This window comes from Stegodyphus dumicola, chromosome 12 (genome assembly GCF_044657685.1).
Source record: "Stegodyphus dumicola isolate Sdum_Otavi_A_Nest chromosome 12, ASM4465768v1".
Lineage (NCBI taxonomy): Eukaryota > Metazoa > Arthropoda > Arachnida > Araneae > Eresidae > Stegodyphus > Stegodyphus dumicola.
In genome coordinates, this window is record NC_140779.1 from 87,492,139 (window position 1) to 87,564,227 (window position 72,089).

Consider the following 72,089-nt stretch of genomic DNA (forward strand, 5'->3'; position numbering starts at 1 on the left):
AACCATATTTTGTGACATAGCAGAGTTTGGCTACCTAGCAACAAAGCTCGGATTATACATCTTACGACAGAAAAGGAAAATGATAGTTCTAAGATAGCTACCTCATAGAAATTATCACTATTCTACAGATGCATCTTCCATTCTACAAAAATAAGTTCTTGTATCCTACAAAGAAAATTTCCTGTTTGTCTACAGTAATAATGTTTTGAACTTCAATCCTTTTGTAATAATTTTCTCTTTGAAGTAACACAAAATTTTAAGATAATTTGTAAGATCGATATTACGAAATTACAGGTATTCCAAAATTATCTTTACAGTGTTGACCTTCCTCAAATCTTAAACGGAACAAGATTGCTTATTGTGCATCTAATATCATCTCATAAAGATGAACCAGGCTTACAAATTCAAGCACAACATACTGAAGAAAGCAGACCTTCGATATATGAATAACAAAAGAAATATATGGAAATTGGTAATATGCTTCATGGAAAGAGCTTTAGCAAGTTAAGCGATAGTGAAAAGGGTAACAGTTAATTAGTGTTTGCAACAAATGTGTAGCTGAACATTTTTATGAAACGCTCTTACCAGTCTCAATAAAAGTTTCGCGAAGGTAACATACTGAAATGCCTGAATAGCGGGTTATTATTATTATTATTTACATGTTCCCCCTAAGACAATACACAGAAGGGAGGGATGCTTTCGTGGAGGAATTTCTAGGCAGAAGTAGCTCGTATTAACATGTTACACATGGGGAAAACCACGGAATAAATAGTGGATGTCTTCAATATTTTGTATGGACGTTGTTTGAAACTTGCATGTATTTTACATCTTCTCTGTAAATCATGCCTACTTAGCTATTTTCGTATGGAGTAGCTATCACGAGTTATGAATCATATAGGGGTGGTACCTGAAAGAAATCTTTTGAGCACAAATGAAATTAATATTGAAATGGTATTACATGCATAAAATATAAAATTTTGCTGTCTTAGTTCGCATAGATTTAATAAGGAATTGAAATTCTAAAAATAATTTGGAAATATTCTGTATATCATCTCAATTTCAAGGTCTTTCCCATTATAAAATGTAGGCCATAAGTTTGAAGTATGCTTGACGTAACAATATAAAAATGAATACATATCGATAGTATCAAAATCTTCCAAGAAACTGAAATGAAGTGGCATAGTCCTTATGAGAAACATTCTGCTCTTGTGCATTAAAAAACAAATTTAACATAAAAGCCGCTCATAGCGTTGCTTCCATCGACAAAGATTTTTAAAGAATATGCCACAACATGAACGATTTTTTATATGCTGGAAACTGAAAGAGGGAAGTATTGTTGTTGGTAATTTTACTTCGGTGAGTACAAATCTAATTCATCTTATATTTCTTAATCATAAGAAATTTCACGCTGTGGTGTAAATTGGCTTGTAACATAGGTAAAAATCAGCGTGTAACTCAGCCGAATTAAAGTATCATAGCTTTTATACTGAAACAAATTTTTTCCGTCTGGTTTAATGTTTAGGTTCTTAAGTATCAACTTTCAATTTTCAAAGCCAGTGATAGCGAAAATATTCGAAGTGGTCGATTGAGTACTTGCAAACAACGAAGTGATCTAATTAATGTCAAAATGAATTGAACAAACCTCTTCGTGATAGGAATTCGTCCTCCTAAAGAAAGCTTTTTTATGTAACATAGATAGATCAATTTGTGTAACTTGTAACAGACTAGATTTAAGATTTTTGATATTTTAATCAGAAGTTTTGAATTTTGGTAATTTACCTACGTTTCCTTTCAAAAGGGCTTTGTTAATCACCAGTGTTTCATAACGAATAAAAGTTGTTATTTCTACTATACGCTTAACAATAAATTTGCATGCTTAAATATACAAAAACATCATAAACATGCGTAATCAAGTGATTCATATGACCAACTACCTTATAAAGTTTGGCTTCGCTATATTTAAAAATAACAGATTATTCGATTTATTTTCGTTTTGTAACTGCTATATATCTGGTGTTAATTTTAATTAATTCGCATATTGTTTTACGATTATATTATTTACAAAGATAGGAGGTTATTAATGATGGCAATTTAATAAAAATTTCGCGTTTTCCAATATTCGCAGTGTTGATGCATTTATTGTTTTTATAATTCAAGCAGGTTCACTTTCATCACTTTTAAGTGGGATTCCGTTCTGGATAATCGTACGTTGTAGATTTAATACATACTATTATTTAAACTGTAGTATATCAAGAAAATGGTACAAATGGTTATATTTTGTTAATTGTTGTTTTTCTCCAGTTTTATTTTTCACATTAGTGTTTGAAAGTTAACAAGCACTCACAAATTATTTGGCTTTTCTGGACAATCTGGAAATTTTAACCTGTATCAGCATCCGATTTTCAGAACTCAAACACCAAACATTTTCCTTCTTTGTTGTTTCAGATTTATTGCAATGAATAAATAGTTTTATCCGAAAATTAGTTTTGAGCCAAAATTTAGGTTATTTTAATGGTAATTTCGGAATTACAGCCGACGTAATCAAAGTAGGAAAGGCCTGTATTAAATCACAATTTACGAAAGATCGCAGGTGAAATGACCAGTTTTAATTTTCAATGCTGTATCTCATAGTGTCAAAGGACTGCAAAGATGAACAGTCCAAATATCAGCTGTGAAAGAAGTTTTAAATGATTCCAGACTTGTATCTTTGTATTTGAGAAAAGAACAACGCAAACAAATGTTGCGTTGTTAAATGTTTTCATTTTTCCATACAGTACATCGTAATCGTCTGCTTTTATGAATGTTTAATGCTTTTGATGCTGAAAATTTCTAAGTTAGATAAATTAATCATTAATGAATTACAAAATAATTAGTAATACATGTTTAAAATGAATGAATTAGCTTTTTTACATACTTTTCGAATTATTAAAATAGTTTAATATTTTTTAAATCAAACATAGATTTTTTAAAAGAAATTAAATATTTTATCAAAATATTTCTCTAAAGGGGCATTTTGAAAATTTGTCTTCAAAACTGCAGTCCTCAAAAGATTAAATATAATTTTATAGGCTTTAAAAATAAAACCAAATACATGTGCTTGTGTTTTTGTCGTGATTATTTCTATTTTTTCATAAATCAGTTAATTTCTGAGCTTGAAGCTTCGAAGGCTTAAGTGGTTTAAATGTGAATCACTTCAGTTTGCTTTTAATTTAAATGATCAGATCTATGCTATATGTATTGTATTTTTCAGAAATTTGATGAGAGTAGTCATATGTGCTATATTTTTCATATAATGATCATTAAGAAAAAAAAAAACTTCTCTTAAAATCCTTTCATTAAAGTATTCGACTACCTTACGAATAGTAACAACTAAAATCAAAAGAAAAACCTTTAGAAAAAATATTTTCAAGGTGTTACGAATCTTTTTTTTTTTTTTTTTTTTTTTGTTGTTGTTATGAATTGGTTTATAAATATTTTAGGAACCCGAATTTCAGACATAGCTTTAAAAACTGGTTTGACAATAATATATTTAATAAGATACTGAATTTTGTTTCACAAAGTACTAGAATTTACACCAATATTTAAAAGTGTTATCCGTTTCAGGTTATTTCCATGATAGCGTGCGCTCTTGCATTCTGCGTGTTCTTTAGAACTTCTCAAAAAGATGATGGCCGTAAGTTTTTGTTTTTAAACAGCTATAGGCTTAATTTACAGCTAATGTTTCATAACATACTCACCTTATTATCCATTATTTGCAATGGTAGGTAAACTGTATTTTTATGTTTCTTACATTTATTAAATAACCTAGAATATGCTGCTAAACTCAAGTTAAGCAAAACATTTCACAAACAAGTTGAATGATAATTTCAACAAGCAAGTTTAATTATAAATTATGCAATCAAAACTAATGTAAATAAATGAAAAATAATAACTAAGTTAATTAAAAATAATAAGCAACTGAGTTCCTTAAAAATCATATTGCATGCAAAATGTGCTAGATACCTAGGCACAGAACTTATCAACATTAAAGACGTTTTCCCATTGGGTCATGCGTATAAAATTATTGTAAACAAGTAGAACGTTTGTAAAGGAAACTACAAAATGTTTTTAATTTCCTCGTAATAAATAATTTTAATCTCAAATTTTCGGTCTTTTAATCGTAAGTTTTTTAATCTCATGTTTAGAAATTAGAAATTTAAATTAAATAAATTAGAATAAAGAAAAAATAACAGCCTAAAAATGATTGAAGTTCAAAAGTTGCAGCTCATAAAATAATTATCTGAATCAGCTTAAACGCGAAACAGAAGAATAAAATGGAATTTATATGCGATATTTATAAAAGCATTTAGTGTTAATTTTCTTAATACAATTCAATAGCAGTCGAGCGGGAAATCAGTGAACACGGACTCGGGATTAAACCTCGGGAACAGGCTAGCTGCATTTTTCCATGCATAACTTGAATAGGAGGCGGTTTCTTTTAAAAAGCCCTCAACGATCCCTATTCTTAGGCAAGTAGGTGCTTCCTATGATGGATATAATCCAATCACCAGATTTTACTTTCCTTAAGGGAATCCCTGTGAAGGTCTTTTTAAAGGAAACTGGTTCGTATCCACCCTATACACATGGTGAAAACCTCGAAAACACCCATGCAACCAGCCCGTTCGCAGGGACTCAAACGCCGAATCAAACTACCAGCTTCAACAGCTTTTTCCGCTTGGGAGCTGGTGGGCCGGTCACGTAATTTAAACCGATAAATTCCGGTAATTCGACTGGAATTCGAATCCCGGTGTGTAGACTGACTGCTCGGGCGTTTTGCGGTTTCATTTGTGTGAAACTATTTTCCATTAAGAAATTCTCCATGAAAATTCTTTCGGAATGAATAGGTCATGTGGTTAAGAACAAGTGTTTATCGCTTTGTCTTTAGATGGTATTTCGTTCTTGTAATTATTGTTCATGCATATCAATGGCCAAATGACTAAAAAAAAACAAGGCTGAGTACTGGTAGTTCGCATCAGGTATTGTTTCCGGCAAATGTTCTAAATGCGACAGGCTTTTATGGTATATCTGACTTATGTTTCACATGAATATAAGCAAATTTATCTTAAAACGTTATCTCAGTGCAAAATTCTCATATCATTTACTGCAACGGAACTGATTTACCTGCTACCCAAACTTTCACGTAAGACTTTTTACCACAATTTTGATAGCTTTTATAGCAATCTTAATGCCTGTTAATGAACAAAAAACGAAATTAAGTAAAAAAAATAACTTCCATGATGTTTTATGAGAAGCACTTTTCCGCCATACTAATTGATTTATGATCAAAATTTTGACTTAAAAATATTTTCGAGATTTGTTCTTTTTTTATATAAGTATATGAATCTTATACATGGAAGGCAGTATTCTGATATTTTTAAAACGCATTTCAAATTTTCAATCTCTCATATGGGTAGCAGCTGGATACTTATATACTGATATAACCTGATGAGGTACATTTCCCTATTTTTAAAATAAAAATTTCTCAGATTTCTTAATTGCAGATCGAATTAACTACACCTTGGGTATTCATATCAGCAGAAGTTATTATAAACTGTCGTTTTTGCGTCCTTCTTAATTTTTTTTTTTTTTTGTTTCTGTTTACAAGGTACTATGCGCCAAACAGTTTTGTAAGCAATGATACATGCGCCAAACAAAGCTGTGTCTGGGAATCTAGCTGCTCAGTCATCATTAAATGAGATGTTTTGTTGTTATCTTTTAAAAATGTTTTTCTTACACAGTAAACATTGGCAATCAAATGTTTTTACTTTCTATTCCTGTCTTAGCTTACTGCAGTAATTAACCTAAGGTGCATGTATTTTTTTTTTTATGTTCAGAAAAAATCTTTTTAACAAAATGAACCGATGACTACAGTACGTATTGTAGCCAACGTTATCAAACTTGCTCATATATCTTTCTATAAAGAACAATTTGGCGCATTCGGTCCTATAACGAAAAAATTCTGTTGGTACTTACGTATTATCGCAACCAGGTTGGCGCTATTTGTAAGTTTGAGTAAAAAAGTATGAATAGAAAGAAAATGTACATTTATTAATTACAGATAATTTTTAATACAGTTTTTTATATTATTTTGTTTTAAAATATAAAATAGCAATTAAACGGTTTCGAATTTGAATAAGTTGCAGAATTATTTTTTCGGCGGAAATCTTTTGGCTATTGCTTTTAGCACTGATTGAAAACCGTATTCGCCATGTAACCATGTACACGTCGACTTATTTTTACTTAAAAAAACATCCCAGAATTGCACAAAAAATGGCATTGCGCACTCTTGACTTTATCCATGTACACTGCTATTTTCTCATAAATTACAAAAATTTGCACGAAAATGCAGGAAAATTTTGTGAATCTCCACATGCTCTTTTTACAAAACTACGTATAACACGTAGGGTTTCCGTAAGTAGGGTCGCCAAATTTGGCAATTTATGCGAATTTTGGCCTGGTTGCGTTAATACGTAAGTACCGTTCTGTTTTTCTCCTTCCAACTTGCAGATGCCTATTGTGATTTGGATAATTTATTGTAAAGTGTCAAAAACTTTTCGAAGGATTAAATTAAGACATTGTACTACAATGAGTCACTTACATGCTTAGTCAATGAGTCTCAGCCTACTTGCTATGTGCAGTATTTTCTAGGAAAGCCACTCGTATTTACGTAATACATAGGGCTCCACCAGCGGCCTAGCGGTGAAAACGCTGAACATGAGTAGTTCCGACCTGGTTTCGATTCCAGGCTAATGTGTTGGCTGCATAAGTGTTTTCGAGGGTTTCCCCATGTGTAGCGTGTATGTGAGCCAGTTTCCATTAGAAAGGTTCTCCATAAGGCATCCCTTCCCTTAGGCAGATAGCCCTAGTGTGCTTTACCATAATGAATTAAACCAAACCAAACCATAACACATGAAGTCTGATGGCGCAGTGGCTAGCACGTAGCGCAGCTGCACCACAGGTTCGGGGTTCGATCCCCGGGCTGGGCAAGGTTGATTCAGATTTTAATCCCTTGAGTTGGTCGATAAAATGAGTACCAAGTTCGCTTGGGGACTAAAAACCGGGGGGTACTGCGACAAGCTGACCACTTGCCCAGGGCATATGCTGACGCACTCCGGGGCTCAAGGTCAAGAAAGCAGATTTCGGGGCATTGCAGGCCGTGGCCCACTAGGGCTGTAGCACCTCTGATATGTATTTTTTTTAAACGATAATACATGGGAAAAAAACATGGAAACCTCATGCACCACTCAGTGCTTGAGAAAGAAAGCTATGAATATTAAATAATTATAAAATAAAGGTAAATGATCTTATTTATTCAAATACTGTTAAGATGCCTATTTCAAAAGGATAAATTCTTTAAGACGAAATTACATTAAGTTTCGTAAATTTCTTGTTTAGCTGTTGTGAGGTGGATTCTGTCTTTGAAATTTTTGAATGTAAAAATAAACGTTTGATTGTTTCCATACATTCAGCTAACTGGCTGCTTTTTGAAGCGAGACAGCTTTCTAACAGAAAAATGATTTTTGATCTCAGAAACATTAATACGGCATCCCTGAGAAAATATATTTGATGAAGATTAAACTCTTTTTCGGTACACTGTGAATCTGAGAACTATTTGATGCTCTTGAAAAGTGAACTGACCATTCACGTGTCTATTGTACATATTCTTGCAAAAGTATGTGAAATAACTATGTGAACATGTTTACTTAACTATGTGCTTTTTTTCTCGAGTAAGTTAAAAAGTAAAAATTTTAAACAAAAATGAAAATAATTTAGGTCAAAACTACTTTAATAAGAAAGATTGTGAGGAATTATTTTCCCATGTGGAGAAATGCTATACATGAGAAACTTGTTTAAGCAGAAAATACTGAACTTAAAGCATGAGTGAATGCGGGCACATAAAATATATATTTTGAATATGAGAATTCTACAGGAGTTTTTTAAAACTGTTCAGTTTCAAATAACATTACTTCTTAGAAACCTACGCTTTATGAAGCATCAAACGCAGAACAGCAGAACTAATCTCAGTTTTGTACTAATTCTTTCCTTTGGAATGCATTTGTACGAGTGGCTTAAGATTTTCAGGTTTTTGGATACGAAAATGTCTAAATAAAATATAGCCAAATAAAAAAATCAGAGGGAATCTCGAAGAACAATAAAGATAATTCTACGATTTAAAGAGATTAAAATATATCAGATTTCAATAAAAATTTTCCTAATCACTGCAAACTTCCTAAAAGGTTTGAATTTTGCTAATGCTTGAGTTCAATGATGGCCTGAGTTCTGTAGTGGGTTTTCGTCAAAGTTGGCACAAACTAAAGAAAATCGTGAAAAGGATAGTAGTCAGTTATTGAAGATACGAAAAGTAGAGAATTTTAAAACGTTTCCTTGTTTTGGCTCAAAGAAGTGTTCTTAGCTTCCTTTCAAAACCACAGAATTGTTTGCTCAATTTAATGCAACAAAATTGATTGTTGAAATTTAGCACAACACTTTTTATTATTTTTCTCTTCAACTGCATGAATATAAACAATAAAAATATAGCATTTGCTAGGTAATAAATTCGCTGTATCAAAGTTTGCTTTCACTACAACCGTGTCGATAAACGCATAAAATTCGTTTAAAACAGATGTTATGTCTCGAAATTTTGGGGTGGTTTGAAGTATGTAGTCACTCAATAGACCTTCAGGAACCGCAGCAAAGGAGACAAATTTTTGTTAAAATGGTAAGTGCTTATCTATTTTTAGTTAGACCACTGAAATATTTGCTATTTTGAAAAGTTTTCCTGGGATCATTTTGTATGGATACGTCTGGATAGATCTTATAATTAGCAAAATATGTAGTTTCCACAACAAAACAGATTCCAGTATTAATTCTTTGGATATATCCTCTAATTAGCAAAATATATAATTTATTCAAGAAACAGACTCCAGTACTTTACTCAGCACAGGACAGACATTTCAGTGGGGAAAACAGTAAAGGTTATAAAAATGAACTGTATTTGCCCTTACTTGCCCAGATTTTCTGTTTTGAAGGTAGGATTAAGGTCAGTAGACATTTAATGTTTATGTTGTTTTACGGTCAAACCTTTCTCTTTCCGACGCTGAAATAGTAATATCTCTTAGGCTCAGTAACGTCACTTTGCTCATAGAAGAGGAAAAAACTTTGCTTTGGAGATGGACGTTGACGTCACCAAGCAGGTTGACCTTGATCGAGAAGATCAAAGCTTATAGTGAATTAACCTTGGGTAGAACCGCCTTTTGATGAGTATGTTCAAATTTTGCGCGGCAGTTGCGTTACATTACGCTAACATACCACGTATCCCACGAAGATCTGGAAGATGTTTGTTTCTATTACACGACACGAAGATCTAATTTATCTTCCACGTGATTGACAATATCGAATTTACAGTTATCGTTAAACATAACATAATATCCTTAATTTATCGTTAACATTATAGCTGCTTAACGAACAGCAATATAGAAACAAAACCTTCTTAATAATATTTTTTTTTCAAATATTATGCAGTATATTCAATGTATAGTACCTAGTTGATAATTGTGAACACATGAAGCACTATTATAATTAACAAGAGATTTTTCTTAAAAGCTGTGTAAAGCGTATTTCAATATAGCATCGTTTGGCTTTTTAGCTGACTTGCTTTTTAGCGTTGTAGTGTCTAACATATTAAGACTGCTTTTATTGTATTGATCAAATTATTCTCTGATGATGTTCCAATTTCATTTATCCTGCACGGAATGTCTTAAAACGTCCCAAGTTTTTGAAGCGTTAAGAATTATAACAGATTTTATAGAATCTTAAAATGAAGCTATCAGTTTACAAACTCTAATACAAAGATGACATAAATCGGAAAAACCAATATTATAGTTAAAAGAAAAAAAAAATACCGTTTCAGAATTTACCCGTATTTTTAAGCAATTTAATTTGGAAAATGAATTCATTCGGTTACATAAATTGAATCAGCATTCAAAATATGGGCACACTTCAATACAGAATGCTTTTGCTTTTGTTTGCATTAGCCCTTTATTTAGATGCTAGTCGATGGGAAGCAAAAAAATTAAGAGTTGTACACTAAATTTATTTTTCTTAAGAATATATTTTTATTTTCCCATTATTATGCAATAAATAAACAATTTTATTTCAGACAAAGCCTGATTAGCCTGCAATCCGGTTAATAAGCTGATGCGATTTATTAAGATTTGACTGTAGTATTTAATTTCTTTATGCTACTAAAGAAAATGTGCGAATTTCCCACACGTCAGGCAAATTCTTTTCGAACGCATCCCTGCTATAAGTATCAATGAAACCGAATTAGTGGAAAATTATATTTCATTTGATTGTTTAATTAAATAAGAAAAAGCTCAGGACATCAATTTGCTCAAAGGGAGGATTGCCTTCGTGGAGAACTTTGTAAAAGGAACTAGCTCATATTCAAGTTACACATGGGGAAGTGTCTTTTGTCTTGCAAACCACATAATAAGAAAAGCATTAAGTCTGACCGTCTGTCTCTTGTATAAAGATCCCTTGGGCTTAAAGCAAGTAAGATCTTCGCTTGAAATTTTCTGTGTGGCATTTTTCATTATCAGTTTTGCCAGTTTTGAATTTTCTTTTAAAAAAGTATTTTCTGTACAACAAATTGCTATAAGTGTTAATTTAATATAAAATTATGATGCGCTTTGCCTTAAATCGTGCAACATGTCAGTGAGATCTAATTATAAAATGTGTCTGGATATATGGTTCGTCATTTTTCAGTTTTTTACAATCTTGATCAGCATAAGAAAATACGACATTTCTAATCTTGACTGCATACTCTATTTAGAAAGATTTTTTTTTACTACTAATCATGTAAAATATTTTTCAGGCCGTCCTGGACAATAAAGTTGGTAGAGCAATGTATTTCTTTAAATTCGAAATCAAAGGCGTGGCTTCGACTCCTGCTAAGGCTTGAATGTAATTGTATTGTACCTCTTCACGTGTATGTTAATCGGTTGCTCCCTGTGATGCACCGAGCCAGTTTCCCTTAGAAAGTCCTCCACGAAGACATCCCTCCCCTTAGGCAGATAGCCCTAGTGTGCGTTTTCTACAATTAAATACACCACCACCTTGTGATGCACCGGCTCATCAGTGGCCGAAAGGTGAAGTCGCTGAACACTGCTAGTTCGGTCTGAGGTTCGAATTCCGTGAACGGGCTGACTGCATGGGCGCTTTCGTAGTTTTCTCCATGCGTAACGTGTATGTGAGGTCAGTTTCCCGTAGAAAAGCCTTTCCTTCGTATCCCTGTCTTAAGGTGTATTTATAATTATCCGCAAATTCTGAAAACACCACCTTAGTCGCCAGATTAAACCTGACAGAGCACGTTTGGAGAGAATTAGAGGTTAGAGGAAGAAGACACGGTATCAAATTGAAAAGCGAACTAAAAATGGCAATGATGGAAGAATGGAGGAATTATGAAGCAGATAATTAAAAAACAAACTGGGGAACTCTATGCCCAGACGTCTGAAAGCTGTCATAAATCCTTCAGGATATCTTACAAAATACTAACAGAAATACTACAATATTTACTAATATGTATAGCTTTCTTTAAAGAACACGAGAAGACTTTTGTGAGGTAACTTTTATGTTACTTTTTTATAACTGATTTTGCCTCTAAAAAAGTTTTTCTGTGTCGATAAAATAATTAATGTAGTTTTGCTAAGAGAAATTTATGTATGTTATTAAAAAATTCTCATTCTCAAATATTAATTTTAATTAATGAATAAAGCAATATTTCACGAAGCTCGTAAGTGTACGAACACTTTTGGGAGCAACTGTATTATCATGCAGATGAAAACATTTTGCTACTACTGAATGAATATCACATAAATCTATCGAAACGTGCTCAGTCTTTACGTTTAAGATTGTTTAATAACACTTATCCAAATTAGTGAAATTTAGTTATTGAAATATGCGTGGAAAATTTTCTAGATGTGACCATTATTTCCATTTTTAAATGAGCCATATACAATGTCCTATAATGCAACAGACTTGTCGGCCTAGGATAGTATAAAAACTGTTTGTATGTCTAATATGAAGAAAAATTGATGTAAATAATATTTAAAGCAATTTTTTTAACTCCAGGGATCGGACACTTGCTAGTTAAGCATTTATTAAAAATTATGGCAAAAACTCATTAATCATTTAGACATTCCTTCACCGGAAACGTTGTCCAGGTTGCAGATACAGCTGGGCACGGTGGCCACTACTAGGACATTCGTACTAAATTTAATTCTTTTTATAAATTTTTAGTGTTCTGGTAATTTTGCCACAATATATACTTCTTTTTTTCCTTTTGAGAAACAGAAATGAAAATTACATAAGAGGGTTGCACGTATGACCTCACGTAAAGAGTAGAAGATGATTATATTTAACACCGAAATTGCTTTCTTATATTTCTTGATTAACACATGCTCTTCCTATTCATCCTTTATTCTACCTAAATATGTAAATCTAAATTTAGTCACTAAAGCAATGAATTTCTGTGCCTTCGTCTTTTTATTTCATTAGAAAGAAATAAAATTAAAATGATCATGAAATATTTTAATAAATCTTAATTTGCTACAAATAACATAATTTGAAAAGATAAACAGAGACGATAATGTTTAGTTCTCGTGCTTAGAAATCAAATATCTTCAGACTAGAACAGAAACCATTCTGAAAAGAGTTTAGATGACGGTGAAGTTCCAGAAAGATATATTAAGACACTAAAGGTGGAATACTGGTTGGGCTTTCAATAAAGTTTTCTAGTGAATAAATTTCAGTGAGGCTGTATTAAAATAATTAGTGATGTTAAATCTTGAAATGTACAAACAGACTGTTCTTACTTCATGATGCCATTTGCTTTGAACTTTTTTTAATCTTACTGAAGGAAACAGCAATGAAGATCTTAATAGAGAACGATACTTGCGTATAGTTAGCATGTTAAATAAACGAAGTATTTACTATATATAAACACCATATGAAAATGTAAAATATTGATATATAAATAAAACATATAGGTAACTAAAAATTGAGTTTAATTATAATTACACTGAGATAAGTCCATTTCCTTTTTCTTTCTATATTTATCGGAAATAGGCCAATTTCATATTTTTATGTTTAGCTCATCGATAATGCTAACACAGCATATTAAATTCTCCAAAGGTAGAGAAAACAAAGCAAATAAGAAGTATGTACTTTTTTGCATGAATTATGTGAAACCTTTTTTTTTTGGATGGTCATACTGTGGCAAGACTTACATGGGATTAGAACTTTTGGTTTCGAACTAGTAATCAGTTCAAAGTCAGATCGAGGGGACCGAAATAAGTAGATTGTGGAATGGATATGGAGAAATGTCTCATCGAGATAATACAGGGCGCTGTTGAGCAGTAAATAAAAGATATTCTGCTAGCGTAAATCATCATTACCCATGCGAATTTTGAGGAGAACGGAATTCACCGGTATTCAATTTTATCTATAAGCCTGTAACTAAAACGGAACGGTTACTCAAAGGATATACAGAGAATGATTCCCGTCTATATCCTTTGAACAACTACTCAGTTTCTGTTCGCAATCCCATAGGTATAATGCATGTCGGCGATGCATACCGTTCAAAACTCTCGATCTACGCCTGATGACTTAGCAAAACACTTTTATGCCCCTCAACTTCGTTCTTGTATCACATCAACGCGATATTTCTGTGCACACATTCCATTAAATATATGCTGATTTCGGTCCCCCCCATAACCGCCTTTACATTTTTGCCGGATATGTTTTAATCCCCCAGTATATTCTAACGAATAACGCTTGTTACTGAACGAATTGTTAAAGCAGTGGAATACCATTAGTTTGCCCTGGCTTTAGTACCAAGAGACTGCTGGAGTTCTCGTCTTTTTTTTCTGTGTATCATGCAAGGAAATCCTCGACGAAAGCATAATTTCTTTATGACTAAATAACTTGCTTTAATTAACCAACTAATATAACGTTTAGTTTGGTTTAGTTTATTATGGCAAAACGGACTGGGCTTCTGCCTAAGGGGAGGGATGCCTTCGTGGAGGACTTTCCAAGGGACACTGGCTCGTATACACGTTGCACATCGGAAAAACCACGAAAACGCCTATGCGGCCAGCCTGTTCGCCTAGATTCGAACCCAGGTCGGAACTGCCAGTGTTCAGCGATTTTACCACTCGGCCACTGCTGGACAACATAACGTTTAAGAATTTTAATCGATTAAATCGATCTAACTAAAATTTATGCATTCTATGAAACAAAGAAAAATTTGGTAACACGATTTCAAAATATTATACAATAAATTTACAATATTATTCAATAAATTATTCAAGAACTTAAAAATTGTTTTCTGTATTTCATAAAATTATTTTGTTTCATCCGCTCAAATTTTTTAGTGTCTACTGCCAGCGACTTTATTGCTATTACCTTATATTGCTACTGCTATATTTACATTGCTATATGAATTTTTATTATGATAAATATGGTTTATACTTTTAGATTCCAAACTAGTTGCATTTTTCGTTGCCTGCTACGCTATATTTTATATAGTAATCAGTCGTGGTCTCATCCGTGGAGTGAAGGATGTAAGTGATTCATTTCTGTCGAATATTCATTACGTCTCTTATATATGACTGCAAATGTTTTTCACTTGTTATTCTGTGGCAGGCAAAATTTATTTCAAGCACTGTATGATTTTATCTTTATCACAGTCTTGATAGTTAAGGTTAGGGTAATTAAAAAACTTATCAGAAGAAATAGATAAATAGTATTTCTGAATCAACTCTCTGTTTTTTGACAATAATAGTTTTCTTTAAATAAACAGATTATGTCTAAATATCTTTGTAGGTATTAACTGTCATAGGCGGGCTTTTTATTCTGCCATTATAACAGCCACCGGATTTGCTTTTATAAAAAAGCTAATAATTTTTATTATTCTTCATAAATGTATCATCAATGCTGTTATACAAAAATGAATATTTAATTTCTTATTTCTTAAAGTTATTTTACTTCATGATTTCCCTAATCAAAGATTTAGTGCACACTTAGAAATCAGTTGCCTGACACTGTAGTTATTCTCTCCATTGATATTTTTTTTATACAGTTTAATATATGCATAAAAAGCGTTGGATTTTAATGTAGGTTACAATGTTAATTTTCATTTTTATCGTTTTTTTAAAATTAAATATTTGAAAAATTTAAAATTGTTATTAAAATGTTTCACTCATATTAGAATATCCAGCTCCTCAAAATAACGAATTTTCTTGTTTGTTATAATTAAGTCTAATTTAATCTTCGGAAATCTTACTGTTAAACTCAAAGATTTCTTAGTGTTAAAGATTGTGAAAGATTACTATGACGCAAAATGAAGCCGAAGTCGCAGGGTTAATCAAGAATTACAGACTTCATTGACAACGGCCAGCTTTAGAAATGAGAAATTCTTGTGATAAACTAAACCTTAAATTATACTAATAAATAAAACTAAACTTTATTTTATTCATAATTCACTAAATGTCACAAATTGAACTCATTTCTGAGTAGCAAAATGTTCTGAAATTTCGAAAATTCATGATCTATTGTTAAACTGAAAGATTCTTCTAAAAAATCTAAACGTTTTATTTGAAAGAGCGAGCCTGTTTTCGAGAAAGCTATGAATGCTATTTACTTACTCGTTATAGTGTCAAGTACGTCACTTTGAATACGTTAATCGTTTTTACCTTCATGCTCTGATTTGAGTGTTGTACATTCTGTTCAGTGTTTTATGTATGTTTGCTCGTTTGAAGTTCAAATTATGTACATTCACAGTAAGTAATGGACCAAGTTCGTTGAATTTCATTTTCCTGATAAAATAAACTTAAAAAATTTTTCAATGTGGAAAGAAGAAAAGATTGTTCTTTTTCTTTAATAATCGCTTCATTGCACGTGATCTCTAAATGAGCAAGATCACAGATGTGTATGTCGATTAGTTTGTCTTAATTTTATAAAACGCTTGCATTAGGTCATCGCCATAAAAAGCTATTCTGGTTTGACTGCTTGATTCCAAGGAATAATATTTCTTTAGTTAAAAAGTGCTATTTTTAGTCTCTAGTTTTTTCAATTCTTTTTATTTATTTATTTATTGGCGAGGAATATTTTTAAATGCAAGCTGAACCGTTGCTACACTTTTGCCGCCCGGTATCGTCTGTATGGCTCTTAAATTCCGTTGCCAGATGCGATGGCATCAGTTCTAGGTATTCTGAAGTCGACTCTGAATATAAGACTTCCTTAATGCATGACTATTTTTTAAATTAATTTTAATAACATTGGAAGAAAGGTTTTAACGTACAAAAGCAGAAAACTGAATTTAATATTCACGTCTTTGAATATTACGATATTTCAGATCAACTTAATTTATATTAAAACTTATAATTTACTATTTAATTTATAGTTCAACTAGCGGAAGTACCCGATGCCAGTTAAGTTAGACTGTGAGTAATGTACCTAACAACAGACACGACCATGCCGCTGTAATCCTTCTCTAATAACGATGCAAAAAATACGATTCATAGTCATACATTTTTCAGTCTGATGCTATATGTAACCCACATAAAAAATTTCTATAGAAAAATAAACTAATTCTCTCTCATATCAGCAACAATGGCACGCAGTTTTTAATGATTTTCGTCTTTCTAATAAAATGGTCGTAAAAAGTCAAGTTCCATCCAATATTTCGCCTATATTCAATTTTAGTCCATTAAATGTGGCAAAAAATTGATCACAAGTGATCAGAAATCAATAACGCGAACAAACAAACAAACGCACAAAGAGACATTTTTCTTTATATATATAGATTTTGTAAAACTTACAAATTTTTGATTAACAAACTCTACGATTTGAAAGTGAGCAGTAGCAACACTTTTCGAAATAAAGCATTTTATCTCCAACGAGCGAGGCCCACCAGCGGCCGAGCGGTAAAGTCGCTGAAGACTGGTAGTTCGGTCCGAGGTTCGAATTCCGAGAACGGGCTGGCTGCATGGGTGTTTTCGTGGTTTTCCCCATGTGTAACGTGTATACGAGCCAGTTTCCCTTAGAAAGTCCTCCACGAAGGCATCCCTCCCCTTAGACAGATAGCCCTAGTGTGCTTTGCCATAATTAAATACACCAACACCAACGAGCGAGACTCGGGAAAATGAGCCCGAAAATTAGTGTCTTCAGAGTTTTTAATCAATATTTCGGCTGATTAGAACATGAGAGTAGCCGAAATGGCTTCCCACGATTTTTTGAAATCGGGAATAACGTACTTAATGCTTGGCAATGCTATTTTTATTTGATTGTAAAACTTAAGAATTTGCTATTAACAAACTCTACGATCTGAAAGCGAACAGTGGCACCGCTTTGCGAAATAAAGCAGATTTTTATCTCCAGCGTGCGAGATTGTTGCCACTCGTAAAAATGAGGGCGAAAATCAGCGTTTTAAGCATTTTTATTTAATATCTCTGATTTTAGCTTTTTTTTTTAGTAAAAAGTGGACGTCGTCCTTTTCCAGGACCCAGAAAAGAATTGTAGAAAGTTTGATGACGATAGCTATAGTAGTGACTGAGCTATTAGCGAACAAACAAACATACTTTCTTCTTTATATATGTAGATTCCGAAATTTTAAGAGATTCTAGATTTACTAAGGGTGTCGCAGAAAAAGGGCGACAGCATTATGTGGCGTATTTGGGGAAGGGGATAGATGAAACAAAGTGCCAGCGGAATGGCTTCAGTAGGTCATTTCGTTCAGGAGATAAAGGAATTCAAATTCTTGTGATGGCCTTTTCTGTTGAACGAATGAGGGATACTCATGACTTATTCTTTATGATGGCTAAGAAGTTATCGCTTCTTATGCGCCGTATGAAATCAGCTGTAACCCACATTCAAAGAAGATTCCTATCAAGCTATCGACAGCCTTCGAAAGACTGCATTAAGGAATCTTTAAGTATATTTAGAAAGCCCATAATCCAAGAATCCAATGCCGTTCGCAAGTCAACGGTTGGCAATTTACGGCAACGCGATAGCTGTGTCGCACCTGTTTCTGTATTGTCTTTAATATAAAGCAATACATACTGCGTATTTAACAGTACGTAATAATGAATGTGTCATGGCTTGTTATCTGATATGCGTGCATCTTTCATTAACTTTTTGCTTGCAGTTTAGTTTGTTCACCAACAATTTGAATCAAAATGTCAGTCATAATTACGAATAGAAATGAAAGCCTTTTCCAGAATCATTTTATCTCCTGAACGAAGCGGTATACCAAAATCATTTCAGCTGTAATTTGTTTCATCTAACGTTCTCAACACTTTATATAACGTTATCGCACTTTTTAATGAAATTTACTGGAGACAGAAATTCACATTGATTTAATAAATGAATAAATTTGTCTGCTAATGTTAGTATCATGATTCTGTTAACTATTTTGTATGTGGGGTGCAATGAATCCTTCCTATGTTATAATTTCAGGAGAGAAGACATAAGCTTTCTCTATGGATTGGTACAAGTATAACAACGATTGTTTTCCTTCTTACTGGTGTAACTGTTGTTCTAGTCCTGTTTTCAGTAAGTATTCCATTTCAATTATTATATAGACTTAAATTCAAATGTGTCCCGGCTTTGGTAATTCTTACTCTCTGAAAGGATTTTGCTAATTTCAATTGAACCAAAAATGAGATGGATTCTGTCATTTCTTCGTTGGGAATTGTAGCAGAAAATTCTGTAACACTCATGGCTTTCTTTATTAATTACGTTGCCTTTTTGAAAAATTACTTTTTAGCCATTGATTTAGTGCCTCACTTTCTCAAAGGAAATGACACGAACTGTTAAACTGCCGACTAATGGAAAGTTGATTCTTTAGAAAATGGAATATTCATGAGGGCTGAATGCCGTGTTCGATTAAAAAGCCCTTAGAAAAAGGGTGGAAATTGTCGGATAAGACGGAAATAATTTTGCTTGTTTTTACAGTTTAACCGCAAGGGTGCCTAATGAGAGGGATGATTTCTTAGACGATTTTGTAAGGGAAACTGTCTCATATTTATGGTTAAGAAATGTTTTACAAATCGCATTTTTTAAATTTATTTGGCACATCCTTTGCTGTATGTGAGCTATTCAATTATTATGCGTAAAAAAAGAAGAAGAAGAACGTTTTTAGTAGTAATGATCTGTACAAGGAACGGAAAAATAGGTTTGAGCATAAAAACTACATACTTAACGTTAACATGAAGAAAAGTTAAATTAAGAAAGTGATATTTTGTGTCAAATCCATTATAATCTAATTAATTTGAGAAATTAATTACCATATTGTCAATATTTCTCTAAATTGTCACCGGCTGAAATTTTTCTGTAAATTATCTTAAGTCTACCAGTTTCGTTAAATGTAGTCGAAAACTGCATGTTATAAGGACAAAACACGCGAAAAACTAGCAGTTTTAAAAGAAACTATCATATTTCGTTAATGTGCGTGCTAAATTTGCAAAGTGCATATAAACATTGCTCATAGCATGTAAAATATTTTTTGAAATTTACAGGTCATTTACTGGGCTTATGACATTGAGAGATAAAAAATATTGTGATGCATTTTGTACTTAGATAGTTAATTTTAGTAGAATTATAATTAAAATTGTTGTATTTCCCCGTGCAATGCATCGCGAGACAAATTTTATGAGAAAGCTATGCCGGAAAAGTAAGAATACAGGAGCACGTGCATTTAACATTGAGTAAATAGTTATCTCGGTAATTTGTATTGAAACTGAATAGATGTAATTGACCACTATGTTAGCTGTATAATCTTAATTCTATCCTCTTATTGCTTTCCAGAAATATGGAGAAGCAGAAAGTGTTAGAAATTTCTCGCGACCGGTTGAAAACTCTAAAAGGTCGGAGACAGAGCGTCTGAGTTTAGTTGTTTGGTTATTGTTGCGAGTTGTTTAGTTTCGTATGAACTGAGATATCTGAATTAGCTTTCTCTTTAGATACGCTTTGCATTGCGTTTTATTTTAACCTTTTAGTAGTTTGAAGTTTAACTGTATTTCTTTTGATAAGAATAAATTTTATTAACCGTATGTAACAATATTTTCCCCCTTAAACGTTTTGTTGTTGATCCTTTAATGCATTCGTGACTGAACTTGCAGTGTAAATTTGAGTTCAAGCATTTTATTTACATGGCCATAGTTACAGAATAAATAGTTAGTACTACGTAGTGTACTTGTTTATTGGTTGTTTATATGTAAACTGCAAAATAGTACCGGGGGATGCATTTGTAAAAGATTTTCTGAGGGAAATTAGCTTGTATTTAAGTCGTAAATAAGGTAAGCATGAAATCAGCCATGGAGCCACATCATTCGACAGGAATTAAAAAACCAGGTTTCGTTGTTTCATTTAGCAAATTAATTCGCTTCTAGGTGACCAGAACTCGTTTACTTTGCAGTGAAACTAAAAGATTTTATAAAAACTAAACAGATTTTCAGAAAACCTCACAGAAACATCCTTAAAAAGGGAAAATCAAAGTTCAGTAAGGAATAATACATGGGCGTGCAACGATTGATTGCCTACATCAGAATTTTTATAGTTATTCTGAACAATTTTAATGCTTCATTTAAGTGTTCCTGCATTTAAACTCTCCATTGAAAAAATTTCCATTTATAGCTAGGAAGGCAAATAATTTTCATGAAATCTTTGATGAAAAGAAGTATTTCGCTTATCTTAAATGAACTTATTTTTTCCGCTTTGAACTGGATACTTAAGAAAAGCACATCAGGATTATCATCCATCTAGAGATTTCTTTGTTGAAAGACGTTCCAAAGAAAAATCCAGATTTACGCTAAACCGGGGAAAATTATGGTTTCCCTTTACATTAATTACCCCCTCAGCATTAATATTATAAATTGTGTCGCATTCCGTTTATTTAAAATTCGTTTAATTTTTCTCATCGCTTTATTATTTACTTGTATTTAATTCATTCATGTATTTATAATTTCATTTCTCTGTTTCATTTAATTTCAGTTGCTCATTTTTAACTGTTTTATTTATTATACCTTGGTATTTTGTTCGCTTCGAAATACACTGGTGTGCAAAAATTAAGGACGAAGTCGAAAAATTAGCATATCAGCTGAACGAAGAGGCAGAGCGGACAGAAAGACCAATCAGGAGATTAAGTAAGGTGATGTACGGTAGCAAATGCGCAGATATGCAGGTAGACGTAATGGGGGAGTGTCTGAGTAGTATAAGGCATGTTGTCGGTGTAAGATCAGTATTTCTGGCAAAGAGATTGCACGCCGTATAGCAGTTAAAATCACACCGAGTTGCTTCCTCAGCGAGAAATGGCGAATAATCAATCTGTTAGACGACATCTGGATGCTTTTACCCGAGGTCGAATCATTGGGAAGTTGGAGGAAGGCCGCAGAGTGACAAGTGTGGCTGCAGAGTTCGGAATTGTTCACAGCATCGTTTCACGACTTTGGAGACAATTTCAAACTACAGGAACAGCTATCCGGGGGTTTAGTAGTGGTCGTCCACGAGGAACCACACCCGCAGATGACCGGTATATTGCCTTACAGGCCAGAAGAAACAGGTGGCAGACAGCGGGTGAAATCGCTAGACACATGACACAGGCGACTGGACGACCGACATCGCGTTTTACCGTGGCCAGAAGACTGCATGGTGGTGGTCTGTTTGCATGACGCCCTGTACAGTGTGTACCTCTAACGCCTGCCCATCGGAGAAGGCGTTCTCTTTGGTGCCGGGAACACCGGAATTGGAGAGACAATGAATGGGGACCAGTACTATTTACAGATGAGAGCAGATTCAGTCTGAGTAGCGATTCTCATCGCATACTCATCTGGAGAGAGCGGGGAAGCCGCAATCATCCCTCGAACATCATTGAAAAGGACAGGTATGGAGGTGGCGGTGTTCTCGTTTGGGGAGGCATCATGCTTGGTAGTCGTACAGACCTTCACATCTTCGACGCAGGTTCAGTCAACGGGACCCATTATTATAACGAGATTCTTCTTCCATATGTGCGTCTTTTTAGAGGCGCTATGGGTCCGCAGTTCCTTTTCATGGACGACAATGCACCATGTCATCGCACAGTAGCTGCCGAACAGCTCTTAGAGAATGAGGATATTGAACGTATGGATTGGCCGGCACGATCTCCGTATCTCAATCCCATCGAGCATGTATGGGATTTTCTAGGCAGACGCTTGGCAGCTCGTACCTTACCACCAGTAACGATTCCGGAGCTTCGATTGGCGCTGCAAGACGAATGGGCAGCAATGCCTCAACAACTCATTGACACCCTCATTCTCAGCATGGGCAGACGCTGTGAAACCTGCCTAGCAGTCAGGGGAGATCATATCCCCTATTAAAGACCGGATGTTTCTTGCTGGACACCCATCACAGGGATGTTTCGGCCTTCAGTCGCATTGCGCTCCATGCTACGTTTTCAATAAAGCTTCTTTTTATCCCTCTGATTTGTCTTTTAGTAAGTGTTGCTTACATTACTCATGTCCTTACGTATTGGGGATCTTACGGTATTAAATGTGTTGATTTGGAAAGCTTTTGTACAAAGTTATATTGAAAAAACCGTCTCGTCCTTAATTTTTGCACACCAATGTAAGTCAGACTTGATATATTTGCGCATCGCCTTTGGAAGGGAAGATTTTTGATTGGGATGCCATAATTTGTTTGGAATACCACTCGAGCTCAATGCGTAACGACTACGTGCATTACTCTTGTTTACTTATTTCTAGGTAATGTTACTACTGCCCATGCATCAATATAGCTGTTGATGTATTCAGTAAACAACCTGCGCTGTAACTCTGCATTTTCACGTGAATGTGTGTGTGATTTTTATTAAATGTTTTCTAAATTCGTTAATAATGCGTTTTACGAAAGTCAATATGAAGAATCAAGCAAGGTTTGGTTCGGTTTATTTGATTATGGCAAAGCACGAAGAAACTGGTTAGGATCGCCGTGGAGATGAAAAAAGAGGTTGTTGGAAACATGATCTTACAGCATGCTTATTCAGGATTTGGCTGCTGCGTAGCGTATACCGGAAACGACGGTATCTGCGATTGTAAAAACTAACGACGCTATTAAACCGGTTAACGTTGCGAAGGGAATCGTTGAAAGTGGAATCGATTTCCAAATAAAGAATCCGAGGCATAAGAGTATGCTGAGAAATTGCTTTTAATCTGGATAACAAAAAATAATTTATGTAAAGTATATATTTCACCACACCATTTGTATTTTAGTATTAACAATGCTATAATAATAATATAATTTTTAAAAGACGGATTAATTATTTTTCTCTTATTTTTTATTGGAAAAACTAGTTTGATATACTTGCAAAATCTATAAATAATTTCATATAGACATAATAATGTTATATATTTTTTATATCCCAATATGTTCATGATAAGGCATCGGGACTTTAGGAATTAAGCCTAAAATGCTAAACAAGGTACAGTAATATTTACAACGTACAGTATATGAGTAAATAAGGTACCTATTTACCCATATACTTTTACAGATGACTGTTATGATACTTATTAACATAATTTAAGTAATCTGTTGCTCTGATAAATGTTGCTGAAATGGAAAACAAAATAGTTTAACCAAATATAAAACCTGTTTTAACCTGTTTTAGATACAACTTTCCAAAAAAATTTATAATCTGATGTTTAATTTTTATGATTTTTTTTTTTCAGATGGGATTATTTCCAGAAAGTCAAGCAATGACTGCCACAGTTTTGGGAACAACGGCCCCTATTATTTTGATAGCATGCACTCTGGTGAGTTCTTAGATGTTACAATAACTATATTGTAGGAGCTTAAAAGCAAAGTACGAAACTCACAAGAGTTTTTAACTTAGGTATTCAAATTCAAACTAATTTCGACCCTTGAAAACTATTATGTGATTTAATTTTCTTTTTGTAGTTTTCTTAATCATTAAATGCAAGTAAAAAACAATATAACTGATCTATTTAAATGGAATATATTTTACATTAAGCTCTTTGCACCAAGCCACGAGGAAAAAATGTTAGTGTACATAAAAATCATATACTAATTAATTTTTCAACTTTTAATTACTACAACTAATAAAGCAAAGTAGAGGATTTTAAAGCAATGAATGTGCAAAATGTATGAAAAGATACAAAAATGTACCAACGGTGCAGTACTGTCTCTACAAAATTAAAAAAATTGTGAAAGAAAAATTGCACAAAATTAAACTTAGTGCTTAAAATCATTTTTGTAATATAATGGAAAAAAGAGGTAATAATATAACAATGTATTTATGGGAATCGTACATTTTACTTTCTCTCCATTATGGGGCGTCACGTCAAATGCATGCAAGTTAATTTTTAACATCTTCAAGAGCAAGTGTAAGAATAAGAAAATTCGCATCACGAGAAATTAATTTATTGCATCCATGTGAATTTCGATTTCTCCAATCACGATTTTAGGAACCTTGTCGAAACTGAAAATTACTTAAAGAGTTTTAAAATTATTATAGGTAATGCTTTTACTAGTATTTGTTGATTAACATCGCGAAATACACCATCCATGATTTTGATTCTTACTCACGTTTGGCAAGCCTAGAAAGCTGTTCCGAATTCTTTTACGGAGATGATATTTCCATTATATTTCTTGTTAATGCTCTTTCTGCTCTTAGCTAATACAGACCTTTTTTTATTCCAATACTAACTTTGATCTGCAGACTGAGGCAAACAGTGGAACGCGAGGTTGGAACGGTAAAATGAAGAATGAGCGGTTATATTGCACAACTTGTCATCAGTTGTTATCAGAGTTCATGCGAACGCAGAGACAAGCTTCAGAGAATAACAAGTTGTTTTATACTGTTTCCAGAGCGACTGCCTAACAATACCAGCCGATAATCAGAAAATTAAATTTTGTTGTTAAAAAAGGTGCCAATAGATTACTATCGGTAATCATCGCATAACCAAGAAATATCATTAAAATTTAAAAATTTCGCGATTTATCACATCCCTTCTTACTAAGCGTCACAAAATAGATTTATGTTCGGTTAACACATAACGGTTCACTTTATTATTTGAAGTGAAATCTTTAATGAACTACATTTGGTTAATAAAGTTAGTAGTCAGACACGATTAGGAATTTCCCAATTTTTTCTTACATTTGTGCAAGTTGGTGATGCTGATATTTTCAGTCATGAGATATGTGGTTCAGTATTATGTATAGCAGGGGTGGCCAAACTTTTGGGATCTGTGGTCTACTCCACATTTAAAAAATCGTAGGCGGTCTACCAATGGCAGAGATAAATTAACGTAACGTACATGTTTATATATTTATTTTCGGTAACAAGAACAAATGGTAAATTATCTAATTTTTCTAAAAAACTTAATATTTACAAAATAAAAATTTACTGACGAAAATAATCAAAGTATTCATATATCAAAAATTGACCATCCTATTCATTTCGTTTAGTTGAAATTTGGCACTGTATATCTGCGACGAGTTTATCATATTGTGGCTGGCACGAGCTTATTGCAATGCGTAAACACGAAATTAAATGTTCATCTGTTAAACGCGACCGATGTTTGGTTTTTATGGCGTTCATGGTTGAAAAAGCTGATTCGCAAAGATACGTCGATCCAAAGTATGATTTCAAATACAAAATCAATTTGTAAATATTTGGAAACGTTTCCTCAGAAATTATTTTTTAAAAATCAGTATCGCTAGATGCTCTGGATTTAAGAAACATATCGTGTCTTAATTTAATAATTTCTTCTTCGACCGTAACTGATGTGGTATCTATTAAATGTCCTATTTTTTCAGATACTCCATCAATGTTGACATTTTCATTAAAAAATGGAAATATCATAAAATTGAGTATTTCTTCCAACCTAATTAAATCAGCGCATCTTCTTTCAAATTCTTCAAACAAAACATCTAGGTGTTAAATCTTCGAAGTCTCGGTTTGGATTATGGATGCATTCTTCCTCCATGTTTTTGAAGTTTCTCAATTCATGTTTTCTTAATTGAGACGCATACCTTTTTATCGTTTCTTTGAAAGTTTTAATCGCGCTCATCATGTCTGTTAAACATTTATTCTTTCATTGTAGATTTAGGTTTAAGTCGTTACGTTTTGCACTGATATCGCAGAGTAAAGCTAGTTTCATGAGCCATTTCTCATCTTCCAATTCAGTAATGTGCTCTCCTTTCATTTGTAGAAAATTTTTTATTTCTGCAAGCAGAATACGAAATCTTTTTAAAAAAGCTCCACGGCTTAGCCACCTCACGTCTGTGTGCAATAAGAGATCTCCGTACTCTGATTCAGTTTCTTCCAAAAAGCGCCCTAAATTCTCGTCATTGAAGACTTCTTGAACAAATTGAATTGACGATTTTAAAAGCAATTTGCATTATATCGTTAGACTTTAGTATTTTTGTACACAATACTTGTTGATGGATAATGCAATGATAGCTGGTAAAACTGGGAATTTCCTTATCATTATTGGGCCCACCAGCGGCCGAGCGGTAAAGACGCTGAACACTGGTAGTTCGGTCTGAGGTTCGAATCCCGCGAACGGGCTGGCTGCATGGGCGTTTTCGTGGTTTTCCCCATGTGTAACGTGTATACGAGCCAGTTTCCCTTAGAAAGTCCTCCACGAAAGGCATCCATCCCTTTAGGCAGATAGCCCTCGTGTACTTTGCCATAATTAAATACACCAACACCACACCTTATCATTATTGCAAGGCAATAAAACCAATTCGATTCCCGACCATTGCTGGAGCTCCATCTGTTGTAATAGAGACCAATTTATGTATTGGAAATCCTGTCTTATCAATAAAGATTTTAAATAAATTGTAGATATTTTGGCCTCTCGTTTATCCTTTCAATGGAATGATAGTTAATAACTCTTCTTTTGAAGTCATATCTTCGAAAACCATTCTCACAAAAATGCATAACTGTGCAATGTCACTAATATCCATGGATTCATCAAATTGAAGTGATAGGAACATACATGCTTTTAAATCGTCATTTAATAAATCCTCCAAATTATTATTCATAGCTTCAGTCCATCGCATCACAGTGTTACGCGACAAAGAAATATTATTTATTGACGATATTATTTGATTTGTTTTTAAAATCGGGGAAAAGCACTTCTCCAGCTTTACAGAAAGCTTCTTTTATCAATTCTCCATCTTCGAATGGTTTTTTTCGCTTTATCAAAACTTCTGTAATTTTAAACGACGCCAATGTTACTGCTTTAGCTTTGGTGCCTGGTCTGGTAAATAACGATTGCTGTAAATGTAAATTCGACTTTAATTCATGCACTTTAACTTTTCGAAGTTCACTGCCGATTGGAAAGTCTGTAGCGTATTGGTGCATGGTTTTAAAATGTCTTTCGACGTTTGCCTTTTTTGGTAGTGTAACACTTGAGTTGCATATGAAACAAACACATTTCTCCTTCACCATAACAAAAAAGAAATCATCTTCCCACTCATTGTGATAATGGTATGTTTTACTTCTCTTAGCACTGGTACCTGGTTGAGTCATTTTGGACGGGTTGTTGAAACAACAAATTATCGTATCGGTGCGGTAGGAAGAGAGCGACATGCAACGTAAGACGATTAACTGAGAACTGAAACTGTGACGGGTTAATATTAAAGAACTTTGTGTGACGGGTACACTTAGTCGACTCGCCGCGTCGCTATCATCGCGCCACCTACTGTATATAATCTAAGCATCCCACTTTGTCAAGTTGTTTCTATTTAATTCTCCACTGTAGAACGAAAAATTCATTATATTACTTTGCACAGCTTGTTTTAGGTTTTAAGCGTAAACTGTTGTTAATCCGAGGTCATTATCGGGATGGTCGCACGGACTACTTAAAATGTCTTCGCGGTCGACGTCTTGGCCACCCCTGATGTATAGCACAAAAATGTCTAAGTTAGATGATATCTAATGAAATATATTCACTACTAGATAAATAAATAACATTGAAGAATTTCCACATGTTGGTAACTGTATCTTTTTGTCTTCTTAGGACTTTTCCTTTTGCCGTTTTTCGCTTTTTCCAAGAATAATTACTCTTACAGAGTATTATGTTCGTCTGAGTAGACTGAATAACATGAGCAGTTATTTGCATCGTACAGTTGGTGACAATCTTATAATAGAACAATATTATTTTATATTATACATTGCAGGTTGTATCAGTCATGCTCTCAAATGTTGTAATAAAGCGATTTAAGGCAAAAATACCAATCATACTATTTATAACTAGGGACTCTAAAACATTAAAGAATTTAAAACATAATTTATTATGAGAAAAGTTGTAAGGCTGAAAATTAATGTCTCTGATTTACACCATTTTGCCTCTGCATGATAAGGCACCATTTAGCTTCTTTTTCATCTATGCTGTTTTCATATCCTTAAATGATGCAGATAATAGGGCATTAAAGTAAAAAATAACGTTAAAAAAACTGAAAGCTTTCATATTACATTATGCCCCAAAAGAAGTTTTTATTATTGTACTTTATATATTAAATATCATGTTCTTCGCACTTAAAACACGTAAAATTCAATTCAACATCAATATCACAAAATATTTAAAAACAGCATATCTTTAGAATTTCCGATAGGCAGTCTCGCGTGCTGGAGATAAGAATGTTTTTTTTCTGTACAATATTGCCATTGCTAGCTTGGAAATCGTTGAGTTTGTTTATCAAAAATTCGTTAAAGTTATGGAAAATATGAAAGTGATAATATAACAAATTCGAAATTCAAAATTCGGGCTTCCAGGTACCCATGTTTGGGTTGAGGTTTACGTTATTCAAAATTTGATGGCTCTGTGTACCGTCGTTTTTTCACAGTGCGAGAAACGTATTTCATTTATGCAGATTCTTCATTATTTAATTTTATTAAATATAATACAGAGCGATAATATTTGGTAGCAACAATTTGAAAAGGGATTTAGCGGTTTAAGTGATTCAACGCTAAATGCCATTGCGAGACTCATAGGGCTAACGCCCCTTATAACGGACTAATAAAGCACTGTAGTATATAGCCCTCCACCAAAAAATTATCTTATGGTCAGATATAAGTGTAATCTCTAGTAAAATGATATCTCATGATCAGATAATCTTTCTTAAAACTATAAAGAAAGAATATACTTTCAACTCTTAGCATATTTCATCGCATGTTAAAGAAGCTTACATAAGTTCTACAGCGAAATAGCAAAATGTTCTGGTTCAATTTGATTGTAATAACATATTCTAAATAAGAAACATAAATTACATCGCATATTCCAATTTTTAGTCCGCATTTGAATTTAAAGGTGCTCGAAGTTTCGTATTCATGCATGAAACGGATAGATAGATATCAAAGGTCCTATTACGGAGGAAAAAACTTTATTATTTTTTAGTCTACTACGGCGGAAAAGACTTTTTTTTTTTGTTTAGTAATGGTGACTGACTAATAGGACATCGAGTAGATTCATTTTCTTTGAGCTCTTCAGTACTTCCTACTATTCCTGCTTCCATGTTTTTACCCTCATGTATAGCATCTTTCAAAGTTTGTTTGTTCCTAAGAGTATTTGCTTTCGCAGAGCTCGTTTATTTGAAATATGTTGCCATGTAGTTTAACATATATCGACCAAACTGAAAAAGCGCTGAAATTTTGCATCAGGAACAGAAATTTTATGTTAAAGTCAGATAAATTAATAATCGATACCTAATGACAGTTGGACACTTAATTTTGATTTTGGAATTTCTTAAATTAGTTTTCGTATTAACAAAAATTTTTCTTCTTCATTTAATGACATTAATTACAGTCTAGTTCTTCCCCACACTCAAGATTATGGTTATTTTAGCCTTTTCCACACCGCGTTTCTGTTTTCCTCAACACATCGCACTACATTCATTTTCACTTGCTTCATCCATCGCTTTTTATATTCTACTCTCACTGCTGAAATTATTTTGCTTGTGAGAATTGTGAGAAGAGTTTGGTTTGATTTAGTTTATTTGACTATGGAAAGTACTCGACTATCTGCTTAGGGAAGGGATGTCTTCGTGGAGGTTTTGCTAAGGGAAACTCGGGCATGAAGAAGGGATCTGTGTCTGAACGGCCTGGAAATAGTTTTATTTAAAATTTATCCAAACTGAGGTTGCGTTTTTTTGCCCAGTTTTATATTTGTACTATGTCTAGCCTTAACTAAAGACTCAGGTTTGGAATTTATCGATAAACTTTATCGCCGTGTGCCATGATGGGATAAATATGGGCAAATTTTACTAAATTTTGTCTCGTGCTTTGCCCGTTAGTATAAACCAACGACTAAACATGCTGTTGACTAAATGTCGCGTCGGTTAAATCGACGTGTCTGTTAAATGTCCTGTCCGGTTAAATGGATGTGTCGGTTAAGTGTCCTGTCGACTAAATGAATGTATCTGCTATATGGCCTGCCGACTAAGGGTACGCAACAGCTTTGTTTCACCTTTTTCAAATAATCCATTCCATTTCAACCCATTTCAAAACATTTGAAAACTACATACCTACATTCATACTTATGGCAAATTTTTCATCATTTTATAATCATCTTATGGCAAAAATATCCGCAACGTTTTACTTTATGTTAAATATATAATACAGACGTCAGCATTAAGAAATGTGTATGTTAAGGAGGTTATACATACATCACAAAATAAAAACAGGATTCCAAAAATGAAACAATCAACAGACCTTTAGCTGCTATATATATTAACATCTGGAACTTAAAATTTTCTCATACGTCAATCATAGGAGCTGCTTAACTTCAAATGCCAAAATCCGAAAAAAAAAAAAAAAAAAAAAAAAAAAAAAAAATGAGAATTTTCTCTTAAGAAAAATTATAAATATAGATAAGATATTCATTCATTGTTTCTGTCAAATACTTCTTCGTACATTCCTAATGAGGAAGCTTCGTTCCACATCGTTTTGCTCGACTGAAAGACCAAACGGATATTTTTTTCTGCATCCTGCTGGAATTTTTCGTCATGGGCATGGTTGTCGGTTTACTTTATTTTCCTTTTTAAGACACCTACTTTCTTAAACTAGATTTTTAAATGTCATATCATATGATAAGCTGATTAACATCTGGAACTTAAATGAAACAAATAAAAAAATGAACATTTCAAGAATGGCGATTTATAATTCCCAAATAATTATTCTCTCAATCAAATACAATACTTGCGTTAAATGATGTCGATCATTGTTTCTTTTGAGAGAATAAGGACTTAAGCTATTTTCAGAAATATTATTTTCACAGATTAATTGCTCTTATGTTCGTACTTTAAATAATCCCCATTAAAGTTTTTTTAATATCCTTTAATTGAAAGAAAATAGCTTAAAACACATGAGTGAAGAGAAGATACGTCTAGAGGATAAAAGAGCAGTTTTATGCATTGATAGCTCACTGAAGCAACTCAAAATATAATTTACTTTATTCTATTCTCAAGGAAATCATTGAAATAATTTTTCAGCTTTTAATTTCGGTGACGGTTTAGGTGCTCATCATTGTCCCAGAGGATGACACTGCTGAACTATGGTACTAAGATCATGGTTCCATGGTTTTTCTCATGTGTAAAGCAAACATGAACTAGTTTCCCTTATAAAATTTTCTACGAAGACAAATAACCTTAATCAATTAAGATAACCAATCTTTGATAATCAAGCTAGTGTCCACATTTATCACTCTATAAGATATATTCTCCCTCCTTCCAACAAGCCTTCGTGCTATAGCGGTAGCACACTTGGCATGTATTCGAGAGGTCCTGATTCGATCCCCGGCGAAGGGAGTGCATATTTTTCACCTTTCCTACTTTAAAAAACCCTTATGACTCTACAACTCGAATCCGGATTTAAGCAATTTCTAAGAGGAGCGGTGCCATTTTGTAAATCGAAGATATTCCTGAAATTTGTGTGCACTAAAATAGACAAAGTAAAGCAATGGAATGCAGAAAATTGCATGATTGTTTCAGTATGGAGGTTTCAGGAGAGGAATAAATGAAAGATATTTTAAATATAATAGCAGAACTTTGCTGTAAACGTTTTTGCACAGTGAAATTTTGTGGTAAAAATAAAGAATGCTGCCTAGTGTTCTGTTATAAAGTTGCTTTTTTGCGCGTTGATAATTCATGAAATAATGATGTTTAAAGAAACCGAAAGTTTACATTGTATTAAACCGAAGTCATAACACAATGTAAGTTTGTTTATGATTATAATCATTAGTGTATACCCAGGAAAAATATTGAATTTTGTAACCCAAAAAGAATTTAATCAAATGTTCTTGAAATATTTGAATGTAATAGTTATGTCACAAGTGCTTAAGTATAAATTTATTACTAAAGACTGAGAAAAGGATTACTAAGAATTACTTTATTACTAAGAAAAAGATTAATAAATTTTCTATGGTAGCTGTTTGATGATTAACATAGTTCTGATGTTTTGAAAGAACTTTTAACTTCTGGATTAATAATTCATCCCCCCCCTAATTTAGATATTAGCTTACATATCGATTAATTTTAATATTTTCATCTATTTAGACTTTATTATTAAGTTTTTTTTACCTAAAATCCACTTACTGCTTTATCAAGTAACTTATTATTTTATAAATATATCTGATATACGTAAATTTCTGATCAGAAGCATTCTGAAAACTTAAGATAACAATTATGTCCAAAAAATATTCTTTCTTATCACATATGATACTTTAAAGTTAGATTAAAATTTCTAAAGAAGTAAGAGTTAATGGTTCAACTTCATTAGAATAGGTTTTTCTAAATAAAATCGTATAAAAATTAAAATGTAATTAATTTTATGAGATAAAGCTTATTTTTCAATGAACAGTTGCTACGGTAATTCAGCTTTAACTGGTGGTATTTAGATAGCGCTTTTCCTTCTCAACAAATACTGATATCTCTAAAATTTCATTTACAGAAATAGTTTGATTTAAGTCAGTTTAAAATTTTTAAACTTTCTAAATTAATTCCCATCATAATTTTAAAAAATCAGACTTTCAGACGTTTTATAACGAGCGAAATAAGAGGATAAGGTGTTTCTGAGGTAATCAGTAGCTTTGAAGTGTTGTTTGTATACGGGTTCGTAATAGATTGAATGCACAAGTCCGATAAAAATTTAATAAAATTTATTCCTATGACAAGAAATATAACGAAACGCTGGAATTTCCCTCAGAGATATTTTTACAAGTGTTCATAATATCAGGTACTAATAATCAGTAGAACGCAAATACGTTAAATAGAACGCAATACAAACAGTAACTATACTTTAAACTACTAAAACGTTAAAATATAGCGCAGTTTAAAGAGAAAAAGAAAGCTAATTCAGTTTGCACGGAAGTAAAACAAATCGCAATAACAATCGCTAAGCAACTGAGCTGAGATGTTCTCTCTCTGACTTTTCATAGCTTTTTATCGGTCACGAGAAATTTCTGGTAATATCTTTGCTTCTCGAGATTTCTGGAAAGCAAAAGAGTAGAATTACGGTTACAGCTAAGATAGTAATTAATTATATTTATTCACTTTAAATATAAATTACCAAGAGATATCGATTTATTCAATGTTAAATCCACGCGCTCCTGTATTAATTTTCCGGCACAGCTTTCTCTTAAAACTCGTCTCGTGTTCCATGGCACGGAGAAATAAAACAATTTTAATTTTAATTCTAATAACAAAAGCAAACTAAATACAAAATTCCTAACAGTAGTGCTGTAGAAAAATTAGAATTATTTGACTACTAGAATCTACTAGAACTGTGAAGTGATTATTTGCTAAGTTCTGTTGTGTAAGTAACAGCTCCGAAGAAGGGTTAGTTTTAACTCAATTATATTTCACAGACGGCTCCTCTTGGGCGTACAAAATGCCAGCCCTTATGGCTTGAACTTAAAAATAGAAAACTTAAACTAAACTAATGCTAAGTAAAATATTCAGCCTAAATTGCACAGAGTTGTTTAAACGCGTAGTTGTTTCTTAGCTAAAATCACTGTCGTAGACTAATAGACACATGCTAAGCACGGCCGTAATATAGCAAGCTTTAACTCGTAACAACAATGTGACCGAAAAGAAGAATACGTTCTAACTGAAACACCTCAGATTAAATAGTAGTTTTTACCCTATTTTGCATAAAGCGTAAAACTGAAAACTTATTCTGGATTGAAAACATAGGTAGGAAAATAAGGGAGTAAATGAAAGTTTTTGCAACTAAAAACTGTGTTAGGGAAAAAAAGAAGGTAAGTCTCTACAGCGTATATACACTGGGGCAAGGTATCACAGACATCCTTTCCTCCATCATTAAACTTTCAGCACTGTCTATATTCTTCTAGACATTGACTAAACGATGTCTTGATATTGCTGCTGAGGAATATTATTGTTCCTGAGGAATATTAACTTATACTGACATAATGGCAGTTCTAATTTCGTTCAAACTGGATGGTGGCGTTTCGAAGTTATCTTCTCACGTTGTTCTGCAAATGGTGAATATGATTGAAGTCAAAAGATTGAGCTGCTTATTTAAGCAATTCGAACTTTGAATCAGGCTCTTCAAAACAATTGGAGATTAATCGTGCACTGTGACAAGGTGCATTGTCCTCCTGAAAGTGACCATCTTCATCGGGGAACATCGCAACAAGAGTATTAAATGGACGCAGTCCGACCCAAATTACAAGTCTAAGACTTCCCGCATGGTCAGCATGAAAGAATATGTATAATTAGTAATGGTGTTGGGATAAATTGTGATGCTATTTCTGGGCGAAATATTTATGAGACAATAATTACGCGGATACCAGTTTGAGGCAAGAGGAGAACATACATTTGTTCTGTTTACACCTTATTCTGATCCTGTCATTTGTAGGATGGAGCCGGAAATGAAAGTAATGGGATCAAGAACCTTTCCCCGATCGTCTGCAGACTTTCTCTTGTTTTTAAAATTTCTCACGAAATTTTTTTAGTTCATCTTAATATTTCGTTATTTTCATCCAATGATAGTGTTTCTGGCATCTGAAATAGTTTGATTTTTTTTCTATTTTGATTAACTGTTTGTGCTGAAAATAGTATGATCCTATTCTGCAATGGGCATGAAACTGAGCTTCAGGCCACCTGGTGCACATAAGTCGGTGAGCATGAAACAAGATCAAAGCAGTTCGTTTAGTTTCTGGGATCGTTAAACAGTATTAGTTTTATGTGCTTGTTGAAGTTGTTTAAAAATTTGTGATATCTCATCTTGGGCGTATTTGCGGAAAAAGTAAAATATCCATGACTTTTTTAAAAAGTGTACAAACGACTTTTTTGTTCTATTTCATCAAGAAAATATAATGCATTTGCCAAGAATATAGATTGTTATTGCGATTTTTCGTTTTCGTACAGTAAAAGGGTATGATCTACTAAAACATATTATATTGAGAAAAAAGGCAATTAATTTTTTAAAAGGAAATAAAGAACGAAAAAGTTAATAATGCAGAGTACGTATTTCCTTCCTTTTTACTGGAGCACAATCTGCCGCTGAATGCCTTCGATTATCTGCGGATTTACTTAGAGAAATATTTCTGATAGCGAAGTTGCTAAGAAATCCTCATATACAAGGACAGAAACGTCTTCAGTTTTAAAGAATTGTTTGGAAAAATAAATCTTCAGTTGTTGACTGCATTAAAACAGTTGCTTTCTGTGGATAGAAGTAATAACACATGATAAACTATATCCAATTGTCATCACTTTTTTTAATCCTGTGGCTTTAGAAACTGAGTGCAATACTTTGTGTGATTATACCGGAAGGAGATTCAACAGGCGCTCGTACAGCACAATGAATTATTAGAACTTTAAAAAAAATATTAACTTCTTGGATAACTGTTTAGCTTTTGATACAATGTCATGGTAAGCTTGAAGACTTGCGTTGTAAATATCTTGAAAGAAGAAAACTCAGACTCAGAGATGTGTATTTGTCATCTTTAAATTTATCAGCTGAAAAAGCTTCTTTACACATAAAAGTAGGTGAATAACACTTCTTTACCCATAATTTAGAAGATTCTTTACACATAAAAGAAGATGAATACATATAAAAGTAGATTTGTTGTCGATGTTTATTACCATTTTAAAAAAGACCTCAGCTAGGAATGAAATAAGAAACATTTTAGAACACTTATGCACCCTGGTTACTTAAGGAAGCAGGCATACTTCAGAGAAATATTTATTTAGAACTCTCGAACAATGCACCCTCCACTTCTTACATTATTTTAAAAAGAATATGTAAATATTTCAAGTTTTAAGGTAAAAGGCGGTATCAAAAATTATAAAATGCCTTTAAATAAATTAAGATGCGCTGCTAGTTCCACTGTTAAAACTAAGTGTGAGGAATCTAAAGTAATTTCTTGAATAGGGAACAACTAAACTGGCAATTCTCAAAAGAACGTAACAAAAAATGAGCGTAAAATTGATATAGGAGTCTCTTAAAATAATTTAAAAAAATGTTCGACTAGAGAAATATTTTCCAATCACTTTTATTTCGTGTAGCATAAATTATTTATGTTCTTATCTTCGGACCTTAAAAGTTTTGCTTTTTTGTTATGCTTCGCGTTTTTTCATTTTGTCTCATTCCATATTCTTAGTACAGTTCTGCAGTATAGAATTCCATTAATTCACGTTTTGCATTCAACGATTAGTGATTTATTTAAAAATATTTTATAGAGTTTGTAAAATCATACTTTTATTTATTTTCTAATTTTGTATGTCATACGGAATATAGTAAAATATTAAGTCAAAGCAAAGGTAACGATTTTTAATAGAGGTTGCAGATAACAAAGGAGTGAAAGAGCTTCCAGACGAAAGAAACTTTATTTGCATGTTAATAATTATTTCTGTGATGTATGATTAAAGACTGTAAATTTCCATGTAAGAGCGAAGTAGTTTTGCATGCTAAAGTTGCAGAGGTTTTTCTAAGTAAGAAATGCATCTTAACTAGATATAAGATACTTTTATATAGATTTTTCAGTTTTACTTCATTTTGTTTTCGAAGACGAAGATATTGATTTTGCAACAGTTAAACTGCAGTGACAGTTTTGAAACTGTCAGAAAACTTGGATAATGTTTATAACCAACAAGAGTTCATATGCAGTGCAGTGTAATCGGAAAAATTGAAAAGTACTAATGAAATTTTACAATAGAGTGAACTCTCTAAAATAATGATGGGCATTTCGACAAATCTACATACTAATGCACAGTATGAGAAAATTTTCCAGTATGAATGATGATACGTTGGAATCTTTTATCAGCAAAACCATACCTTCGTGGCAATGCTGTGAGGCTTCTGTCTTAACGAAAGCAAAATAAATTGTTAACAATAGTACGAAAAGGGACTGAACTCTTACTTTTCTATAAAATATTCAAAATAATAAAATTATATCTTTTAATGTATAAGTACTCTGGAACTAATTGCATTTAAAACTTATTAAATGCACTTCCGGGTATTAATTAAATAATATTTTTAGTTTGCTATTTTTAGAAAATTTTTTTTTAATGTTTAGAACCTTTAAAAGGTTTTTGCCACTGAAAACTTCTCTTGATTTCTAAGAAATGTTTTCTGATTATTTTTGAGTTTGTCAGGTTGTCACGTCTACATAGGCATACTTGATTACAAACTTTCCGTCGCAAAGTTTGTAATGTTCTGCTTTCAGATATGCTTGCAGCTCAATTTAGCTGCAACTCATGTATTTTTGCCGTTCTGTTACTGAATATGATTCATACCAGTTGCTATGCACCTCTCCTTCATAAGCATTTTCCAACCAGAATTGTACTCACTGCATGAAGCTATTTTGCTACACTGCCGTTCTCTAAACACCCAATTACTACAGAAAAAGGCTTAGACCATCAGTTATTTCACAAATGTAGAAAATGAGTTTTCTTGGATCCATAACTCCTTCAATGTCAGTCTTCCAGTTTATCTTTTTTCACACTAACCGTGGTGATAACTTTTTCTTCTCAAGACAAGCGTATTTTACATGCTGAGTTACAAGTCTGTTTGTGGTTATAATTCACGGGCAGACTGAGTCATGTTGAATCATGCTTGTCTCTAATATTTTCGGTACTTAATGTATTTCATTTCCAATATATTTGATCAAATGCATTGGAAATGAAAAGTAAATAATCACAGTATATTTATACGTTTTAAATTTTTAGCAATTATGTTCAATCTTTGCTTGAATGCATCTTTTATCTAAATTTGTATACAGCGATTTTTTCTGTATTTTAATAATACATATCTGTGCAGATATCGTTTACATGCTTATATTTTATACCAATTCAGATTCATGATTTTTTTGTAATTTTCACTTAGATATATTGCACATGGGGAGTGGCATTACTCTGGAGAATTATGGGAGGCGACAACACTATAGGTAAAAAAGCATCAAATAATTATTTTTGTTAGTAATCGGTAAAATTCAACTTTATTTAATGATTTTTTCTTTCTTAGTTAAAACTAAAAGTTTGATATTATATACTTAGGGTGATTAGACAAATGCGCTTGAATAGAATAATTTTCTCTGATGAAGGAAGTTTATAGTTATTTTGCATATCTCTTTTGTAATATGAAAAGCACGAAACTGTGCACGAGAAAAAGACTGATTTAGAACAATCACTTTATATGTAATAAAGCTGCAACTACACAGATTTAATTCACACTAATTTCGCAAAACTTGCTAGTGTCTTTCTGATAAATTGTATTTTAAGAGAGGGGGGGGGGAAATATCAAATTTTAAAAACTTCTTTTGGTTAAATTAACATTTTTTTTTGCATTAATTTTTGTTTCGCCACTTCTAAATCTTTTAAGCACTATTTTTTTACTTGTATTTTGTGCACGTTCTTTCCATATTTACACGGTCTGGCGTTAAGTAGTCTTACGGCAGAAAGACCGCTAGATACTGGTAGTTTGACGCGGATTCGAATTGAGATGAAAGAGCCAATGGCATGGAAGCTTCGTGATCTTTCCTTATATAAAGTGACTAAAAGCTAATTTTCCTTAGAAAGTCTTCCACGAAAGTGTCTTTTTCCTTTTGCGCTTTGCCGTAATCGACTACCGGAAATATAAATTTTATGATCTATTTTTTATTTCTACAGCTTTTATTTTGCTTAAAAAATACAGCAGTGTAAATACACTTTAACAGCATTCATTTTTATTTGTATAAAAGTGTGCTATTGAAGACTGTATATAAATTTTAAAGCAAATATTTTTTTTTTTTTTTCATTTATAAAGTTCTGTTAAAAAATTACAGTTGGTAGTAACTTCTACTTATCTGGGCAGTTCAATGAATGTCGAAAAAATGAGCATAGTAACCAAAAAAAATTTCGATTTTAAGACTAGAAATTATAACATAGCTTTAATTACAGTTCGTTAAAATTTTCTTAGGAAGAAAAACAGTTTTGTTTTGAATATGGATGTTTGATAACATAATTTAATTTCTATTATATTTTCATTTTCCTATTTAGTTCAGTATTTTTTTAGGGAGGATACTTCTAACAAATAATTGTTTTACATCCAGAGTAAGTTATTGCTCTGTCAAAGAAGTGAATGTTGGTTTAATTCGAAATTTTATAAAATGAAGAATTTTTCTTTTGGTGTGTGTATGACAAAAAAATATTCACCTTCGATTTTCGCTAAAGATATTAATGTGATCATTAACCTCTGTTAAATAAAATTAGTGAATATTTCTGGAAGGCAACGATGAATAGTAATAAACCACTGACATACATGTCATAAGTCAGTGGCTTAAAACTGAATTTGCATGTGGGCTGAATGCACGTCCTGGAAACTGCTAATAGACCAGAATTTTTTTTTTCCAAGGTAAACATTTTATTAACAGAATGAAAATATTTTTACTTGATTCTAAATTTGACTTACTTGATATTTATGAAAGCATGCATAAACAGCAACAATAATAATTCAAAGAAAAAATTTAAATTTATATTTATTTTCTAACTGAACTCTAATGTTTGATACCATAAGACGTTTTTGGTCACACTTTGTACTTCAAATGCATTGATAGCTAAATATTAATATTTCAGACTGATATTTGTTTCAAATAATCTGTTTAATTAATGGTTAAATAACGTTAATTTAAATTAAAAATAAACAAATTATGAAAGCTGTTAATTCTGTTAAACTGTTAAAATTTTTAACAATTTTTGAACATAATGCCTTTATTTGGGAGTATATTTAAATGTAAACAGCATTCTTCCACAGAACCCGACTGATCGATGAGCATTTACAATTCGTGAAGATAATAAATTAAGTCACCTTTTACAGAGCACGTATATTATACAAAAAAAACTTCTGAATTCACATAAAAAGTACATAAATACATAATTATTTATATGCATTGAAATTTAAGTGTCGAAGAAAAGTTCAATATGTAAGAGACTAGGTTACCATTATTTATTCTCAAGTTTTGTCCCTCTTGGAAAGTTTTCACTGAAAACTTAGGCAGTTTTCCTGTGTCTCGATCTGTATCTTTAAATATTTGAATAAAATGTAAATTAATTAGCTCAATTTATATGTTTTCTGGTAGATTATTCATCTTCAGTTTTCATAGTAAAGAAAATAATGTAAACTCAGACTTCAAATAATTAAAATCTTGAAATATTAGTTTACAACAAATACATAATTGAAGTGTGTTCACAGGCCGCTAGTTTCTGACTATTGCCATAATTATTTATGCAACTTAATAATAGCAAATGTTTTGTATAAACTGAAGTTTTTAGGAGATATAGGCATTTTAGCAATCTTCTCACATAATATTCTCGAAGATAAAAAATTTAATGTATTGTTAATGAATTTGATACATTATCAAAAAATAAGTGAACGTTTTATTTTGCAAAAACTTAAAGATTTGATGTGAGTTAGTTGAAGATTTTACCTGAATATCTTATCAGAATTTTGCTTAATTATGTAAACTTAAATGTTAAAAATATTTGCAATACTAAGAATTTTTTTTCATTTTCAGATGAAAGTGTTTAAGAGAGGAAATATCTAAAGTTGGGTTTTTCTGCTATATGAGATCTTTTTCCAAAATAGAATATTAAAAGAATGCTTCATTAAAGTTTGAAAAGTAAAGAAATATTTAAAAAAAATTAAGCGTTTATTTTTAGTATTTGCAATACCAAGCTGCAAGTAATAAAGTCATTTAAAAAAGTGAACTAATGGGAAAACAAGAAGTTTAATGAAATTGAAAGCAACTTGGACATAATTAAATCTTGCCAAAAAATTTATTCTGTAGATGGAGTCTTGCAGAAAAGTATTTCATAAAAAGAACTTAGGTAAAATGTTTCAAAAAAGAATTTTATGATGAAAAAAATTGCTGTTTCGTATAATTCTTCAAAAACATTTGCGTTTTTTCTTTGATTCGCGAAGGTATCTCCCTGAGGTAATTTTTATATTTCCAGTAATTTTTATGTGACTTTTATTAATAAGTTTGATTTTTAGATATTCGTTTCTTTATTGGCATATTTGTTTTGTATATTTCGTATAAAGTATTCTAACTTATTATCAAGACATATTTGAAGTGACTGTTATTTTTTATTGTGTGTTAAAATAAAATATTTTATTAAACTTTGTAATTATATTATTAAATAATTTTTTTTTACAATATACGTTTTGAATTATTATTTCTCTTTTGCTTTTATGGAAGCTGTAATAATAAATTAACAATCGACTGAATGATGAAGAATTTGTTTCTAGCCTGAGAGATGAATGTTATATTCTTGATGAGAGGAGAAAATATTTGTATAATTTTTTTAATCATTTTGTTAACGTTAAATTTTCCACGAAAGTCTGCAGCATTTTTAATGATGTGCAAATAATGAGAAAGCAATTTAAGTTTTTTTTTTGATAGATTGTATCTGGAGTTCTTACGTATGAAGTATAATGCAAGAAAATATCATAAAACTGACATCAGATATTTAAAAAATACTGTAAAGTTTTATATCTATATTATTAATGTAAAATCTGTCGCTACGAGGAAAAACTGGGGCTACATGACCACCAGATTTTGAATACTCATAGTCATCCATCCGAACATGTGCATTTTGAAGCTCGAATATTGAATTTGGATTTTTTCAAATTCATTGTTTTGTAAGAAATTAATGAAATATTGTTTAAGAAACTCAGCAATTTAAAAGAAATGTGTTGCCATTCTCTGAAGTAAATCATTTTTATCCTTCATGCTTCAGTATGCGCTTTTTTACAATGTGTGTAATATTTAATTTTTCTTCCAAATTTATTCTGTTATTAATCAATAAACTGAATGATATGAAAGCAATAAATACAGCAGGGTTACCATTACAGTGAAAAAATGTCGAAATTTCCGAATGGCAACACCCACACTTTTCCCAGCGCAAATTTATCAGCAGATTGGAAAACCATAAATGGTGTTAAAACACGATACACATGACTAAAATTTCTGACGTAAAAAATTTGCAAAGAAGAGCATTGTAAAATACCGTTGACAACATGGAGAGGAGGTGCATTGATGCACTTTGCATAATCCACAGGGACAGGCAGTAGAAGAAATCCCAACAGGCAGTAGAAGAGAGTAGTAGTCGGTATAAGCAAATTTCTTCAGTCAAAGGTGTTCAAACGTGCTAAAAAGATGACACACTCGAGAAAACAACGAATTGAATTGATAAAGCTGCCAATGATAAAACATGCACATGTGATAAACCGCCATCCGAACGACCATGTGTTTCTGTTGAGGTTGTCGCGGAAATGCTTAATACCATAACTGCAGATCCGTTGCATGTTGCAAGAAGTGTTGCCGCAGTTTTGATGCACCGAAGCTGTCTCCAAGCTTCTGTGGATGTTTCTTGATCGATTCCAGCGCGTCCAGATTTTGCAACAGGAAGGCAAGCAAAAGCGAGTCGACTTCGCGGATTTTTAATTCGTAAGATATAAGGGAGCTAGCAGCTGATCGCTGCGGATATTATGGATAAATGAGACCCATTTCTCCTTGACTGGAAATGTAAACATCAAGAACTGCGTTCACTGGGATGAGAAAATCCTCCCGATGTGGCACCAGCGCCTTTACACGAAGCTAAATTGACTGTGTGGTGCGGCATCCCAAGCATATTCATTCTCGATTCGTACTTCTTCGAAAAGGTCACTTCCACAGGTATGAAAATGTGCTACATCACAAGTCCTGGGTGTGTTGTAAAACTAACGCACATTAATATTGCAGAATGACGTAATTCCAGAATCGCAGAAGCGAAAAATCGTCGTTAATGACATTGTATAGATGCAAGATGGTGCTCCTCCACATGCTGCCACATGGATTCAGCAAGTGCTGCAAGAACTCTTTCGATTTAGTGATGTCTCGTAACTTTGCAGTTTCGTGGCCACCGCAATCCCCCGACCTCACTCCGACGGATTTCTGGTTCTGGTGTTAGCTGAAATCTAAAGTGTACACAACAAGTCCATGAGATTTGTCAGAATTGAAAGGAGCCCTAAAACGTGAAGTTTACTCATTCCTCCTGCGATGTTAGGTTCGTCATTGCTGTACACAATCTCTCGCATGAAGTGCGTTATCGTCTGCGAAGGTGGGCACGTTGAAAACTTTAAATCCAATAACACTTCTATTTTCTCCTCTCCTCTCCTCTCTTGCGTTGTCATTGGCCCTTTTAAATGCTGTTCTTTAGAAATGTTTCACGCTGTGTATTGGTCCAGCACCATTTATGGTATTTCAATGCGCTTAAAAGAGAAGGGCTAGCTCATAGAGCTTTTTCCCCTGAAACAAGCAGCGGGGAGTGATGACGTAGCCATAATGACACTGAACGCGGAGATGCAATTGACAACATAGAAATTAGTGTTTTAAATTTGAAGAATCAGCGTTTAAAATGAACTGTGTGTGAAAGACAGTTATCATTTAGAAGAGACAATGTTACTGTAGTATGCGTTTTACACTGAACATTAAAAAATTTAATTTAACAAATTTTAAAATAACAAATAAAATACGCTACTCTTAACATAAAGTTCCTTCTTTTTAGTTTGCAGGGATTGTTTTTAAATGCCTGTTTATTTCTAATCATTTCTTTATCTGAGATTTAATTAAAAGAACTCTACTACTGCTTCTAAGATAACTATAATAACAGCTTTTTAAAATTAATCAAAAAGCAACCTTAAATTGGCATAGTTCTCAAAATTTCTGCTAATCTGAGTTTCAGCCTAATTGTAAATTTTACATTGGTATATTTCCCGATTCAATATAATAACATATATATTTTTTAATAATTTTGTAACTTAGGCTTACATCAATATTACATTTAAATAAATGCATGTAAGATTGTTATTTTAATTTAGACAAAACAACTTTACTCACAGTACCTAAAAAAAAAATTATTTAATTTTTCAAAAGTGGGGGTTAAGGAGGCAGGTCTTCTTATGTCAATTACTTTAATTTTATATTATTATATTTTATCTAGAATGCTAAACTAGCACAACATCGAATCAATAATAACACATACAATAAAAATAACTTTAACAATAACTTAACAAAATTAGTTCTCATTTGAAATATGCTTTACGCTATTAACTTCTAAAATGTCATCTATAAATACTTCAAATCAAAACATATTATATATGCTTTCTTGTACAGTCACAATGCAACTACCTCTGCAAAATAAGCGAATTGCTTCTCTGTTAACTTCAGGATAATGTTTCTCCAGTTTATTAATTAAAGAGCCAATTACATGCTTCCCTTTATAGTAACCTGTACCATGAACTGCACAAAATATATTTTCGAACTCGTAAACTGTATTCATCTATGAATGGGAAGGTGTAGTCAAACCTCCAATCTATTAATAAGTCCAATATTTTAATTAAGAATGAATAATTTAATCCATTCTGAATTAAAATATTGGTTCATCAGCACTATTTTTAGATATTATTCCCAATAATGGGTCTTTGTTTCGCACACGGTAGGCAATATAACCTGCAACATATGTTAATGCTTCTTTTTCGGCGGTCGAAAATTGTCTGGCGGAATTCAATTCTAATTCCCAAGATATAGGAGAAGGTTCCATAGGAAAAAGTGGAAGCCATAAGAAAAAGCGGTTTCTCAGTAATTTGAAGCAGTGCGCTAAATCTGCAAAAACCCATATTTTTTTTTCGTTTGCAATACTGTATTTGGAAACTGAGAACTATTAATCGAAATCTGTAACTCTTTCCACATTGTACTAGATCATCCTAAATCAGACACTATTGCTTTCCCTTCTACTCCAGATGATTGTGTTTGCGTGTGTGATTATGGCAAAGCCTCGAGGGCTATTTGCCTAAGGGATGCCCTCGTGGAGGACTTTCTAAGGGAAACTGGCTCGTATACACGTTACACATGGGGAAAACCACGAAAACGCCCATGCAGCCAGCCCGTTCGCGGGATTTGAACCTCGGACCGAACTACCAGTGTTCAGCGACTTTTCCGCCCAGCCTCTGGTGGGCCCAGATGATTGAATATGTCTTTTTCATTCGAGTGTTAAAATAAAAAAATATTGGTTGTTTCCACTGCGAAATGAGACCTCTGATTAAACCAAACTGCACTTTTTGAAAAAGGACCGAGAATTTGGTCCAGTTTAGAGTCATAGCTAAGTTTAGAATCTATATGCATTTCGTCGAAACCGAGAACGCATATTTTTTCTACAGAGTTTAAATATTCGCATCGTTCCTTCATTACAGGAAGAACATCACTCTGAATTCTTGAACTACATGAAAATTTAGCGCACCATCTCCTTAATATGTTAGTGCTAGGTAAAGGAATTCCCAATTTTTTCTTACCAAAAACGTTCCTTATAGATGAAAGAGCTCTTATGACAATGCAACGTGAAATATCTTCACTAGTCCACCTGATTTTTTCCTTCTCTTCTAGCAATGCGTTAATCTGCGTCTTTGTAAAAATATGCTTTAGACCGTTTTTCCTAATTCTCCGATCCGTGCTATTTTTTCCTAAATTTCGCTGTTTGGGATTTTAATTTCTAAATTTCCGATACAAATTTCTTTATAGATGTCGTCCACCTTCTTTGTCGCTGAGCAAACATTCTAAAATTTTTCTTTTCTCTATTTTTCAATATTTTATTACAATTTTCTAAGGATATTATTTTGTTCTTCAAATTATCAATACATTCTTGTTTATCTTTACACTTAGGGCATTCAGGGATATTTTCACTTAGGACATTGTCACTTGTGAATTTTATTTCAAAATCATTGACATTTGATTTATTATTGTCAGCTTCAATTTCGTTCTCAGCTTCAAAATAAATTTTCTTTGGTATTAATTCATGTAGTTTTTCAAAACCACTCTGCATTACTTTTCTTTTCAAATGTCTCCGATTTCTTGGTGTTGTTTCGTTTATTGCATACGATAAATTTACTTTCGGCACAGTATTGCATTTCAACAGTTTCTTTTGCGGCAATCCAAGCAAGCGATTTCTTATGTCATCTTCATAATCACCGCACAGAAAATGTTCGCCATAAATTCTTGCGTTTTTCACATTAATAGAATCCTGTCTTCGACATTCATGTATCCATTCTTTCGTCAAAAGCAAATTGTCCTTTGGGAAAGCATGAAATACAATATCTCTTCCTTTCGTATTTCTATAAGCGTTACGGCACGTTGCTACAGCACAAGAAGCCATATTACATAAAGGATACTTTAAATATAGAATTTAAAAGGAAAGCTGACTAAAACTATATCTATATATATACAAATTATTAAATATTTGCATTATTAGAAAACAAATATGTATGATTAAAATTAATTTGGGATATGCGACCTCCAGAAAATAGTTTCGCAAGTAAATGAAAGTACAGTTTTAAACGCGCGAAATCAGAGCAGGTGCAACACAGACACGTCAGATTACTTCCAATTCATCCCCTCCATGAGGCTCGCGTCGGCGAGGAGTCGAACAAAGAAATGACCTAGCCCTTCTATTTATCCCTGGTTCTTTAGAAATGTTTCACGCTGTGTATTGGTCCAGCACCATTTATGGTATTTCAATGCGCTAACCAATTTGCGCAGCAATAAAATAGATGTTACCATTCAAAAATTTGGAAAATTTTTACTATGACCTTAACCGTCAGAACTCTATTGTTTTAAATCATCATAATCTCAAGCACACGCCTTCTTATAAGAGTATCTAAAATTTCATTTCAGTTGGTTGAGAGGATAGGTTGCTAGGGTTACATATACCGAGGAAGTTTTCTTATGACCTCCCTGTATATAAAGAAGAGTATCCGTTTGATTCTTTGCCCATTTACCCGTCTTTTAAGTTTAATTTGTGAATATAGACGATTTGCAAACCAAGCAGTAAATGCGGTTCTGCATTTTTATTAATTACTAGAGGGATATATGACGTCACGCTAAACGGTTTCATTAAAAGCAATATACATTTTTTGCTTTTATAACAACTTTTAGGCAGATGGCCACACAGGTGGATAGTTAGATAAAAGTTGTCGTCATATTACCTTATTAACACTGCAAGCTGTTTCAAATTCAGGCGGAGCACATCACAGTCTGAAACTTTCAGCTTTTGAGGGATGTTGTGATTGCTGTATGAGCCCAAGTGAGATGATTTTAGGCAATTTGTTTGTATAATTACATCGCAATATTAATGTATATTTATGTTATTTAAGTAACATTTTTCTGAAATTAATTAGCTACTTAATGGTATGCTCGAATATCATGAATAATTTAATAATATTTTTCATAATATATTTTCATTCTTCAGTCATGAAATTTATTGCGGTATTTAAATTGTGTTTGTTGTCGGTACTATTTATTTTTAATATTTTTGTCTTTGAATGTTATTTTTATTTTGTTTATTAATTCCATTAATATTTACTAAAAAAGCAAGCATTACGGGTTTGATGGCTTCTGGCTTTAATTTCATCAAAACTCGTTACCATTTTGTAGTTACCAGTGGCCGAGTCGCTGGACACTGGTAGTTCGATGTGGGTTCAATTCTAGGTGAACGAGCTGGCTACAAGTACTTTTACGTTTCTGCGATTTTTTCTATGTATAGAAGCTTCTCTTATAAAGTCTTCCACGCAAGCGTTCCTTACCTTAAGCAGATACCCCTCTCGTGCTTTGCCATTATCAAATAAACAGAATCTTACAAATATTTTTACAATGAATTTTGTGTTTGAAGTCTCTTTGTTGAAATGAAATATTCGAACTTCTCTTTTATGATTTGTATTTATTCATAAAAGATAACGAGTTCAAATTTCAAACATATGTTTTTATTATTTTTAATATTTCCAATATTCCTTAATCAGAACTTAAATGACATTCTGAAATTAGTTTTATGAAATTAATCAAATATTATGCATTTAAAAGGTATATAAAATGGAGTTTTTGCTAACATAACTTTTATGGGAAACTCGCCATCCTGTTCACAAAAGAAATGAGTGCAAGTATAAAAGTGTAACGAAAAATTAATAATTGATATTTCTGAGTTATAATTAATTCCTTATCTATTATTTTTAAACTTACTGGAAGTTAAGATTTCGTTCTATGATGGAAACCGATAATTGGTCACCTTAAAAAATTATTTTTGATCATTCTTTATTAATTATTTGTCGAACTGCCATTCAGTAGAAAACTAATAAACCGATGAACTAAAATTATTTCGAGTTTGCATGTTACTGTATGACTTAGACCTAATTTATTAATTGTTAAGATTTTGAACAATTAACATTTATGCTGATATTTTCTACACGCATTTTTTAAAAACGTTATTTTGCTCTAAAAAGCATTGAAAAAATGCATTAAAGTTATTCATGCGTCAAGTTCTTTAGTAATTATAAGTTCCCTTTTTATATTAGATGTCATAAGATTTCTAATGAAATGGTGGCTTAGGAATTAATAGAGCGAAAAGTTGCCGAATTGGCTATGCCAAGTCATATACTGAGAATTAAGTATATTTTTAGGCTAATAAGGTTATTTATATTTTTCAGAGTATGAGCCCACCTATAATTCAGTATTAACTTGGAGTTTATAACCTTTGAAATATAGGTCTCTTATAAGAACCGCAACTGTGCTTGTCCTTAAACACAATGAAAATCTCGCAAATGTTTTTTTTTATTAAAATTTTATCACTCACTAGTGACTTACGGGCTCACGGGCGCTCACTAGTGGGTTATACTGAGGCATAAGCGGTTTTATGGAATCGCACAATTGGCAGTCGAAAGGAGCATCCAAATCATAGTTATTTTTTTAAGAGATTATAAATATGAATGTATGTTTAGTAGCGAAAATAACGTGATGTGACCAGCACATGACCTCCCACTAGTTTCATGTTAAGACATGGAATTAGCGGAATAGTAACGATCTAAGTAAATTTTCGTTTGATCTTTTGTAAATAAAACGTAATTTATATATAAACTTTGATTCAGTGTTAATTATAAACAGTATTAAGGTTTTTTAAATTTTATTCTCCCATACAATGGACATATTTATATCCGCTGTCTTGCTTTGATTTATCTTTGAAATATCACATCGATCTCTGGTCATATAGTGTTTCAGATTCGCAAACCAATGACTTACTAATCGTAAAATTTTAAAAATTATTACTTTCTTAAAGTTCTCAATAAACTGTTAAGTGTCACCATACATTTTTTAAAAATATTTGCTATATTATTTTATTATTTCTTGAAAAATAATACATGACTATAAGATTGGGTAGCAACATCCTTTTATTTGAAAAGTGAATCGACAGAAAAGTGAAACGTACGCAAAATTGAGGTTTGAGGCTAATATATTTAATTGCTTCACAATGAGAGCTAGCCCTCTTAATGATCTAATTCTCGTTATATTTAGCATAATTAGAAGAATACAATAATACTTATAATGTAATATATTGTTCTCAATCATGTACCTATTTTAAATATCAAACCTAAGAAATTTTGGATTATCTCATAATACATCTTCATACGAAAGTCTGTTGAGAGCAACCTCTAAGTAAAGTATCCCTCCCATTTTATTAATTTTAACTTAAATCTAATATATTGTTCCAATAAATATAAAAATTTTAGATATTAAAACTGGAAAGTTTTGGATTATAATTTCATATACTTTTAATTAAAGAAAAGATATAGGAGGAGGAAGAAGAAGAAGTAAGGCGAATTTGGGAAAACAAACTTTTAGTATTCTGTAGCTTATTTTTTTTTTTCAAAACTGTATCAAGGTGTTTTAACGGTATCCTCGATTGATAGATAATTTTCGGAAGTCCCTTGATAGTCATTAAAACTAATTATTATTTTCTTTGTTCCTTTATTTAATGAAATTTTAGTTGTTGTTACTGATCCTAACTGATTAGACCAGATACATGGGTCCAAAAGCCGTCATTATTTCCAATACGAAGGTAGGTCTTTTTAAATTAGGTCCTCTTTCACAAATCCCAAACAGATGAAAAGATGTCCAGGAGTGAAATTACCAGTATTACATTTCCTACAGATGGCGTAGATTTTATATCCCCGGTCAAATTTAGGCATTTCAGGTGTCCACTTAGGAGCTTTGTCGAAGTAGTTTGCTGAGCATGATTACTCCCCAAAGCAACAGCACCTCCCGGCTGCTTAGTACCAGTCATAAGCCGGAGGAGAATGCCAGGAAGAGGCAACAGTAGATTTAACTCTCGAGCAGATCTCGAAAAAGGTCAGCCAGTGGTCAGAGTCATTAAAGTTCTTTACTTAGCCAGGGCATCAGCCATTTCATTACCACTGAGGCAAATATGTGAAGGGATCCTTGCAGATTTACATCATGACGGGAAAAGAGTTTTTGAAGTAAAGCAAAATAGAGAATGAAGTCTTATCCCCAATACGAGGCCAGTTTTGCAGATGTTGGATAGAACGGCGACTGTCAAACAAAATCCAGGTATCTTTATAGGCAGTCCAAGTGTACGCAGCCTTAAGGACCTCGTCAGCTACTATAAGCTCAGAATGAAAAACAGAATAGTGATCAGGGTTTCTTGTTTTAAAATTAAGCTCCCATGTTCATTTTTATTGCCTTCAGTGAAAATCTGAAGAGCATTAGTGGGATGAAATTTTGTATTATGGTTAATGGTAAACTAAGAATGAATTAAAAAGTTAAAATATGGCATTACATGTCACAGAAAAGTAACTTGTAAACGCGCTTGCTTTCGGGATGTGTATTCCGTCCGTTTTGAAGGAAATTATATTAAAAGATCTGCAATTATGCTGAAGGAAGATGTGCTATCACGTTGTCAACAAAATTTTAATATTCGCCTTGTTCCTTCATTATAGTCAACTCCCGAATAATCGGAACATTGATAATATTTATTATGTGGACCTTCTCTATTTAAAATGTTCAGTTTGTTTATTGCAGAACGATGGAGAAATTACCGTCTTAAACCATTAGAATAAAGAAAAATTTCTACAGAAAAATGTAATAAGATTATATAAAATGCGCTGGATATGGAATGATACAGGCGATGGCATAGTGATTTTGACTGCCGTACCGAAGGGCCCATGTTCGAATTCCGGAAAAGGCATGAATGCAATATGTCCGACTCTTTATAACAGGCAGCAGTGGCTTGCCTATTAGGTTCCTCCATAGTGAAGGGACTATCACTTCCAGCTTTAGTCTTGGGCAACGCTTGTAAACGGCTAGAGCCCGCTATTGGGGAAAAAATACATAATTAAATCTTACATAATCTGGACTATAAATTATTTTCAAATCATCCATTAATATAGATTATTAAATAAAAACATAAATTAAATGTGTAACCATTAATCTTTTGTTTCCCATTAATTAATTTCAAAATACAATAGCAACGTAAAGAAAACCATTGTTCTTTGTGTTTTGAAGTCTGCACTTTCTTTAAATATTTATTAATTTACGTAATCAAACGATTTTCTCCAAATCAAATTACTTAAAAATACAGATAAATTGTGATTAGTAGTTTTCTGTTTATTTTGCTATAGGTTATTTCTCTTTCCTGTGGATATGTTTTAACTGCCTTCGGAGTAACTGTGATTTAGGATTAATGGTGGATGTTGTACTTCTCATATTTACCCCTTTTAATCGGGAGTCAAATTGTTTATCAGAAATCAAGTTGTTTTTGGTGAAATTGAAAGTGAAAAATTAATTATACTGTTTAATTAATAAATTAAATTTTAAAATTAATTATACTGTTTTTCAAAGTGTATAGCGCACTTTATGATTCGCTTTCCTTGATTTTCATTAATATAATATATGTAAGAACAAAACGATCTTGCTAATAAGATTGCTTTTGATACACCAGCTTAATGTTTATTAAAAAAAGGGTCATGTAAATAATCTAAGTGCTATATTCTGATATAAAACTAAGTATAAATACTTTTAGAATATATAAAAGTTAAGGGCATTTTTCCGTTTCGCCGGCGCAAATCTCGCCAAGCAGACGCGACAATACGCGGTATACACATAAACCATGTCTATAAATGTTAGTTCTAAGGATTTTTTTATTTTGAAGAACATTTAATATTAAACATTTTAATTAATTTAAATTTTAATTAATTTTAAACAATTAAACATTTTAATATCGTTTAAAATTTTGTAAAAAGGCAATAAATAAAGACAATAAATTTGTAAAACGAAATTAATTTAAGAATTTACTATGCTTTCATGGTACAGCATCCTGATTCGCCGGTTCATATCACGTGACTGCAAGTGATCTCATCTCACGTAAAACTGAGCTACAGAAATCTAATTCTCTCATTAATTTCAAGTTATTAAATTTAGAGTTATCCAGTTATTAGTTCATTCTACATTAATTTCAAGTTAAATCTTAATATGGAATAGAAGTTTAAATGCAAGAATCATTTCTATTCGTACGAATAGCTTACTCAGAACTTATGTGAAACCGCAGTGCTTTACTTCGCTAGTGCATTCGCATTCGAATTGATGAATTTAACAATTTACTTTGCCTTTTCTGTATTTTATTTTCGCCTTCGGATGAGCGATGTGATTGCATCCTAATTGACTTAACTACCGCGAATGGCCGTAGGGCATAAAATTTAACTATCTGGTAAAAATTCTATGCAATTTTATGCCAGTATTGAAAGAAAAACAGTCTGATAAGAAATGACTGGAACTTGTTTTGAAAATAAGGCGTAAAAGGTTACCAGCGAGGATATTCCATTTGGCATCGGTTGTACCATTTTCGGCGACTTTATCGCTTGCGCTGACAAAACGGAAAAGTACCAAGTTAAGAAAAAATATTGAATTAATAAAAATATTTCTTCAAGTGCTAGATTGCTCAGCGATAAATATCAATATTATTTTGATATCTAGTATTGGGACAAATATGATTATACGTTGGTGTATATCGAAAGTCTGAAAGCCGCTGAGTTGGCTCCTGACCCAGATATTTTTAATATTGTCGCGTGCGTACGGGTTCGTTATGAAATGAATGCACAAGTCCGATGAAAAATGAACAAAAATTTATTATTATCACAACAAAAATGCTTAAATTTTCTCAAATTATCATGCAGTATTGCAATATCTCACAGTAGTTATCTTTTAACTACTCAAATGTCCAATAGAACGTAATTCAAAACAGCTAAAGAAAGCTAATCCGCGAATTCGCTACAATCAACAAGAGCAGTTTTCTAAACAACAACAAACTAAGCAACTACTACAAACTTTATTTATTTATTTATTTCTGATTCACCTCAGGTATACAACTACTTTGAGTTTTGACCTGTACAATCTGTGCAGCCTATGAAGGCCATTCACGGTTTTTAGTACATTAAGGTGCTACTGCACCTCGCTCGGGGGTGTGACATTAGAACAAGGTGCAATCATTCCGTGGCTAAGTCAAGCTGAATATACGAAAATTGGGAAATTAGTACTTGGAAAACAAAATCATCCAGCATTCAAGTCCTTGCATGATGAATTAGGTCAGGACAGTAGCGTAAGGTTACTGAGATAGGGTACGCAGTCCAGCAGGTAATCAGGAGTAGAACCACAGCAGTGGGCGTGGTGAGATCACAGAATACACAGTCCTTAACACATAGTAATTAATTCAGAGTCTCTAGCATGCTTCCAGGCAAATAGCTAATTTTGGCAGTAACACAGTACTTGGTTAAATAAGGTTAAATAGAGCACAAAACACAACTTTATATGTACACTATTTACATATTTACATCACCACCGCGCATTATGGTGAATTGACCGAGGTCTCTTCACCACGCTGTCCACCGTAGGATCATAATTATCGAGTTCTCTTAGCGTGTGCACTGGAGAATTATCCATTTTTTCGAAGAAGTTGTGCGCCTCCATGAGGATTTGTTCAGGAATGGGCTTTATTTTCAAGTCTGCATGAATGATGCTATTTCGTACAAACCAGGGCGCATTAGTGATGGCTCTCAAAATTTTGTTTTGAAGGACTTCTAGTTTTCTCCACTCCCCAGCGTGGGCATTGCCAATAAGACGGATACGTCTTATTGCCCACGCTGGGGCGGCGTAGAGCATAACTGGCCTAATCATAGTGAGATAGATCATGCGTTTAGCTTTTAAGTTCAATTTCGATTTCCTACCTATAACAGTATAAAGCGACATGAAAACTCCGTTTGCTTTATTTACTTGGTTGGTTTACGTGCTCTTTGAAGGTGAGCCTATCATCTAGGGTAACTCCCAAGAACTTTGCGGACGAGCAAACTGAAATCACATCATTCTCTATCTTGATATCCGTGTTCGTAGTGACATTTCTTCTGTAGCGACGGAATTGGACAATTCTACTACAAAGTGAGATGTTTTCCTCCTTTTATAAGATTTTAAAATCACGCGCTAGAATTTTCCAGTACTTTCTCGAAATCAAAAAGAGATATTTATTTATTTAATGCACGCGCTCTTGTATTTTCAATTTTCCGGCTTAGTTTTCTTTTAATATTCGTCATGCGCTGCACTGCGCGAGAAATAAAACCATTTAATTTATAATTGAACTAACATTAGCCTTTTAATACGAAATTCGTAACAATATATTAATACAGAATTGGAGAACCTTGCTGTTCTAAAATATTAGTAATTTGTTTATGAAATGCATGAAAATTCTATTAAAAGGTGCTTCGTATTCTTTAAACATGTTGATGCACCTAAAAACCCCGAATATAAAAAAATACCGATTTTCTCCCAAAGATTAAAACAGCAAAACACATTTTTTGAATTTATGTGTATATAGGTTTTACTTATGCATACTGTTAATGTGTTAAAAGTTTTACACCATGACCATAAAAGTCCTTTATTTTCACAATTGGAGGTCTTAGACACTGATGTGCTCCCATTACAAAAATATGTTAAACGACTCGAATTTTCATATTTTGGCATTTTTAAATTTAAAATATCAAATTTGTAAAAATTACGAAACCTAGTATTTCATACGGTGCGTTGCTCCTATATTTATATTACTGGAAATTTTGTATCCTTAAAATAAATTAATAAAACGTACAAACTTTGACCTGTTTCTCACGAAAACTGCCTGAGATATTTAATTTTAAAACTTGAGATTTTTAACGTCATTTTTGGCTTATTGATTAAATAATAAATTAGTATAGTCGAGATTGATCTTTTCCTTTTCAATATCATTCAATGATATTCTTTTGTGATTATACCAGTATGTAACTTTCTTCCTGAATTTACAATTTTGTTACATTTAGCATGCTGAAAGAATTTTCACACGAATATTTTATAAGTTTGTAAATGCTGAAAGGTAGGTTATTAATATTCTCAAGCAATTTTATTTCTTTAGAATCATGACACTAATCCCACAGACAACTTCATAATATTAGAAATAATTTTCATTTAATTTCTAATAATAATATGAGTTGGTTATACGCTGACACATTTTTCTAGATTACGAATTCTTTCAGATTCTGTGAATAAGATCTCCTTTCTCAAAAAATTGATATTGATCTATACTTTTAATAATAGCCTGCATGACATTGTTTTCCCCTAATATATTGAAATCAGAAGCCGTTTTCTAAACTCATATTTCATTTTTAATTATGAATAGATACAAATGTTTTTCTTTTCAATTTGCATACGATCCCTGAATATGATCTCTAAATTAAAAATTAAGTATCTGCGTCAGGTTTTGTCTTACAGAAGAAAATCTTTTGTGTTTCACTTTTCAGAATGAGTACAAAGCTTTAATAATTTTAACTAATAAAAACCGAAAAGCAACATAAAATTTTGATTTCGTAATTTTTACAAAACTCCTTTTAAATTTTTTTAATTTGAAAATTTAAAAAATGCCAAAGTATGAATATTTGCATTATTTAAAACATTTCCCACCGAACTGGAAGTATATCTTTAGAACCAACACACGTGAAAATAAAGGCCGCGTAAAGACAACATTCAAGAACAGTTTGCACATATTACCCTATTACTGCGAGCATCCTGTAAAAGGTAATGCTGTAAATTGTTGTATTACTATATGAATATCAAAGTTTTTAATCTTAACAATTTGTTTTGATTTAATATACATATAATATAATGATTTGGGGATCTGAAAAATCCCCGCGCCACAAGGAAGTTGAAGCAGGGCAGCCCGAAAGTGAATTTTTGGTGTGGGATGCTACTTGGCATGATTTTAGGATTTATTTTCTTCTATCAACAGACAATAATAGCCAAAGTTTATCAAGTTACATTGATTAACTGCATTTGGCACAGTTGGAGGACTGTCAACTGGAGAGAACTTTCAGCAGGATGAGTTGCCACTACACTGGACATTTTGTGTTCGCACTTTTCTGGACGCAACATTCCTCAGTAGACGGATCGAGAGGAATGGACGCATTCCATGGTCACTACAAGGCCTGGCATAACTCCTTTGGACTTTCTTTTATGGGACAATGCTGAAGACATTATTCACCGTTCGCAAGCGTCAGACATTGCAGATTTGAAAACTAGAATCAGCAATGCCATTGCAGCCTCTGATCACGCCATGTGTTACCATAGAGGAAATGAACTGAAATAGATTTGATATTTTGCGCGCGCCTATTGGTGCCCATGTGAAGGTTATGTAACTTGTGTCGCTTATCACAAAAGCTTTGAACCTTGCTTGTGTGGACCAATAGCAAAGTGGGACCATTAGCAAAGTTGTTCCATTCCCAAACAACAAGTTGTTAAAATTATTCAGAAACTTTTTTTGCTGCCTATATATTGGGTGTTGGTGGCGTATGACTAGATTAGAATTTAAAAAAACAATGATTTCTAAGTGAATGAGACTCCTCATAAAATTTAAATGTATTTGTGATAAAATGATAAAATTCATATAGGAATAATCACTTCAAGCATGAATAAACGAAAAATAAGATGCGAAAATTATCAAAATGTATCATGAAATGGATAAGAATTATCAGTTCTTTCATTAGCATAACCCTTTTTTTACTTCCGATTAATCCAGTGCTATATCACAGTTTATGTTAGTAACAACGGTACGGAGTCTGCGTTGCCTTTTGATGAAATTCTCCAGGTAATGCTTTATAATTCGAAAAATTACTATTTCCATTATTGTAATCAACTCTGTATCTGAAATTCTGTATATTGAAAATGTATGCATTCATAAGTAAATGATTATAAGCTCTATATGCGAAAGGAGTTTTAATTAAAATTATTATTTTAAGGTTGAGAAATGTAAATTGTTTAAAAATGTTATTATTAGAAAGGTAACTTTCCCATGACGAATTTTGACCCATAAAGAAAAGTAGCGACACGATTAAAATGCTAAAGAGATGTTAGATACAACTATCATTTCCTGGTGTTAAGTAGTCTTTTTCTATTTTAAACACGTTTCATTTTGTCTTATGCTGGATTTAAAGTAGCTCTTCATTTGCGTCTTCTCAAAACATGCATTGCATCGCTTTTGAGAAAGAATTAGTATTTGGTAATTTTATGAAAATGAATCAAGGATAGACGAAAAGTATATAAGTTCCTGGTTTAATTATGCTAATTTATTCTATTTTTTAAACCTAACCAAAACGGACGTCATGATAAGATACTTCCTGATGATAAATTAAAACAGCAAGCCTGGATCCATATCAAAAAACAAAATGAAAAATATAAAAAGAGGATTCGCGAAGCTAAATTAATAAATTGGCGTAATTATTGTTCAAATAATAAAGAAATTTATGGCACCTTATATAAGACCGTCAGTAGCGAAATATTTAAACTGTCACAAATTCAACATTCCCCAAATTTGCTTTCAAGTTCTGTTGACATTCAGGATGCAGCTCCCTCAACCTGAAATTAAATTGTTGATTCAACTTTTCTAAAGGATGATGCAGCTGATAGTTCTTCTACTCAAACTATAATACGTAATTTCAATGAGTTTCTGTAAGCAAATAACGATATATCATTCTCAAAACGAGAAATTGACCTAATAATTAAAAAGTTAAAAAAAGTCATCAGGCCTGGACGGCTTTGATAATCACACTATAAAATTGATCAGTCAAGCTCATTCTGATATAATCTGTAGTTTTCTTCAATCGTTGTGTAACTCTGAACTTTTTCTGATTGCCTGAAAATTGGCAATAACCAGTTTAGATTTCGAAACTTACTTTCAACAAGTCATGCAACTGATTCAGCTCTTCAACAAATCAAAAACAATAAGATCAACCAACTTCCTTCTGCAGTAATACGTCTTGACCTAAAACCAGCTTTTGGTTCTTTTGGTGGCCAACAGTTTTACAATCTTTACGTTCTTTTAATTACTCAAGATAATTTCAGAAACAGGAACAGTATAACTCTTCCATGAGTGCAGATAACGGAGGTCTTCCATGAGTGCAGATCTCTGGAATATCAGTTTCAAGAACATCATTGCCTATCTATGGCCAGACATTTCAAAAATTGTTGCTTTTGCAGACGATATTGGTTTCATCAAAAGAAGTCGTACCAAAGATATTTTACAGGATAATAGTAATGAAACATTTCTGATATTTGAAAAACTTTGCAAAATTCAAAAACTGCAAATTTCACATAGTAACTTTCAAGTCTTGTAATCAATAAACTAGAGCAAAACACAATCAAAGCCTTAGCTTTAAAAATTGATAATCAAAAGATCAAGTCTGTGAATACTGTCAAGCAACATGGGTCAACAATCTCTAACTTAAGATCTCTCAGATTCCTCATCTACAAAATATTAAACTTCATTTAAAATCAATAGCTAACTGCCTACGACGCATGCATGGATATAATTGGGAACTAAATTCCTCAAATAACAAGGATTCTTCTGAACACAGTTATATCAAAAATAGTAAATTACGGACCCAGAATTTGGGCACAATCAATAGCAGTGAGGAAGATTAAATGTTTAAATTCAATTCAAAGGCCTTTTACTCTTTGCATTGCTCGAGAGTATCGCACAACTTGAAATATAGCTTCTGATACTTTAGTTGGTACTTTTTCACTATCAGTCAGTGCAGAAAATGAAAGCTCCTACATGGAAGTCCTTCAAACTAACTAAGCTGCAGAATTAACAACCAAACAATTCTGCCATCCAACTGTGAAATGAAAAATAATCCCAATCTTATTTATACAGCGCCTTCGCTGTAACAAAATAAAATTTTCATGTTTGACAAAAATTGACGTAATTGGCCTCCAGTTAAATATACTGATGGATTAAAAATTGAAAACAAAAAGTTGGTTTAGCAGCCTATTTTCAAATCGCCCCTTCAAATATCATCAAATGGAAATATACAGTGTATAGTACCATAGTAATAATAGTGCATAATACGATAATAATAAAAGTGTTTTCCAGACTGAATTGTCAGCCAAAAAAGCAAAGATTAAAATAGCTATTATCAGAAATCTCAACGAATTTACCGTAAAATTTGACTCCCAAGCAGCTATTTTAGCGATTAAGAATCCTTTACCTTCCTCTTCGTTAGTTTCCTACATAAATTCTTCTTCTTGTTTTAATTACAAACTACAAAATTCAAATTTCATCCGGCAAAGGATATGGTGACCATTTTGATCAGCCGGATGAATTAACCAAAGAAGTAGTTCTTAATCAAGTTGGTATTGAAATTATTCCTTCTGTGACCTCGTTTAAATTTCAGATATACCTTTAATAAAATTCTATTGGTTTCTTCTCAAAAATATTTCCCGTGTTTTCAGTTTTTTGCATTCTAAAATCCCTGAGCTTTCAGATTCATACTCACAGTTTTTTTAATGTTATTCTTAAACGACTTAATCCCGTGGACACATCTTTAGTATTATTAGTAGAGTTCATTTTAACATATTGTTCCTAGTACTTATTATATTTATCTATTATGTTTATCCGTTATTTCTATCACATCAAAACACATATTTTCAATGTAATTTGTGAACTTCGAATTGTCTTGCTATTACATTATGATATCTTTATGTCCTAAATAATTATTATTAAAAAAATACTAGATGCGGACTGTACGGTGAAGATTGCACGATGTACCCTAATAGGTAAACTACATCCTTTGGAAAGTTTCAATCGCTCATATCCTCTACCTGTTTTCATAAACTCTTAGAAATCTGCAATATTTTTCGGTTAGTTAGCATGGGAAAGCATGACTAATTGACCCACGGTATGTCGCTGGTGTCCTCCATACTTTACCTATACCTGTACCTTTACCAGGTATGATTCTTCGACTTATGCTGAAAACATTCATATGAAGTCACTGAGAATTCTTATAATCTTTCCTACAGAAGTTGTAGCTCCTTTTAACTGTTTATTTTTAACCGATGCTGAAGTTTAAAAGGGTAAAAAGGACTTTGTTCACACGTGCAATGTAGAGTAGAATAAATATTTCAAGTTCTCTGCATACTATGTATTCATTGCTTGATGTGTAAAGATAATACAATCCATGGCACTTATAGCAACCACCTAATAATCGTCGTCAAACCATGATACCTTTTGTCTTAATAATCGAAAAGCGCTTGTGGGATTTGCCAGCAGTAGAAGAAACTGCAAGAACGTTGCAGGAATATAGTATTTTTCTATAAATAGCTGAAAAGAATAAATAACTGTTTTGAAATTATTCTTAAAAAATTACGGTGAAATTTGGACCAGAAAATAATCTTTTCGTAAATAGGTTTATTGATTGCTTTTCGCAATAAATACCTAAGTTTTCAGCCATAATAAATCAGCATTCTTTTTCTTTTGTAAAATTTAGTATAAAAACAGTGCGATAGTGTTGTTTAAGTATCCAGTCTAGTTTCTTTAGAAAATCCTTCGAGACGGTCGTCAAACACTTTAAAAACGATATGATAATCGCGTGATAATCGATTACTAAACTAAACTCTGGCGCAACAGCCTTAATGGGCCACGGCCTGCAGTGCCCCGAAATCTGCTTTCTTGATCTTGAGCCTCAGAGTGCATCAGCATATGCCCTGGGCAGCTTGTCGCAGGTACCCCGGTGTTTAGGCCTCAAGTGAACTTGGTACTCATTTTATCGACCCACCCAAGGGATGAAACATGGAGGTAGGAAGTAAGATGGAGTCGCCCTAAACAAGTTTCTCCGTACCCTGCTCTGAAGCACCGGCGATCCTTACGTGGTGACCAAAACTTTGGGTCATTTACCATTGAGTTCTATGGGATTTGACGCGTTCGGGTGTAAATATCTTGTAATTACGTCGCAAATATACATATAAATGTATATATTTTCTTTTTCTACAACACTTCAGAGGCCTAAGTATGTGAAAACAACATATTTTTAAACAACATTTCATTCTGAATGGAATTAAATGCTATACTTTTCACAGGACAGTTTTCTCAGAATGGTTTAATTTGAATGAAATATTTCCACAAGTTTTCGTTAATTATATTAGAAAAAAAATTAAGGTAATTCTATTTTATTCAGTTAAGGTACAAAAATTAAGATCAAAGTTTATTGTATTATTAATATTAAAATTATGCATTATTTCTTTTCTATTTATAGAGCTTCTTCCTAAAATACTTTCTTAAATATGACATGATTTTTTGGCTTCTTTTAAATCGAAAAATGTAAGTCAATTTATAATTAATGCTCTATTCGGTTCATTTTAAATTAGAGAATTATTAGGAATTAGCGAAATACTAATAATTAAATAGGTATTAAATAGTATTTGTTCTGAAAGGGAATAAAATAAGTTTTTTTTTAAGTATTATTTAAAACTTGTAACTGAGTTATTATAAAATGTAAAGGGAATAATTCTTTTAATTATACTTATCAGATTTTTTTTACCCTTCATTTCAACAATACATATTCCAAAACTTTTTATTACGTTCTTAAGTGCGCATCTCATAGCATTTGCTTTACAATACCTTTTAACAGATTGCTTTCAATACGAACAATTCTTGCTTAAATAGTTTTATAACGTATTTGTCAACAGGATTTCAATTTATGTTTACAATTCAATATTAAGGTTATTATATATTTAGATAACATTTATAATCATTATAAATTAGATACATTTAATCATTAGATTTCTTCACAGTACTTTCACAGTTGTTTATAAGTGAATAAATTCTTCATTTCAAATACATTTATAAATAATTTAATGAATATTTAAGTATTTTGTCAAAGGCAGATACATGCTTTTTGCAAGCACATGCATAAATACCCATACATATTTCCTATTTATCATTTCCGGCATGTGCAAATCTTTAATTTCTGTGCATTCACTATATTTTTCGTGTAAAGTAATTTACACTAATTTAGCATACACCCGAAAGTTTTACATAAAAAATATATATGAATATAATTTGAATGAAAATTATTATAAGTATTATTTTTAATACCCACTCAAAGGTAAGTTTTTCTTCAAAATTCCTCCACGATGGCATCTCTCTCTTTATGCAGATAGCCCTTGCATGCGTTACTCTATTTAATAAAAACTTAATCTGACCTATGTGCCTAATTACAAATATTTTAACATGCATAATTTTATATTTACATTTAGCCATCAAGTTTCAAACTTTTCAAATCTTCTAGAAAATAAATTTTGGCAGATCTCTTTTAGCAATTTTCTTAAAATCTATATTTTTGTAGTGCAACAGCTTAGAATTTTATAAAACAAATTCATAATCAAAATCGCTGTTGTTAGTTATCGAGAAATAACCAAGATGTGATTTTTGCGTAAATGTCAGTAAACTATACAAATTGCTATTATCCATCACACTATGAATGTTTCTTTCATGCGAGAGTGTCCCTTTTTCGATTTCTATGGAACTGTCGTGTGTCGAAATACTATCAGAATCTTGTCAAGCGAGCTTCTGAATGTAAACAAAAAACACCCCGTCTGGTGACCCAAGCTTCAAAGCAGTGCTTCACTTCTAGCGCGGAATGGTCCCTCCTCCCTTTCCTACCTCCATGGGATGAAAGGCTGAGTCAACTTTGCCCAGCCGGTGATCGAACCCCGAACCTGTGGTGCAGCTAGCCACTTCGCCACCGGGCGGTCACTGTAATCGATTACGCAGAGATAATGTTTAGCTGAGCTCCGAAGAAGAGTTAATTTTTTTAAAAATTTTATTTTTAGAGGATCAAATCTAAAATATTTGTCTTTCTCAACGATTATCGAGTATTATAATCCTCATTTGAACAATGGCATTTAGCAGGTAAAGAAATCACGCGGTTCACCAAAAGAATTATCTCCCTTTCAGAAAACAAAAATATATGCACTAATATTCAAATATTTCTAAATATCAAAATATCAACATTACACAAAATTAAGCAAGAAGGAAAGCCTTTTTTACTTGCACCGAATACAGTAATTTTCTTAAAGAATTTTACGTACTAATAATTATTCTGCTTAAAGGAAAATGAAAAATTCTTTTTCCTTTTAATTAATTTTTTATATTTTGCCAGTTTTCAATTTTATAATTAAAATGCATACAATTTGGGTATCAACCTACGTCTGCATATAACGCAGAAGGCTACACATATTTCGTTTTCGTAGTCATCCTTGTTCCAGAGAATTCAAATGATTTTCTATATTCTGCCTGGTTTATAGCTTACCTGTTTCTTAATTTTAACTGCAAAGCACTCTATATTTCAGCATGTAGATTAGAGTGAAGCAAAGCTGCAACATTTTGATTTCAAAAATAAACAGCTTTGTTCTTTTTTAATATGAATAAACAAATTCATTTTCGATTGTATAATTATATAGAACTGGAGAACAAACACTAACATGAAGAATATCTAATTTAAATTTGAGTTGGATTTCCAATAATGCAATTTCCAATAATTGAAAAGGAGATGAAAAATAATTCCTTAACTTTGGTTATTTGTTATAAATCAGTTTTCTTAAATTGTAGTGCACAAGTTAAAAATACATATTTCGAATTGATTTTTTGCATCGAAGGCTCTTTATGTTCATATAATTTTGTGGAAAAATATTTATAAACTTTCTTAAAATTTACGTTATTTACTGACTTTGTTTTTAAATGTATAAGATTACTGCGTATTTTAAATATTCATTTAATGCCAAGTTAAGTATATAAAAATTTATAGGAAACATATCTGATTGGCTTTCAAAATCTTTAGACTTTTTGTTAGATATATTATGTGATATTTAAATGCATTTGTACACAATACTTATATAATTTTATTATCTGTAGATCAATCTTTACATTTTGAATGAAAATATATTACATGAAGGAAAGTAATTGATAATAAAAATTATATATTACAGCTGTAAATTTTGTTGTACAATTCATTTCATTTATTTATTTTCAGCCACTCTTATTTAGTACGTGTAATTATTTGAACTAAATTTAAAAGAGTATAAAATACACTCCAGCATAAAATAGTAATTTATTATAAGTATAATTTTGCTTCAAATATTCTATATAGGACAAAAGGTAAATCAACATTCATTAGAAGTTAAAAACCTAATTAAACGATATTTAAATTGGACATCTGGGAGAAAAAAGGCTGAGGTTTTCTTTTTCAGTTAATCCAGGTAGTCATTTTTAAATCCTCAAATGAATAAATTAGAACAAAAATTATTATTCTTTTTATAAATACTTAAAATATTCTGCACTGATTGCATTTCCAGAATTGTCAACCTTGGAGATATAGTAAACCGCTTCGAGGTAATTTACAGCAGCTATTTGATTCATGGTCCACGGCGTTAATGAATTCTAAATGTGTACACAAATGAAGTCGACGAGAACACAAAACATTAAGAGTTTCCTAAAAAAAAAGCAGAGAACAATCTCAGTCAATCATTTTGCGCCTCTTTCATTCCTATTAACCCAGAGAAGTCGACAACTGTTTTACAACGAACCCGAACCTTCCGTTTTCGTCTTGCCGCCTATTAGTTGCAGCAGCTCGGAAGTCAACCAAGCATCGAAATTCTGTTAGCTGCAGTGAGCTGATTATTTCATCTTGTCTCATTCTTGAAGAAGGCGCGCTTTCGACTGCGTTTAAAGTAGTTGTGGAAAGTTTGGCTTTGTAAGGGGATGTCAATATTGTGGCCATGCTGTAAATGATTATTTATTAGTCCTTTTGCTTTTAAATGGTGATCTCGAGAAGTTGGAATTTACCAGGATTTACGCAGCGAGATACATGGAGGATAGATGGCAGAACAAATCTCGATTTCATCGTAAGTTTAAAAACATTTTACACATATTTTATTATTCCTTATCGTATATATGGAGAATACGCATAATTTAGTGCTAGAATTTATGCATAATTATTTCTTACATTTACACAAATAATACTGGTTCCATTTTAAATTGGGTTTCTTGAAAAATATATTTTCTAAATTTCTTCGAGTACCATGGAGAATAGAATTCCACAGAACCATTTTGAAATAATTTTGTATACCTTACCTTGAACCCTAAATTACTTGAGTTTTATGCAGCCGAAGTAACTGAAAATTTTAAATGTGCTGAATTATGTAAGAACATTTAAAATACCTCAAAGTATTATTTGTGAAATAAAAACGAATTCGATTATTGCCAATATGCAAAGGACAGTTGTATGTTTTTCGAACTATTTTGAAGCAGTAAAAGAATAAATTATCATATAAATTTTATTTTTTGAATTTTCAGCCTGGTAACCTTTTCTCTTAACTATCAAGCGACATCTTGATTTACATGACAAAAAGGCGTTTCTTAATTTTACCATTATTTTTTCTCACTATTCTTGCACTGCTAAACCGTTATTGGCTGACATACAGAAAATGCGTTCTTTTAATAGTAAGAAATTCTATCGGTACTTCAAGACATTTCTGGAATATTTGAAAATGATTATCATTATTTATTTCTATTTTATCATTCTTTATTTCTATTTTTTCTAGAAGTATATTTATAAATGTTGATATTGTGGCTTTGTCCACGTCAAGTTAATTTCTTTTGCACTGTGTGGGTAAAGAAGTGATATTTAATTTTTAAATGTAAAAGCCAAAGTATTATTTTAATGATGCATACAGTTTAACTTTAGTTTCGTTCCATTTTTCTTAATATTAGATTTACTGTGGTTGAAAACCAGATGTAATCATAAGTATTCTATTAAAACTTTCTTTAGACTCTTGAAACCAAGCCTTCAAGTTTTTCTCTCTTTGTAGTAAATTGACATTTTCTATAGCACTTGTTCAAATACAGTTCTGATTAATTTTTAGTCGCAAAATATTTCCATTTTTTTCCAGTGAGAAATAATTGTGATAAAGAATTCTATTGCAAGTCTTATGATGTGTAACATGTCGCAGAAAATGACGGAGAACATATAATTTTTTTGCTTATTTTTATTTAAATAGTTATTTATTATCCCATTCATAGTAGGGATAGGTACTTCAAGTTATTGCCCATTGAATACATGGGTCCTCTTTTAGAATCATTGCTTAGATTTTCGAAAGCATTTTTGAAGTATATACATTTATAGGATTAATACATGGAGTTCTATTTCCTGCAGAAAACAGTGACTGTCATTTTTTTCTTTTGTTATGAATGATATTGTTCATTATCCCTTTTGAAGTATTGATTTGGAGATTCTATCCTTTTTAATTGAAAAATAAGAATATTTTTTTCACAAAATGCAGAAATATAGCTTTCTTTTCAATTTTTTTTATATGAGCTGTTTTGAGCTTATAAAAATCTTGATTGCAAAAGATAATAATTTATCCTTTAATATAAAAGCTATTGAGAATTAGTTTTTTTTTTGCTTCGTTAATTTCAGTTATTTGTTGAATTGAATTAGTTAAAAAGTGGGCGAACAACTTCTGTATATTTAAAGTTTTGGAGCTAATGCTAGTCTGAACACAAAAGCTGCTAAGAACTGAATTAAAAAAAATGGAATCTTTATGAATAAAAGCTTCTGATAATTAGACTCCGACTGTTATGTTATGATGCTCCAACTGTTATATTTACTTTTAATACATTGCAAATAAAAATAATTTAAATTTTAAATTTGAATTTTTGTTTATTTTTCAAAAAAATATTTAAAATTAAAAAATTTTGAAATTTTTCTTTTAATGCTAGACAGTGCATTTCTCTGGAATGATAACGGTTTTCATTTTTTTTTTAGTATTTTATTTGAAAAATATATTTGAAATTCGTATTTAATCATTGTATACATTGATCAGGAAAGATTCCCATTAGATTTTAAAACATTTGTTCAACTATTTTATATATGATTTAAAATTTTTAAAATGTCAAATGTAAAAGTTTAAAAACTTTTTACTGTCAATTTATTTTTAATATTTTGTTTCAAAAGCGCAATTTCTTCCTTTAAATCTTAAACCATTTCCATGCAACTGTGATCCTTTAAAGATTTTCTCAACTTTTGTGGAAGTTGCAACAATTAATAAGAAATATTTAATTAAACTGTCAATTTCATAATTTTTATTATTTAAATTACAGAAAAACGTTTTTGTTTCCATTTTTCATTTTTGTAAGTTTGTAAAGGGCATGAACATAAACTTCTCTTTTCACCCAAAATGGATTTGTGATAATTATTATTCTCTAGATGAAGAAACTAGATTTACATTTATACATAGATCGTAGTAATACTGGAAATTATTTATATCTATATAATATACCCTAGAAATGAATTAGAGAAAAATAAGAAATATGTGAAAGTTAAAAATGTTATTGAATTAGAACTGTACGAAATATATTTTAAATATTAAGCATGTTATCATCGAAAATATGGTAGAATTTTTAGAAATGTTAATACAAATTTTTCCCTTCCATTTTCTGTTATTCTTTGCTATTCAGATATTAATATGCAAACATACGTTTTCCTTTGGTATCATTTGTTTTCTTTTCAATTATTTTATTGAAAATTACAATACTTAAAGTTCGAATGACTTAAAAGTCATCCAGTATTAAGATGATTATGAAAATTATACTGATCAAGAAAAGTATTTTCCTACTACAGTTTTCTGTTTGAATTCATGTGTATTGCTTGAAAGTTTTGTCTCTTTCAAACTGAAAGGTAACTAGCATAATCCGTGTATCTATTTCAATATTTTTCAAAAAATAAATTAACAACTTTGATTTGTCTTTTAAGGGTTAAGTACCTTTAAATAATTTAAAAAATCGAATTTTTATGCTTTTGTATTTCTAAAACAGATCTCATGCAAAAATTTACTGTAGAAATGTTATGGTGAAAATCTTTTGCAGGCTAAAGACCCAAATGGTTTTTTTACATTTGCATTTGAGCGAAAGTTTTGGATTAAATCCCCTGAACTATGTATAAAATGATTCTGGGTACAATTTTATGCTAATATATAGTTACACGTGATAGAAAAGTTAATTCATTAATATAGATAACCTATGTATTTATTAATGTTAAGAATGCAAGGTTCTTCGTTGTCAATTAAGATTTTATAAAAATGCAATTTTTCTGCTTGCATGCTTGAGTTCTCTGAACTGGTTTATTGGAATTTTAAGAAAGTTTAATGAATTATTTAACGTACAACAAATGAACGTATGACTTTATTTCTGACCAAAGTACTAATGAATATAGTGGCTTATTTGTTAATAAAGTATTAATGGATATATGTACAACAGTCGAAGTGCCAACGACTAATTAACATGTGACGCTTCAAGCCTGCTTTGTCTTCTTTACCGTTTAGCACGCAACATCTGATCTCATCGATATGCCGACTGCCGGGAGATCTGTGTAAAATGTGGAGATAGATTTGATAGAAGAATATAATTTTTTTAACTGTATATCGTCAGTCAACTATGACTGACACGGCTTGAATGAAAAGTATAGTATCAATCACCGGTGACTGACATGGTGCTAAACGTGTTAAGGAGCTCTTGGTATGTTGCATTCCAGACCAGACTTTTGCTACGTGAGTGTATGTGCATGTTTGTTCTTCATATGTAACGGAGTTTCTCGCAGTCCTTCTCGTGGTCATACCAAAAATATAATTCGGTTTCTCATTGAACGTCCTTCACAAAGTACTCTTTCCGATCGACAAATGGCTCCTCGAATGTATCTCTCTTGTTGGGCAGATAGTCCGCAATGTCGAACATTTAGCCATAATTAGGCTAATCTGTGACAGGAATTTTAAGAAGCTGTGTAATGCAATTTAAAGAAAATCATATACAGCAGAACGTCATTTTCAACGTCATTGTACTTTGTAAAACGTACTTTTTTTAATCTCCAAAACCCTACAGTTGCAAATAAATGTTAAATATGTAACCTGAAGTAAACGCTATTAAACTCAGCCTTAGAATTCATTAAAAATATTATACGATTATATAGGTCATATCTAGCCTTAAAGGGCGTTAGCTCGAATGCGCTATTCGTCTCGAAACGGTATTTTGTATCGTCCACTATAAACGACTCTATCACTTTTCAGATTGTTGCCACAAAATATTATCGCCCTGTATTATTTTTAAAGAAATGAAATGATGAAAAATCCGCATGTATGCACGACGGTAACTAGGGCCATCAAATTTTGAATAACATAGCCCTCTACTCGAACATGTGCACCTAGAAGACCGAATTTAGAATTTTGGTTTTTATATTTCATAATTTTTAAAACTTTAATGAATTTTTTATTAGCAAAGTCAACAGTTTGAAAGCGATTAGTGGCAGTACTGTACGGAAAAAAACATTCTTATCTCCAGCACGCGAGATTGTCTATCGGAAATTCTGAAGATATGCTGTTTTTAAATATTTTGTGATTTTGCTGTTGAATTGAATTTTATGTTGCGTAAGTGCGAAGAACATGATAATTATTAATAAATTTAACACAGAGAACGTTAATAGGACATAAAGGGTTTTGAAAGTCATCTTTTTAGGTAAACTGAATATTGATATGATGAATTGAGGAAAGACTGAAAAAATAGAAAAGTATATGCTAACACTTAATACTGTATCGCACGTTCTAAACGTATGCTGCTATGCTGCTTTTAAATTTTTTGTAATTTTACTGCTGTTTTGCATATGGCGTAAGTGCGAAGAAAATGATGCATAATAATAAACAAATGATAAAAACACAAAAAGAAATGGGTTAGCAGGAGTGAGTGCAACAGCAGACTTGTAGACTGCGAGCTCAGCAACAGCGTAAAAAACCTTAACAAACCCTTTTGGGCCACCGTTAAAATCTGAAACCTTTTATATTTTTTTTAAATTATAAATTAATTTTGTAACTTAAAACAAATAAGCAAAAAATAGTAATTTTTTTATCCATAATTGCATCGTACCATATGTATTACAATTTAATGTCGTTGACGAAGACGATAATTTATTTTAATTTTATTAAAAATAAAGATAGAAAGTGCAAAACAATATCGGAAAACGAGCAATATAAAGAGTATCGAAATGTATACAAAATTTCTAGATCTTAACCCAGTTAGTTATGAAGACGTCGAGCTTTAAAATATGTTAAAAGTTTTGGCATACTTTGATATTTTAAAGGTACTGACCTCTTAAAATTCATGGAAACAATTACCTTAAGTTTTTAATTCTCATCTTAAAATAATGATATTTATTTGAATACAATTTAACTGCAGTTATGTCGTTATTAAACTCGCTGAACAATGCAGAGATAATTTTTACGGTTTGGTTTGGTTTGTGTAATTATAGCAAAGCCTCGAGGGCTATCTGCCAAAAGGGAGGGATGCCTTCGTGGAGGACTTTCTAAGCGAAAGTGGTTCGTATGTACGTTACACATGATTAATTTTTATGAACAGACAAACAAAATGGCCAACTGTATAATAACGGAAAATTTCCCTTTCTTTTATTAATCCAACAGTGAAGAATGGCTATATGCATCTAATAGTACTATTTGCTGTCTAAATTGTCTGTAGCTTAATTAGATATTTTTGTAATAAAATCACTTAAAGGGAAAAGTTAATTGTAGCAGGAGGTTATACTACAGCTTCTTTTTGTTTAGCAATTTTAGATTGAAAAATCGGTTACAATTAATCCTATTGAGCACTTTCCCTCTCTCTTGCCTCAACGCAAAAGTCAGTGACCTCATAAAATCTTTAAAAGCTGCGTGATTTCTTCTTCTTCGGGGGGGGGGGCTGAAATACTTCTAGAAAATGTTAAGGATAATTTAAAGACTTGTTTCGTAACATTCCTCTTCGAAGTATTTTTTAATAATATATTTTGTAATAGTTCCAGCGAGTAGCGGCGAGAGCTAAAATGTTAAAAGAAGTTATATTGACCTTTGGAGTGTAATAGCGAGGGTAATTCTCCTTCGGTGAATTAATGTCAAATACTGTAGTCCAGAAGGTTTCCAAAATGGGGTTCGTGTTATCTCTGTAGCTATGGGAGTCATTGAACTACTTACAGTCATCTGCAATGATAAATATTTCAGTAAAAAAGGTCTGAGATACAATTTATGATTACTTTTTAATGCCTATCAGTCAGTTTAAAAAGTATAAATACTTTTAGTCAGTTTTTGATATTTAATCAATTTGAATAATATGAAGATTATCAGTTAAGTTTTGGTAATTATTCGGTAGCTGCTGATCAAAGAGAATTTGGGAGACCTTTGAACTTGAAAGGT

At 32.1% G+C, this 72,089-nt stretch overlaps 2 protein-coding genes across 2 annotated transcripts in view; both read left to right on the top strand.

The window, feature by feature from the left end:
* Positions 1-1,196: 1,196 nt before the first annotated feature.
* LOC118196118 (uncharacterized) lies at positions 1,197-41,715 on the top strand. The gene is made up of 7 exons (XM_035367521.2): positions 1,197-1,356; positions 3,604-3,673; positions 14,578-14,663; positions 18,559-18,654; positions 23,799-23,882; positions 38,447-38,507; positions 41,112-41,715. The coding sequence occupies exons 1-7, from the start codon at positions 1,282-1,284 to the stop codon at positions 41,123-41,125; spliced, it is 486 nt and encodes a 161-aa protein (XP_035223412.1). The 5' UTR covers positions 1,197-1,281; the 3' UTR covers positions 41,126-41,715.
* A 23,736-nt stretch (positions 41,716-65,451) lies between these two features.
* Positions 65,452-72,089, top strand: part of LOC118197893 (uncharacterized) — a 137,473-nt gene continuing 130,835 nt past the window's right edge. Inside the window, exon 1 of the mRNA XM_035369450.2 lies at positions 65,452-65,711. Within this exon, the coding sequence (XP_035225341.1) occupies positions 65,625-65,711 (87 nt within the window). The 5' untranslated portion in view covers positions 65,452-65,624. The remainder of the gene's footprint in view (positions 65,712-72,089) is intronic.

What these genes read in the sequence shown, in the direction of transcription:
- LOC118196118 (XM_035367521.2), top strand. Translation starts at nt 1,282, where the DNA reads ATGCCACAACATGAACGATTTTTTATATGCTGGAAACTGAAAGAGGGA. An exon ending in TTGTTGGTAATTTTACTTCG is followed by an intron (nt 1,357 to 3,603) that starts GTGAGTACAAAT and finishes TATCCGTTTCAG; the next exon opens with GTTATTTCCATGATAGCGTG. An exon ending in TCATCCGTGGAGTGAAGGAT is followed by an intron (nt 14,664 to 18,558) that starts GTAAGTGATTCA and finishes TTATAATTTCAG; the next exon opens with GAGAGAAGACATAAGCTTTC.